Here is a 60948-nt window from a genome sequence, read left to right as displayed (position 1 = left end):
TGTAAAATGATTATAAATCAATAAAAAAATGTTAAAAAAAAACCATAAGGGAGGAAGGGAAAGTTTAAATATCTAGGAGCCTGTGGGTCTAGGCATTTGGCCTTCCCTTCTCTTGCTCCTACCTTGTTTTGAGACTGGGAATTCCTTCTAGGGAGGCCTCTTTTGCCCTGGGGAACTCAAAGAGTGGAGCCCAGAGGAGAGGAAGCAGAAAGTGTTGGTTTAGACTTTCTTTGCTCAAGCAAGATCTTCTTTTTAGATGATCCAATCTAGTTCTCCAAAGAGAATTAGGCAGGCACTTTGGGCAGAAGAACTGCCTTGGAGGGAAGATCGTACCTTCGGCCAGCATGTGCTCTATCTCACGAGAATCAGAGAGTTGCAGGCTAGGCACAGAAGGGTGAGGGCCAACAGAGCCAAGCATTCCCTCTGGGGCCTGGTTGGGCAGGAGTTCTGATTTTTCTCAGTTACCCCCAGAAAATCCTGTTACAAAGAACAAGGTCAGGCCCAAGGGGAGTTTTCTGTCATTTTGGGTTTTTTTTTAATTGCTCTACTCCTGTGTCTTCTCTTCTTCGGTGGTAAAACAGAACCTGTATAAAGTCATCGATGGCACAAGACCAAAATTCGTGCAGTAAAGGGGATGAGATGCTGCCAAAGCCCTCGGGCTGGAGTCAGTTTGGTCAATATGGCTCATTGTCCCAGTCAGTTTTACCAATTTTCCTGTCAAAGGGTTCATGCTGTGGGCCTTAGCTTTAGCCTAGTGTTGAGAAACCATTTAATTGAAATAAAAACATGTACTTTGCTTTCATGAACATTTTATCATGCCAGAGAAAACACAGTAGGTAGCACGCTCTGCTTTAAGCAAACCCAATATATGGATGGATTGACAAATAAACTAGGAGCAGATTATTAGCAAAAAGCTTCCACATAATTAGTAGTAACAAGCTTTTCTGGTGCATTTTTAAACAATTAATTTAATCAGGTCACACCTGCCTCACTGTCACATACATAAGAGCTTGCTTTCTGAGCGCAGGTCTATTTTCTTGCAAGATCTTCCAGTCAAATGCATTACAATCAATAGGAACAAGAACAAAATATATGTTCTGATCACTTTCCCTTCTATTCAGCTTCAACAAAAAGATACTGAAGTAACTCGAGCAATTCTTGCCCTAAAGTACAGGTACAGTTGTGTTAGATACAAAGTGAGACAATAGGAAACACTTTTTAATGAACAACAAGCTTTCACAGAGACTGTCTATATCACATTGTTATTACAACATAGATGAGCTGAAACTTCTTTTGCACAGATTTGGAGGAAAGAAGACCCTAAAGAGACATCAAGCATATAGAGGTAGTTGAATAGCAATATGGGAAGGAAAACAAAAGCATTAATTCCCCTTTCAGTTCATTACAGTGCAAGAGTAAAGTGGCTGCATAAGAAACAACTGGAATTACAAACACAAAGACACATTTGCCACTGTTTAAATGGCTTGCTTGATATTTTAATCCTGGCATTACTGAGAACTGCAGAAAATGATGGAACTAGTTTATCTAAGGTAAGCCTATGATGCCACATTGACCTATTTGCTTTCCTTTGATTTTGTTGTTGTTTATCATTGTTGCTTTGACGATAGATAAATGTCAAGCAACTTTAAAAATGATGCATAAGCTACAGTGTTGCTTTGTAAACTTCTGTTAATCACATTTGCTGCGACAAAGTTTTAAATGGCTACAGAGTCATGAAGCAAAAGCTTTAAAATGACACCAGGAACAGAAATTACAGGCACTTCTCTCTCAAGGTTAATTTAGCGCATTTGAAAATACCCATTTGTAAGGGAAAATGTCTTCATTTCACCTCTGGATGTGCATAATCCAGATTATTAAATAGTCGAACAGTGGGAGTGATCATTATAAGAGGAACCAAATACATACTTTACTTGGCTCCTTTCCTTCTTCCTCACTGCACTCAGGAAGGGCCACAAATTGCAGCCCATGCTGCCAGCTGCTTCTTAGAACTATCTTTGATCAAATCAAAGTCTCACTCCTCAAGCCCAAGAATGGGCTGAAAAATCTGTCCTTTTCCCTTATTTGGGCTGCCTTCCATTTGCATCTCGATCACACACCTCTGCTATGATTCTGCCTTGGGAAACAAAAATGGATGCAAAGTCAACAAGTTGGGAACTCAAGAATTAATTCCCCGAATAACATTCCCATCTTGGAAATGGAGTTGGTGGTGGGGAACACAGTCCCCATTGGGTTCCTGTTCATCAACAGTATGCGATCTATTGACAATAAGAGACCTCTGGGTGCTGTGAACCAGCCTTAGAGCTCCATTGCTCCAATGGCCAGTCACAGGGGATGATCTGAGCCCAGTCTGGCTCCACAGGCAGAACTGGAAGTGCCACACAGGCAATGAGTGACTCGACTAGCCCCAGCATGCTGAGGCAGCATAGGACTAGAAGCAGTCGGCCTTCAGAAAAGGCAAATTGTCAACAGAGTCAGTTCTCCGCCACCCCCCTCAAGTAAGGGGCAAGCACTCTTTTCTCCAAGTTGTCTACAGAAAATTAGTTTTATCATTATTCATTTTCTACATTTTGCTGGTTATTAGCTAGCAGCAATAGTACAGTACAAAGCAGAAAGGCATAATGTCTGCTTGGTACCTAATATATATACACACATGTACATATACACACACACATATATATACACATCTATATACATCTATATACACATACACACACACACACACACACACACACACACACACACATACACAAAATAATCTACTAGGAAAAGACTAGGCCAGTCACAATAGGCAGGAATAAACTAACGAAATAAATGGCACTAATTACCAAGGGGGAAGTCGTGCCCTTCTGGTCTAGATTTAACCTTATGTTTTTTTCTCTGTATACGCTTCATTCCCTAGCTTTGCAGTAAAATCAATTTACAAGCGGTGAAATGGTCATGCCCAACTGATTACCCCATTCAAATACATACCAAAGAAAGCCAAGGCTTAGCCTTGCAACTTGCCTCCCACCACTACTGAAACCAAAGCTGGCTGCAAAATAACCCCAATGCGTCTCCAGGCTAACTGAGAGGAAAGTGCAATTCTGCCCTGCTGAGCTCTACATTTGCTGGAGTTGGGTCCTCACCTAGCAACATGCAATATTCTGTAATGTGGAATTTTATACATTTTAGAGAGCAGGGAGTGATGAGTTGGTCATGGTAACAGAGCTAGAACTTAAGGCTTCTATGTTATCAGAAATTCTACACCTCCAAACAACGCTACTTTTTAGCCCTCTTGAAAGATGAAACATTTCCTGGCACAGAATTCTCCCTCATCTCTGACTCTCATTTGTTTTCCAGTCTTTTCACTTTCCCAGACAGACTTGACCCCCAAAGGAACTACATGTAAATCATCAAGTTATGGTCTGAAAATCAAAGGTGTGGATCCCCCCGGTCAAGTTAAAAGAGGCTGGAAATGGGTATTGTGTGTAAAGGCAGGGTTTTATGCAAATATAGTCCCAATGATACTCTGCAGCTATGACTGATCTAATCATGGCTAGCATTTGTTAAATGACTCCTATGTGCTAGGCACTATGTTAAGTGATTTACATATATTATCTCATTTAATGTTATAACCCTATATGCAGTATTTATCACCACCATTTCCTAGATGAGAAACTCGGGCTGGGAGAAAGTGATATCACAAAAGTAACATATCTAGCAATTGGAGACACTTATGACCCTTTTCTTTGCTGCATTTACATTCGATAGCAGGCAACTAGTTGTACTAGGACTGTGCTGTGACCACGTGGTTGGGCACCAGGTGGCAGTAACCACGCCTATACTTCCATTCTTTACCAGTCCAGTGGGGCTCCAAGCATCAAATCTGGTAACAGAGTGTTCTGAAAACACAGTGTTCATTAAGAAAGGGCAGAAAAGATCATTTGGTTTCTGCTTACAGGAATCTCTTTTTTGTCACCTGGATCATCTCATTCTCCCTTCTCTGTTTCTGGCCACAGGTGGTAATGGAAGAAGTCAGACTGATTGCTTGAGGCATTAACCTCTGGCCGGAACAGAGTGGATGGGCCGCATGTGAGTCACACACTGCAGCTGTCCAGAATCACATGGTGGGGGGGGTATAATTTGCTTGAAGGGAGGAACAACACGATTCACTTCTTCCCTGCCCTAATCTTTTCAGTCTGTCATTATAACACTCTTGGACTCATGGTATTTTTCAGGTTCTCCTGGCACTAATGACATCAAACTAGCACTAAACCAGCTAGACAAGGGCTCACTCTTACCTCCTGACCACTATTCTTCCCCTGTACTGAACTCTCTGGCCCATTGCAGCTAGGAGGAAAGATAGTCTTTAGATAAAATCATGGATTGTCTGCTTCCTTTAAAAAGATTCAAAAACCAAAAAGATAGTTTGAGGATTTTTTTAAGGGTTCTACTTTTGTTCCTGGCTTCTTCACACTTTTCATAATGGACAGTCCTTCATCAAGTGTTTCCACACATGGTAGCCAGGTCCAGATCCTCAGAACCCTGGGAAAAGGTGGGGTGTGGAGGCTAGCTGGGCATGACTGTGATGCGCCAGACCAAAAACCATTCCCTCTGAAGGGTTAAATATTCTCCTGCCTAAAAATTCCATTCCTAACTGCACTGGGCAGAAATTAAGATATACTTATAATTAGATTGCAGAAATAAATGCCTATAATAGGTTGTAATAAAAGACACTCCTCTAATTCATCTCTTGATTCCAGAAAAATAATTCCTTCAGCCTGGCTCTGTATAACATGCAGAAAGTGGATTAGTTTACTTTACCCTGGCTTATTCCATAAGCAAAAACAAATCCCTTAAGTATTTTATATTGTTCGATTCAAGCTGAAAGCAAAAGGGAATCTGTGAAGATAAATGATCTTAGCATGATCCTGATAGATACAAAAATGGTTCAAGAACTGGGATCAAATATAGCAAAAAATGGTTAAAGCAATATTGCACATTTCTAGTATTGTTACTTCCCCCTAGGTACATGGAAAACCACATCAATAAATAATTTTCAGTAATGCACACTTAATAGTTACATACATACATGAAGAGAAAAAGGATACAGTAGTGCAAAAAATAAATTATTTAAACAGAAAGAAGTATGAACATTATTTTACACAATGCCATGTAAAACCTGAACTGTTTGGAATGAGACCACAAGTCAGGGAAAAAATGCACAACATGATTAGTGACTTGGCTTCACATTTCAACCACACAGTCATTCATCTATGAAAGACAGAAAATTAAAGCAAAACCACTTTAAACTTTGAGAAAATTTTTATGTCAAAATCAAAAAATTTTTTTTTCTTCTGGGCTCTTAAACAACCTCTGCTGTGCATGTAGTTGTGCAGCATGTCAAGAAGCATCTTAAGAAAGAAAGTTTCAAACAGGTCACATCCGTTCGGTCTTTCTACTTAATTTCTCTCTGTGATTCATAGCAGGATAATGCCTCTGTTTGATACTTCCTTCTCAGATGTTATTGCAATTAGATATATTTACAAGACGACTCCCCCAGGGTGGTGGGGGAGCGTGGGAGCTCCTTTGCAGCAATCCACTCACTAGTTTTGGTTTCGGGATATAAAGGCCAGGACCCGCCGAATACCGTTCAGTCGATCCTTTAAGGACCTCATTGCTAGGAACGGGAGCTGAGCTCGGCTTTCCAATGGAAGAACTGCTAACGTCCACCAGCACCAGGCTGGACCATTCGGGTTGATCTGCAATAGAGAAACGCAGTGGGCTCATCCTATCCCTGTGGAAGTAATACAAGTCTGCAGGTTTCCAAAGCCGCAAGGTAAACATCCCAAGTGGAACTGCTTCTATGTGTGGCAGAGACTGCTGATTACCTACCTATGTCCCTTTATCTTAGCTCGGCATACACCCACCCAGGGGGAAGGAAAAGACTACATTTCTCAGACTCCCTTGCAGCTAGGTGAGGCCATAAGACAAAGTCCTGGCTAATGAGGCATAAAAGAAAGTGATATGTGACTTCTGTGTCATGCTCTAGGAAAGAAGCATGAGCCCTCGCCTCCTCTTTCCTTCCTTTTCCCATTTGCTGGAACGTGGACGTGGTGATGATCAGCCTTCTTCAACCAGGAGGATGAGAGCAACATTCAGTGGACAGCAGAGCTCCGTCATGAAGAAGCCTGGGTCTCTCAATGATCTGGGACAGGGCTGCCCTAGCCCTCCACGACTTAGGTTCTCTGTCTTGTTTAAACTACAGTTGTTTTTGGTAGTGAGTAAAGCAAACAAATTGATATCCTAACAAATACACCATACCTTCTAGCCTGTGTGATTTTACGAGCTAAACTATCTACTAGAGTTGGCCCTCTGAATCCATGGATTCAACCATACCTGTGGATTGAAATTGATTGGTTGAATCTGCAGATGTAAAACTTGTAGCTGCAGAGGGCTGGCTGTATTCGTTGCATTACATCATTTCAGATAAGGGATTTTGGTATCCACAGGGCTTCCTGGAATCAGTTCCCCGCAGATACCGAGGGACAACTACTCAGTCTCTTCCACCTCTTGGATCCCGTGTGGACCCTTTGGCCTGATGCATACAGCATGGGGGCCTTCAGCTCCCATGACCCCTTACGCTTTGGGTGTCTCTTACCTCCCTTCATTTCCCTGCTTCCAGCTGAACGCAACAGAGTCCACATAGGCCGGGTCACTATAGGACCACAGCTAGCTCCTCCCCCAAAACCAAAGCCTATGATTCACAGCCCCAAAGCACAGCAATCCCACTTTGCAAAAATTCCAATTGGAAAACACAGTCACACAGAAATGTATACTGTCCCAGGTTTCCTCTTAATAAAGAGCTTTCCCATCCCACAGAAATCCTGCACCAACATCCTGCTTGTCAGCAGCATCCCAGGCACACATTGTAGACATCAGTGACTTACTTCCTGCTAAGCCTGGCTCTAGGACTGCAGAGAACCACATTCTGGTCAAATCACCCACACGTGGATTAGTTGCCTCCAAACTGGCCACCTGATCTCCCTCAACCCTCGCTGCCTCTGCTTCTCTGTGCCTCGAGCTTCATTTGAAGTGTTTTTTTGTCCCTCGCTGCAGTATGTGACATGCTCCCCCTCCTAAAATCAGTTCTGAATATTAGATTGACAGATCCTGAACTCTATTTCCCAGGATCATTAACAAAGATGTTTAAGCTGATGCTAATACATGTGGTGGTTTCTAAGAAATCTCCTCCAGAAGCTTAGAACATTCTTGTTAATGAGACCTGGGACCGCTGGGACTGCAGCACTAACTGGATCAAACCGGATGGGATTTTTTTTGTTGTTATTGCTGCTGCTGCCACTACTGCCAGAGCAACATGGTAACAGTCCTAATAAGAAACAAAATGAAACCTAAGATTTCCGCTTTCTGTGTCACTGAGCCCTCACGGATCACTGTGTAACATCTGTGTTTTCTCTTGTGGAAGATGCTGTTATCACTGCTGATTGCTACCTTCTGCCTGACTGGGGGAGAACGCTTTCCAGAAGGTGAAGGGGAACATTCTGTTTGTTTGTGAGCTTGCACAGAGCTCCGCTGGAGTCCTGAGTCACAGGGGCCCAGAGCCAGGAGCTGAATCATCGGGAGGCACTAACTGGCCTTTCTCCCTCCAACATTAATGATGTCTTTGAATGGAGGGTAAAGGAGCCACCTTTGTGGTCTGGAGAAAACAAGACACTTCAGCCCATTAGGGAACAGACTGGTGCTTTACAGCCTCAGAATGCAAGAGGAAGAAGAGACTTTAGAGACTTCCTCATCCACATCCCTCATTTCAGAGATGGGGAAAAACGCTGAGAAAGGGGAAGGGACTTACCAGGGTCATGCAGCTAGAGAGGTAAGTAGGGCCAGTCTTTGGGCAAGAAAGTCAGAATATACATATTCTATTCTACTACTGTGACAGAGTCAGGAATGTGTGTAAGTAAAGAATCAGGGAAGTTATGATGGTGATTATGTAGGAGAGCCAGCTCAGAACGTGGAAAAGGTGATGGTGGGAAAAGTTCTGACTGGCGTATTTCTAGCCTTGTCCTAGAAAGAGAGTATGCCCTGACTTACAGCAGGCAAGCAAAGCTTGGTGAAACTTAACCATCTCCATCTCCATCTCTGGAGAGCTTGTGATCTGCAGCTTGATCTCTCAAATGGATCTGTGCCCCCAGGAAATAGACTGATCCAGTAGCATTAATGAACTGTCTTCTAGTATAACTCAGCCAAGGGCAAATTTAAGGATTGGGTCAGTTTTCTCAAGAAAACTTGCTCACCCCTGATGAGGACAATGACAAAGGTCTAGGCCTGCAGGACCAAGCATGGAGGGACCTGGTGTGAAAAGTTGCTCTGGTCTTGCAGTTGGAATCATGTAAGGTGGCTGGCCCAAGCTCCTGGCTCCTGCAGCGATGGAGGGAGAGAGTTATGAAGCCCTCTGGAAGCAGCAGCCTTTGGTCTCAGTGCCCTGGGTACCCTTCCTTTTCTTAAGCCTGGCATGGCATGAATCTTGTCACCCTAACATCACCATGGTGGGAATCTGGACTCCCATTAAAGGTTCTTCTGTTGATGGTGCCTGTGTTCCCATCCTTTCACCTGACTTACCTCTCAAAACCTGTCTTGGATCCAAGTTCCTGCTGCTTCCCTTTAGTTACTCCAATTCTGACTTGGGATCCTTTTGGTCTTACCCATGATGTCCACTGCCCAGCCAAACAAGACCGATTTGGGTCCATCTTCCTCTCTACATTTGATTTGCTGGATGGAAACCACAGACCCAGCTAATCACAAACCCTAGGCTCTCTCATCTGGTGGGGATGACCAATTACAAAGAGACATTTTTATATACCTGGGGATCAGCATCCTTTTCTGGCATTGGGCCAAAATGATTGAGTATCCGATTCTTCAGAGATGATTTGAGTGAATGAAACCATGATGACGCTTGCTCATAGACACAGTTATGTAATCCCATGAGCTCAGCACAATCCTCTCCTTGAACCTGAAAGTATCAGAGTGGAAGTGAAGCATTCCACACCTTCTCTGACACACCTACAGCCCCTTTTGACACCTGACTCTTTGAGCATCCATCCTTTCACGCTATGGGAAGGTTCGCCTTTCTGGCTTTCTCCTGTGTGGTATGTGAAAGGCTCCTCAGCCAGGTGATGGACTGTGTGTAAATACTGTTGAGGGTGGAGGATGAAGAGAGGTTCAGCTGGTAAATGAGCTGAAACAGCAGGACATACAGAGAACCAGCGATGCAGATGCAAACTGGCCTGAGTGGAGGCATGATACCAAACTAGGCTGTGCAAGTTCATGCCTCTGTCCTCTTCATTTTCGACATCTGCTTTCCCACTGCTCACCGGGAAGAGGAACACCAATGTGTCCACGTCTCAGTGTGTACTGTGGAATGCAGTAATTCCACAACTATATCGAGCTTGGTAATTTAACATTGAACTTTTTGGTAAATACATATATTGACATATGTGAACTTCTCCAGAGACCAAGTTAATTATTAAATAAACCAAGAGGTTAAAAAGTGCTGGTAGCTAAAACTATGTTAATTCCAAGGTCTCCAACGGAAGATACAGGAAGAAAGTGGCAAGGGTAGCTGTTTCCCAATCTAGGTTATGACCAAAATCTTCAGATGTTGAGTTTAAAAATTCTATCCAAGCTCTCAATCTAAACCAATCTAGAAGCTATAACCCGATAATTCTTAAACAACCCAAGTGATTCTGATGATCAGCCAAGGTTGGAACTTCTGAAGCGGGGTGGGCAGGGGCAGGGGGCACAAGTCAAATACGTGTATTCATTGATCAAATATTTATTAATCTTGTACGACGTAGTGAATGTAAATATGAACAGATATGGGATGATTTATCTCTTCTTCTACCCATTAGTCCAGGAAACCAAGGATTAACTGGACATGTCATCTTTCCACTTTATGGGATGATGAATTATTGGGAGGGGCTCTTGGCCAGGTTGCACGTTCACAAATATAAATGTGCATGTGAACCTACAATTATCTCAAAAGAAAAAGGTTTAAAATATAAATAAATCAAAAAATAAAATACACATGTACGGATCCAGCTCCAGATCTTGGTCTCCCTGGCAGAGACCTAACTCCTAGGCTGAATGGGCCCTGGAGTTGGTCTGGCTTGGCATCTCTCATGCATGAATATCACTCAGCAACTAGGCAGGGAAAGCCCGGGCACTGGGCACACTTACTGCCGTTCCACAATCGAACAGCAATCAGGCAGCATTCAACTTCGCTACAGCCACTTGGTGAGAAATCCCAAGACCCGCATCAGTGCTGAGAGACCCTTTTGCAATCATCTTGGTCTGTCAAGCTACAGGGCTAGCCAGGCTTTGGGATTCTGGGACCTCACCTTTTGGTCTTCAATGTATTCGATGTCAGCTGTGTTGTAACCATCCCGCTGGCCCTGATGGAGGACCTTGAAGCGCCTCTTGCCTATGCTGTCAACCACTGAGCGGCCATCGGCAAAGAACTGAACATTTCTGATCTCTAGGATGCAGCCATATTCTGCAAACCTGTTATTGGGAATGGAGTCAAGAAAGTAAATTCTTGATGAGTTGTTTCTCTGGCCTCCCCTGCGCCTCCCACCAACATTGTAATGACCTCATGTTGTGCCTTGAGGGACTTCTGCCTTCTTGCCTGTCCCAGGGTCTACAGCTGGAATTACACCACAGGCAGTGCCTCTGTGAAAAAAAATCTTAATGTATAGCTGCTACCATTTATTGTACGGTGCTCAGTACTTTACATGCATTATTAACTCACCAGTCTTCCCAACAAACCCAAAGAGGTAGGCACTATTATCATACCCATTTTACAGATAAGGAAACTGAGTCACAGAAAGGTTAAGTAACTGGCCCAAAGTCAAACTTGCTCCAAGGTTGGAGCCAGAATATGAACCCAGACAGTTTGACTCCAGGGCCCATGCTCTTATAAAACAAGTTTTATAGTATATACCACCAATTTAACAAAAGATTGATACTGAGGTTCCTTTAAATAGGCAGCTTCTCACATGGTAAACTAGGGGCTAGAGGGACCCTGATCCGTACAAACGTTCCTGGGAGGGCCCCAAAGGAAAACAAAAGCCCCTGTCCACCCAGCATCCCTTTACTCGCATAGCTCCTCACTTACCCTTTGACAGGATCTCCAAGGCACATGCCAAACTGCCTTGTGCCTGTCTCAATGCACCTACGAATCATCAGCCGGTAACAAGGTTCAAAGATGTGCAGGGGACAGGGAACCGTGGGATAGGCCATGGTACACACGAAAATAGGCACGTTCTTATTTAAGCTGTCAGGAAGAGCAAATGACATGGATCTCATAGCATTGGAGCAGAACACAGAAAGGTTGGTCAAATGTCACCATGTGGTTCCCCCATAGGAAGGTGAGGAGACATCAAGTGTTGATGGCTGATAAAAAATACTAAAATGCAACCGATGCTGTGGGCTGAGTCCCACTATCTGGTGCCCAGGTTAGCCTAAGGGCTAAGATGAAAAATGACATTCTATACATTCTAATTTGGCTAAAGAAGTTCTCTAGTACCTTTACGTTGTTGGTGATAGTTAGACCTCCTATTTTCCTTTCTTTCATGCTCTCCACTCAAAACAATGTCTCCAGGTGTCTTGCTGGCAGTATGGGGAGGGGTACTGGTGGTAAAAGTGGACTCAGCTCTCCAGAGGGATGGTAGGAAAATCTCTGCAAGGTCCCCGTGAGCACCTCACATTTACAAAGCCCCTCGAGGATCTGCATGGCAGGCCCAGCTGGGAGGAGGGGGGAGCAGTGGAGAGGCAAGAGTCTATCCAGCCCAGTGAAGGACAAACATTCCTGTGCATCCGAATCACTGGAGGTCCGTCAACCCAGATGACCAGGCCACTGAACCCCCAGAGACACGGCTGCATTAGCTCTGGGATGAAGACCTATGAGTCTGCCTCTCAACATGTGCCCATGAAGATTCAGACCTACAGCCTGATGGGAAGCCACACACCAGGTCGGCTGCCCCTGGATCACTCTTCTCTTATCTGTCTAGTAAATCCAATACAGGGACATCTACACCTAGACCTACCAATAGATAGAAGATCATTTGCCCAAATCTCCAAAGGATTACGTTTAGGATTCCCTTAAAGAGAAATCCCCCTAGTATATTCCAGTGTTTGTTAATAAGACATTAAAATGATATCTGAGAAGAGAAGAGGGCTCAGAGAGACTCAAGGTGAACTTAACAATCAGAAATAAAGATAAAATTGCCCTGTGTAGATCTAACATGTCAATAAGAAAAGAAGGATTTCATTTCTAGTTCCCCAGGAAAACATGTGATTCAAAAGGCCCAAAGTGTTGGCAGTTTAGAAACATTTTCTACAGGGTGGGGATAAAACCAGAACAGCTTTTGCCACTGAGAACTTCACACTGAGAATTCCACTGGGGGTGGGAAGGGGGGAGGGCAGCAGTATAAGAGGCAAAAATGAGTGATTTCCTCCTGCTTTTTCTGCTAAGCGAGCTGTTCTTCCGGCCAGGCAGAGAGCCTGGAGCCTTATTTCCATCTCCACCCCTCCTCTCTGCATCTCACAGTACCTGTGACGGCGGAGGAAACATCATAACAAGCAGCATTCTTACTACTACTTTTATTAACTTCTTACTACGCACTAGGTCACTTCATGTTCATAACAAATCCACAAGGTAAGAACTGTTATTATCCCCAAGTTACAGATGAGGAAACTGAGGCCCAGAGGGGTTAAGTGACTTGCCGAGGGTCATGAAGCATACTCACTTTGTGGCAAAACTGGGTCAGAAGCCCAGGCCTGGGTGACATCAAAGTTCTTAACCTCATGGAACCTCCTTATGTATCTGAAAACAGTCTTCTGGATACAGTTCACCCTTGGACAACACGGGGGTCAGGGCGCTGACCTTCTGCACAGTTGAAAATCTGTGGATAACTTATAGTCAGCCCCCTCCACATACATGGTTCCCCCGTAACAGTGGTTCCACATCCGTGGATTCAACCAACCACTGATTAGATCGTGTGATACTATAGTGTTTACTATAGAAAAAAATCCACATAGAAGTGGAAGTGTGCAGTTCAAAACCATGTTGTTTAAGAATCAACTGTACTTGGTAAGTTCCCCTAAGTTATTCCAGTTTACTCCTGCCCAAGGCACCCAGTTACTAGTGCCAAGATGTGACCTGGTCAGTGGTTCAGCTTAGGTTTCTTCAGTGTTTTGCTGGTGAATGTGGAACAACTGGCTTTCTGGGAGGAGAGGGCAGAAAGCCCTGGTTTACAGCATTTGCCAATTTCCATGGTGTAAATACTTTCACTATGGCCAGTTTCAAACTACCAACCTGGTATCACTACATGAGGAGTTAGGAAGAAATGTGCACTTTCAGTTCTAGGAGCTGGTATGAGTGAAACTGAAAATAGAAATGTGCATATGCATACTTAGAAAGTTCTTCCATTTCCTCTTCATAAAGCCTCCTTCGTTCCTTGAGTTCTTCTGGAAGGAATTTAGCTATTAGCTCTTCCATTATGACATTTTTGCTGTACTTTCTTGATGCCAAGCACTATATGGGGAACAAGGCAATTAGATATTATACAGTCATCACAAAAACACAAAGCACTTCTGATGTAATCAGTAGAATAGTTAAATGTCCCATACACTGGAGTAATTTGGACCCACACATTGGCAACTGATACTATCATGATGTATGTATTCTCTGGAAGTTAGAGTTTAGTTTAAAAAAATATGCAATTATTTTTACAATTAGAAAAAAATATTTTAACCTGAAAAGACCTGCACTGAAGTTTTAAATGTCTCAAGGTTTTCCTAAAACATTGAAATTGAGATCATGTTCTTGTCACAAAAAAAGGGGGAAAATTCTTCCTTTCCTTTTTCTGATTATTGTGTTTACAAGCTCCTGGAAATGGTCTCCATCTGGGATATGCTGAAAGTCTGTGGTCAAAAGGTCCAGGGAAATAAAAGCAATTTTCAATCATTGATCCTTTCCTGCCCTCCCCTACTCCCACCCTGCCCTGGTGCTTGGCTTCTGGATATTTCAAGCCTACGTATTTTTTTCTCCTCTAACTTCAGTTTTAAAAAAAAAGCTAAATACTGGTGATTTTGTTTGCCTATTTGTTTTTTTATTATACCATCTAGGTACCACTGAAATTATGTTATAAATCCTGATTTCAGACTCTAACTCGGGCCCAATTATCAATTGTCACTATTACGCTCCTCCCAAACACCCCTACCCCATGCATATCCAGGGATCTGTAAGGAGTGGGTGTTTGACACTGTGAACCTGACAATAGGAGTGAAAACATCTGCAGAGAACTGCGGGCTATGGAAACTACCCACATAGGCCCAGCAGGGGGAGCTCCTGAGTATAAAACTGCAGGCTTCAGACATTTTTTTCCTTTCCCAGCATGGGCTATGTCTGTTTATTCCGCAGTGAACACGATCGGAATAAGATATTTATCTCTCTGGAAAACGGTGCAAGTGTGACCCTATGTGGATATACAGAGATAGGTGGGAATATCTTCTAGCCCCTAAGTCCAGGACCCTACAGCATCTGCCCCCAGGATGCCTTCTCAGCCACTGACATTGCCTGGCTGCAGGAAAATTGGCTGTTTTGCCCAGTCCTAGCCTTTGGGGAAAAAAATGCCTCAGGAAGTAGCCTATCCAAGAAGGAGGTGACTTCTCCACTAATGCCAAAACAAAAACCCAGGAAAATCACATACTAAAATTTTAATGGTAGATTTTCTTTCTTTCTGCTTATCTGAATGTTGCAGTGTTAACCACAACACAAACGTATTATTTAAGTATAAGGACCATGAGCTTCTTACCTACAATCAAGACAGCAAATCTCACCTCTTTACCTAGGCCAGATATGACACTGGCCACCACCCACACCAGCCTAACACACACCCTCAGGGCTATTCTGGGTGTTTATTTCACTCCCTTCCCATAGTTTAAATGTTGCAGTGCTGGGAAAATTGCAACACATGACTTCTCTGGATCTACATTCACCTAGAGATAGTCTTGTGTCTCCAACCTCTCCTCAGGGGTGACAGGGGTCAAGGAACACTAATACTGATTGTAAAGTGTGGCCCACAAGTCTCTGAGAGGGGGAAACAAGATGGATTCCTGGATCTTCTTGTGCTATAGAAAATTACATCAGGCCCACTTGAAAAACAAAGGTGGCAGTTTGCGTGATTCATTTTAGAGGACCTGGACGCCCCAGAGATTTTCAAGTAGCCAAATATCTGCTAATAAGTACAGCAGCAGCTGAGGAGTGGGACAAAGACCACAATGAAGGTCTGTGAGGTTTTTTTAGGGACCTGGAAGTGATCTCTTCAAACCATGGAATAAAACATGGATGATAAGGGGACATCAGAGCTCATCTAGTCCAAGCCCAGAGAAGACAAAAGATTCACCCAAGATGACAGTGAATCAGGTGGCATGATGGGCTTTGAACCAGGATCCATGTTTATTACCATTTTGATGCCTTTGTTTCCAACATAAGTTAATTTCACCACTGACTAATTTCACTATAAAAAGCTAGATGTTGCCTCATTTCCCTGAAGGGCTTTGTGGAGGGGGAGGGGTGGCTCTAAGACAGGAGAAATAGATGGTCTGAGGGGGTGTTTTGCCCTAGCACAGTGCAGTGGCTTGGGATCCAATAGGATGCTGTCTTCGTACCCAATGCCAATGAGCTAACCCAATCAAGAAAAAAAACGTTTTACCTGTGAAAGGCCATCTTTGCACAGTGGACACTTCGCATTGTGATCTAGGCATCTTTCAAGGCATTTTAAGCAAAAGGTGTGTCCACAAGGTGTTGTGACTGGCTCATAGAATAATCTGAAATTTAGGAATAAAAATGGAAAAAAACTACAATAAGACGAAACATAAAAGACAGAGCTATTCAATGTTAAGGTTTCATAGTATTATTTGGGAAATTCTATGCGTGGGGGTGGGAGGGGATTCTTTTTCCTTTTTGTTAAAATCCCTGCTGTTGTTGCACTTCAGAAAAGCACTTGCTTTTTATTGTTGAGCTGGATTTAAAATAATGCATTTATTAAAATTTAGGACATAGCTAGATCATTTTGTAACATTAGTTCTAGTCAGTCTCTTCCAGGGGATCCAGATTTTTTCCCTGTCAGGTCTCAGAAAAATGGAGATGAATGCCCAGAGTGTCTGAATAGATTCCATTCTAAAATACTTAGCCAACCTGTTCACCTGAATATGTGTAAACACATAGATAAACAAACACAGAGATAGATAAATACACATGCACACTCCCACATTTAAGCACTTTATATCACATTACAATGGGAAAAGACTAGGATTGTTGCTAACCTTGATTTCATTTTTCAACTAAGCAATGTTTACAGCCTGAAGGATCTCGAAATTGCACCTGTAACAAACATATAACTGCCTTTTATATGGATGAAGAATTTTCCTAGGGGCAGTAGAGTAATATTATTAATGTGCCTATTGATTGATAGACACACACACACACACACACACACACACACATACATATTATCCATACATATACTTTAATTAGATCCTATTTTAATTGCTTTGCAGGAGCTGGCTATTTTTTTAAAGCAATCTGGGGATCCTTTAAAAAGCTGTTCTGTACATTCAGAGATTCACGGATTTTTTTTCTTTTTTCTTTTTCTTTTTTCTTTTTTTTTTCTTTTGCTTAAAGAAAGGCTCACCTGCCGCAGGACCACTGGAAGGGGGCAGCTGAAGATGATGCTTCAGAAGTGGAGCTCGCATTCACCAAGAGGACAGAAAGAAGGGAAAGACGCCTGACTAGCCTATTTTGACCTCACAAGAGTGTTCAGTTGAGAGGAAGAGGCTGCAGGCTGCACAGCGCCCTCGTGTGGCCAGGAGGTGCACCAGCCGCCTAGCCCACCCAGCCAGGCTGAGCAAAAGAATCAAAAACGTCAGAGTTGAACGACTTGAAAAAAATTGAACCCACCAATCAGAATGAAACTGAGGTCCAGAGGAGATGAAGTCACTGGTCTAAGAGTACACACCGACTGTTGGCAGATGAAAGTCTTTCCAACTTCCCCTTCCAGTCGTGTGCCCTTTCTACTAGAACAATGATTCTTAACCATTGCTGTGCGTGAGAATTATGTGGGTTGCTTTTCCTTTAAAGAGCTTTACTGATGTATGACTGACACACAATAAACTGCACATACTTAAAGTGTACAATTTGATAAGTTTTGACACAGGTACACACCTATGAAATCATGTGCACAATCAAGATAGTGAACATACTTGTCACCCCCAAATGTCTCCCCATACCCCTTGGCAAACCCTCCTTCCTGCTCCTCCCCACACAAGCACCCTCATCACCTGGGGAGCTTTAAAAACTACAGAGGCGCAGGAACTCCCCTACAGAGATTCAGATAAGTTGGTCCAGGGTAGGGGCCAGGCAACAGGATTTTTTAAAGCTCCTGGGATGGTTTTAATGTGCAGCCAGGGTGAGGATCATTGTATTACACAATCCTACTAATCTCTGCGAAGGTGAATTTTCTGTATTGGTCTCCAAACCTAATTATCAGAGTCCCCAGTGGAGCTTTAAAAACACAGACATGGTAAAGTCTCACTGGATAAATTTTAGGATTCAGGAGGTCAAGGGGAGTGGCAGAGGTTTGATATTTCTAACAAGCTAATGAAGGTTTGGACTAGGAGAGAGATTTTCATATATTTACTATTTTCTACTTTTTTAGTATGGCCAACCTATTTAAAAAATAGTTAATTTGTTTAACAGAATTAATAAATTTTAGTTACTAAATTGCCCAAAAAGTAAAATTAATTTTCAAAAACACTCTGATGGAGATCCTAACCAGTGCACCAAGGCAAGAAAAAAATAAATAAAAGTATGAGGACTGAAAAGGAAAAAACCAAGTCTATCTTTATTCACAAATGGGATGATGATGAACTTAGAAAACCTAAAAGAATCTACAGAATGATTATTAGAATTAATAAGAATTGATAGAATTAGCAAGGATGCTAGATAAACACAAGTTCTATATACCAGCAACAAGCATAAGAGAATACATTTTTAAAAATATGATATTTACGATTGTTTTTAAAAATCAAGTGCCCAGGAATAAGTCTAACAAAAGTTGATGAGATCTCTACCAGAAAAAACTGTAAACACTTCACTGAAAGAAAGTAAAGATCTAACTAAGTCCCAATAAAAACCCCAACGAGTTATTTCATTTGTTTGTTTGTTTTTGTGGAACTTGGCAAGTTGATTTCTAAACCGTATAAGGCAAGGCAAAGGGCCAAGAAGAGCTGAGACACTTTTGAAGAGCAGCAGTGTGGGATGACTTGCTCTACCAGACGTCAGAACTTGTTATAAAGCAGTAGTGAATAATACAATGTAGGGCTAGCACAAAGACAAAGAGACCCGTGGAATAGAATAGAAAACCCAGAAATAGACCCAGACCCAGATTATTGACTTATGACAAATGGGGCACTTCAGAGCAAAGGGGGGATTTTCAATACGTAAGTAGCATTCTCAGTAAATGCTATTTGGAATAGTTGGCTAGCCATAGGGGGAAAAGAAGTTGGACCATAGCTCACACTATACATGAAAACCAATTCCATGTGGGCTGTGAAAATAAATGTGAAAGGCAAACAGTAAAGCTTTTAGAAGACAAAATATAATGTCTTTATGATCTCAAGATTAAAAAAAAAGATTTCTTAAACAAGACACACACAAAAACCTACTAACTGTAGAAAAAAAAGATTGATCATTTTTACTGCATTAAACTTAAGAACTTGTTAGTGCATCAAAAGATGCCATTAAGAGAGCAAAAAGGTAGGCCACGGAGTGGGAGAAGATACTTGCAACACACACGACTAACAAAGGACTTGTATCTAACACGTACGCAGAGTGCCTACAACATTGGTAAGAAAATGAGAGAGAACCCAGTTGAAACTGGGCAAAGAGTTATATGCACCAGCAGACATAAACACTGTCCACAGTAACACTATCCATAATAGCCCTAAACTAGGAACAACCCAAATATCCATCCATAATACAACTGATTGTGGTAGATTCATACAATGGACATGCTAATGAAAATGAACAAACTTCACCTACATGCAGTAATATGGATAAATTTTTATCCTGAGGGAAAGAAGCCAGAACAAAAGAATACATTCTAGATAATTCAATATATACAAAGTTTTTTTTAAAATAGGCAAAACTAAATTGCACTGTTTAGAGATGCGTACATGGGTGGTAAAACTTCTTTTTTTAAAGAAGAGATCAAAGTCAAGATAATGGTTTCAGGGGCAGTGGGGGAAGGAGACGTTTGGAAGTGGCATATGGGTGGCTTCTGGAGTCTTGGCAATGTTTTCTTTCTTGGGCTGAGAGGGATTGCATGAGTATCCTCTTTACAATATTTTGTTAAGAGAATACATTCATGATTTTATGTACTTTTCCACTGTATGTATTTTACAATATAAGACGTTTGTCAAAACTGTGATTTGCAGGCTGATTTGGGGAACCACTGCTGTGATCTAACTTTAGAAGCAGCCAAACCAGACGGTCTCATTCCCTCAGTGATTTGAGACCTGAGAATCTGAATGATTTTATACACTATTCGATGATGTTAATGATGAAGACCGAGCGATGAATCTATCTGCAAAACGACTTTTCCAGAGAATTTAAAAATTGGGCCTTTTGTTCACTTAAGATGTAATCCACATACAAATAATAGTGATATAGCTGGCCAATGCATTGCAATAAATACTGACGTTTAGTGAGCAGATGAAATGGACACAAAAGGATACAGCAACTCTTAGCAAGAGCTGTGATTAAAATGCTCCTGATCTGAGTGATCACAAACAAGAATGCTACCACAGATGCTGCATAATTATTGCTTTGAAATAATTCAAGGTTCAGATGCTTAGAATATATCATCTTTCAATACTCAGCCCACTTATACACTCAGGCTGACCAAGTAAAGTGAGTGGGAACAGAGGGAATATATTTCTCTTGCTATCCTGGATGTGTGCAATACTGTTTTTGATATAAATTAACTTTACGGAATAGTAGGCAGTAATTATGATTAGCTCTCTTTGACTCTTGAGGAAATTCAGACTCAGACAGGTTAAATAACTTGCCCAAAGTCACACAGCTAGCTAGCAAGTAGCAGGGCTTGAGATGTGAAGTTACATGTGATTCCCAAGCCTGTCTTTGTTGTCCACTATATGACACAGCCACGACGGTGTGCACATCTCCACCTACATCTCCACCTAGAACAAACACCACCATCTACTTGTAGATGCAAATACTCACACTCACACATGCACACCCTCTTCTTCCTCCCTGTCTCTCTCTTGCTTCTCTCTCCCCACCGCCAGAGACAGACAGAGAGACACAGAGGCTCTCTCTCTATATATATATACAGAGCTAGAAATAGATATATCCTCAAATTCCTCTTTAGGCAATGATTTTGGAAAACACTTCAGGGAGGCATTTATAAATCAGAGTTGGCCCAGATTTTCTCACAAGAAAGCATTTTACATTGTCACAGTGATGGAGTAAACAAAAGTAATAATGAATGCTTTCAGTTAGATGTCCGCCCGGATAAAATGTTTGGCTTGTCGGGAAATAGCTATCTTTTCCCACCAGTTACATCCTTGTATTGTGCTCTTTTGCTGCTATCAAATGAAAGCAAAGAGAGAATGAGGAGAAGGAAGGAGGCGGGGTGGGGGGTTGAAGAGAGAGAGAAAGAGTGAAAGAGTGAGAGAGGGAGGGGGGGAGGTACTGACTCCTTAATACCCAGGTACTGGGGCAGCTAAAACTAGGTTAAATATAAAGCTTTTTGTTTCAATTGGCAAAGAGGTCAGTGGGCCATTAGGCCACTAGTTCAAATATCAAACATTCCTGTTCTACATCTCAAAATATCCTTGTCACCCCAAAGGTGCTGCCACACAGCAGCCCCCGAGGTGGCCCCCAGGGCTCAGGGACTGGCTCGGGTAAATCTCAAGGGAGGATGTGCAGTCACTAAAGACTGAGGAGCAGAGTTCTGAGGTGCTGAAATCAGAGTACCTTCCCTCAGCAGAGCTCTCCTGACCCAGCAAGGGAGATCCGGAGACGGCAAAGTGCCTCAGCGCACCCTCCAAATACTGTTCCATTCACTCGCTCCACCCTTTTCCCTGGGGAATTTAGAGGCTGCTCCTGACTTTCTCTCTAGAATCAGAATAAATTCACGCTCTAACTTGTCTTCTAGCAATGCGGCACTGACTGTATTCCATCCTAGAAACGTGCACAGGAGGTACAAACGTCTAGTTTCATGACCTGGCAGATTGTTTGAAAATATCTCTGCTCTTAAATCCTCTCCCCACAAAACACATGAGGGTCATAATAGAACCTAATAATCACCCTAACAACAACAACAAAACAACAACAACAACAACAAGAAAAACACTGAAGAGAGGCGAAAACAGGAAGTTTTTCAAGACTGCAATAATTCAAGCTAAAGCATGTGTTTGAAATGGCCTCTGTCAACATCTGATTTCTGACTTGGAGACAAACCCTGTTGGGAGGGGGACTGACTATACCTTCTTCTGAACTAGGGCTATGATTTTAAGAGCCTTGAAATCAAAAATGCTCTCTAGACTTGGCAGGTTCCTTCTACCATAAAGCAGCTAGAGTTGCCCTGGAATTACCAGCCCCTACAACAGCCGCTCAGGCAAAGATGGGTTTTTGCTTTGAAGTGTCATTTAGAAAAGAGGACAGGATAAGGGTAATAATGGCTTTTAAACTCAGAGTGAGCAAACTAGAAGGGGGTCTTATCCTCTTGGTGTTTATTTCTTGGACCAAACTTATAGCCCTTCTCTGAAGCTCCCTGTTGAGATCAGGGACAAACAAGATGGAAGGGAGAAAGCAGAGGAAAGGGAACAAAAGAACTTCAGCCTCGGGATTCTTAGTCCTCAGGGAATGCACAAGCAGGATGAGCCTGTGTGCTTGATTTCGCAGGGAGGAGGGCTGAGGAGGGCAAGCACACCAAAGACCTGGGCTTTCTGAGTGAGCCGAATCAAGTCTCTCAAAGTCTGACATCCGAAAGGCCAGGGCCCATGTCACGGGCCATAGCCACAGAGGCGTTACCTATGGGGGCCCACTACTCTGCTCGGAAGCAGTTTCTCTCTCTCACACCTTGGCTCTGACATGACCCACCTGCTACTTTGCTGTGAGCAGGAGTGTGAGGTGGCAAAAGGGAGCTGGTTATACAACCCACCCCACCCTCGCCCTCTCCACCTGAAACTCCGACAGCGTGTGCTACGCTCTCTTCCAGGGCTGCTGCATTCATTTACTAGGTCTGTCTAAGCTTATGAGCAAATCTGACAACACTAATTTTTTTTAAGAGAAAGAAAAAGTACATGTTCGGGTACCCGCTACCTTACTCATTTTAATTCAAAGGACAGGAAAAGTCATTCCAAGTACAAACGCAAGGGAATGCTGTGGAAGGCGTCTGGGCCTGTAAAGGGCAAGAAAACACCCAAGGCGCCTCCGTTGGCTGGATCCCTCTCCGCGTTGAACTGAAAGATTTTTCTTGACATCTCTTCTCTGGGTTCAACCATCTTAACAACTTTTGCGCAAATATGTCAGCCTCCTTTTGATGCTCTTTTGGAGAAAATAAAAGGCACATTTGAGAATCTACCGAAAGCTGTAGACCTTGTCCTGGAAAACACACACACGCACACGCACACGCACACGCACACACAAGCACACAAACACACTTTTACATACAATTTCAGGGAATTCATAGATCTTTTAGAATTCATGCATAGAACCTCTTCAGGGGTCCAATGGGCCTAAAGTTAAAGAAAGTCTGGTCTAGGAAAAAAGTTAATGGGCACTATTCTAAGTGTCTTAAATGGATTTTCTCAATTAATCATAACAACCCCATAGAGCAGATACTACTGTTGTACTGATGAGAAAACAGTGGCAGAGAAAGGCACCTGCTCCAGCTCAAACAGCCAGTCAGCGGCCGAGCCTGGGTTGAAACCCAGGCCATCTGGCTTTGGAGTGCCTCCTCTTAGCCACAAAGTCACAGCTGTGAAATGAAACAAATGACAGTAATTTTTTTGGACACAGACCACAATGTAGCAGCTTCCCTTGTGTGTGTGTTGGGGGTTGGGGCATGTGGGTAATTTGCTCCTCTGGAGATCTGAGAAAGCAGAGATGATCTGGCACCGGGTGGAGGAGAGACGCTTGGCTAAGTAGTTCATGGCCACTACTAGCTACTATTCACAGCACAGAACAAAAACTAGTCAGGCCCTCTCCTTGGCCTCTGAAGAATGCGCCTGTGGTAGTGACATTAGCCCCTGGGCTTTGAGATGCTGAGCTGGTAGTCAGTTGAGATTAGTTCCAGAGTCACAAACTAAAATATTTACAAGGGGCCAGGAAATCAAGGCGAATGTGAGAAAAAGGCTGGTTTAAGGCAGTGGGCATGGGTGGGGGCTGTGACCAACTGGGAAGTGTGTATCTGGTCTCAAAACATTCACATTTAATAGCAACCCACCAAATCCCATGAAGGCCAAACAAAAGACATCCAGCCTGTGGGCCATCAATCTATGATCTCTGAGTAGACCATTTCCTTCCCGCTCTCTAGGTATTTCCAAGTCAGGAGTGCAGGGAATGCAATCTGTAAGCAGGGGACACAAGCTAGCCTGTGGGACAGTCAATGTTGCGATTTCCATTCTGTTAGAACCACCCCTTTATGTGTTAACCCACCAAGCAGGAGGTCACACGCAGAGAGGTCCAGACGCCAGAGAGGAAGAACCCTCGGGCAGTAAGTGACAGTACACATCACATACCTCATACAGAGGGAGCATTCAAGGTCGGAGGCGTCAAAAGATGCGAGCGGAACACTGAGAGCAGGTTTGGCCCCTGGATCAGTGGGAGGATCTGTGATTTAGAAAGTGGAAGTCAGAGGTGAACCAACTTTGGTTTCACAGACAGTAAGTACTTCTGAGGCAAAAGAACCCAATTATGTTTTCAGTCTGCCACTCTCACCACCTCCCAAAGAGTTGATCGAGTGGCCACCTGAGCCACTGAGGATGGGGTACCTGGAAACAGGTGCTGGTAAGTTTCTAGCAGCCCCATGGAAAGAGACACGCACGTCAGGGAATGTCCAGGAGCCCAGGGACTTCATTCAAATGCAACAGGCACCTCACTCAACACACAGCAGCAGCGGCAGCAACTCGGTGGCCTGAGCCAGGCTTTCAAAGCTGATACTGAATCTTGGTGCTGCCAGCCTCTCTTGGAAAGATATCAAGCTGCAGCTGCTGCTTCTCTGATGCCGACCTTGGGGAACGCAACTGGGAATGAGCAGAGTGAGGCCTGGTCACACTGCCCTGGTTCTACCTTCCTGGAATGGGGAGGGTGGTAGGGAGAAGTTGGCCTGAAGGAAGTGACACCATCAAGGGCATGAGGTGTCATTACTCGATGCTGTGCTTTGTAGGCCTTGGCTTTCCCTGACAGTGAGTATCGAGCACTGGCAGGATGCTCGGAACTATTCTCCCTGGCCCAGAGGTGGCTGGGCTGAGTGCGGGAGCTGGGACCACACCCCACTCTGTCGTGCAGAGCCCTGACATGGAGGGTGGTGACTCGCAGATCCTGGTGAGCCTAAGCTCCACCTCCAAGCGCCCTTCTCCCAGGCAGAGTCCGCACCTGGCTTGGAGGCTTTCTTAGGCACCTCTGGGTCTTGGGCTTCAGTCTGACAGTGCTTCCTTTTCTTCTCCTGGCATTTGCCAGTCTTGCTGGAGGCAGCGTTCCCCCTCCCCTCCTCTGCTCCTCCCTGGCCTCCCCTGGCTGCCGCTGCCTCCTGACTGGAACAGTGCGGGAGCTCCAGTGTTTCCTGGAGGAAGAGAGAGCCAAACATCAGGATCTACTTGGGACCAATGTTGTCCTCTGATATTTCTCCCCTTGGGGGACAAAGAGAAAACAGTCCTCATCACCTAGAGGACACATAGCCTAACCGGGGGCAGTCAGATGACAGGCTTCGCACTTCTGTCCACAGCATCTATGACACAGGCCGGTCCAGCTGGGGCGGAGCAGACGACCAGGACAAGGACAGAAAGGCGTGTCAGGGAGAGAGTACTGGGGCCGTGGTGAAGGGAAGAATGGAAGTGTAGCCCCAGTTGAAGGAAACCACCTGAAGGAAACCAAGGCATGCAGTTCAGCGAGCGGAGAGCCTGCCACTCAATACTCCTCTCACCCTCATTGCCATCGTGGGCCACCCGCAAGCCCCACACTCAGCTCCAAAAGAACTTTCAGGAAGGCTCTGGCACAGGTGTGTTCACAGGCCTGAGTTCCCTCACGCTGCAGAGCTGTATGTTACACTGGTCAAATGAACTAGGGCTAAATTTGTCCTTTTACTAGATTTTGGGTGAAAAGTTTGAAAAAGAGACATGATCATTTGACTAAACCATCAACAATGTCTCTAGCCTTTTAAAGAATTTTGCCTGCGAGAAGGATCTAGAAAATAGCACTAGAAACGAATCCGATGACAAGGTGTTTATGCAGATGTACCTGGAGAACGCTCTCTACTCTACACCCTTAGCACATGGGGTCAAAATGCACATGCTGTTTTCACCCCTCCAACTCGACCCCCCACAAAAATTGGTAGGTAGATGAAAAGCAAGGAGCATACAGTTGGGAGAAAACAATGAAGTGAGGAGAAAAAGGATGCGGGTTTTCTGAATCTCTGACCTGCATCCTCAACTTTCCATGAGCCCCCGGCACTGTCTACACAGAGTACACTGCTTTGCAAGGCAAATTCGGGTGGAGACCCACCCCCTGTTCCCCAGCTGGCTCACACTGGAAAGCCAGGAGTGCTGTTTTTCTTCACTTAATATTGAGCTGCAATTAGAAGTCACCCCAGACCCTTCAGTTCAGTGTCAGTGTTCTCAGTTCTGTAATAATGATCTCAAACAAGTCCTGAACTGCACAAGGGCTATTTTGACTCTAGGAGATACTTTAAGTTCTGCCCCCACCCCCTTTTTTTTTGAGTCAAGCACACCTGCATTTTATTCATTCTCTAGAGCAGGGAAAGAAGCCGGAGAAATGTAAGGTTTCCACCTGTTGCAGAATCCAGGAAGCCACAGAGACCCCAGGGCTGACATACAGGGGAAGAACACAGGGCACAGCTGGAGGGGAGGCAGTTGCCCCAATGTGCCGAGATCTTCAGAGCTCAATTCTGTTCTCACTTCTGGGCTTCTGAGCCCCAGCTTCTACCCACCCACCCTCTGCTGGGAAAGCCAGGACCTGGAACCCATCATTTTCAAAGACACAAATACCTGTCTTCCTCCTAGGAATGTAATACTTCCTGAGTGGCTTCCCTCTTCCCGGCTGCAGGTATGTATCGGAAGCCTACCTCTGTGTAAGACTCGGAGCAGGAATACAAAATTACCTCCGCTTGGGGGTCACACGGAGTTGCCTTTGCCCAAGAAACTCAAAGCTTGAACAAACAAAAAAGCAGGAAAGGAGGGGCTGTGAGGCCCTCTTCCCGGGCTCCGCCCCTGAACTGATAAGGCCACCCCGATTGAATGGCTCCAGGGAAGTGGGCCAGTTCCTTTCTGGTTCTGTCAAGTCTCTCTCTCAGCTGAATGTGACCAAGAACTGAAAACTGAAGGTAGTAAATCACAAACCCTGGGACCCTGTCTGAAATCCAGTTTTATCTTCAAGAAATAACTTTCTAGCAAAGAACACAGCCACTAGTGACTCCATTTCTTCTTTCTCAGGAACCGAAGTAGAAGAGGTACGGCTCACTCCCCACGTTTGCCCACAAAACAGCCAAACGAAGCCTCACAAGCGAGCTGGGTGAGTGGAGTTTTACCTGTGACAACTTCGGTAGATTATGGCGGATGCCTTCAGTAGCCATTGACTCTACGTGTTCCTTTAATCTAGGGTGAGGTGCCAACAGCTTCAGGATATCAGGAGAATGTTCCTGAGAATCCCCCGGGACTGATGGTGAAAAGAAACTAAGGAGAAGCTGTGACATAAAACAGAAGACTTCACTACTTAAGTTTCTACAGGTGCTCAGGTGAGGTGGGGGATGAAGGCGTGAGGGGCACAGCTAGCAGGGCCGGACCCCAAGGAGGAAGCCTCGGACCAGAGACTCTGACACACCGGGCATCGGAATCACCTGGAGACCTTATGAAAACTCCAGGTTCCAGTTCCCCCGCCTGGCTCCCCCAAGGTCTGAAGTGTGGCCCTGCAGTCTGCATTTTGAAAAGGCACCACAGATGCCTCTGTCACCCTAGCCAGCTTTAAAAAACCACCACTCCGGGGCTACCCTTCCATAGAAATATCTGCAGTGGGATTTCAAAACCTATCCAGGAGGAAAGAGGCAGAGAGGTGAAGGCAGGAGAGACACATCCGCCGGGGACCTGAGTCCTGTCTGTAACACCCCTGTGGGTAGAAGTCTACAAATGTCCTCTGGGTTCCTTGCTACTTCTTTCCTCCGCCTGCCCATTTTGCACCCTCCTCCCTCAAACATCATCCCTGGATCTTGAATCGCATCAGCAGTGAAGTGTTAGGAAAAGCAGAACTCAACCTTCTTCCCTCTTCCCCCAGCCTCTCCTCCCCCTTTCTGGCCTTCACTTTCCAGAGACTCTCAGGTAACTTCCAGTACTGGGGACAGGCAGGTTCCAGTCTCTGGCTGCTTTCCTTTGCCACTGGATAAGCTGGGGGCCGTGGGGGAGGGCAGGTAGGAGACCCAGAAGGGACTGGGAGTCAAAGACGTGTGGCCCCGTGAAGGCTACACCATCAGCCACCCACATCCTTGCTTCAGTCCCCCCCTCAAGAGCGCCAGTTATCAATATACATATGCATATATTGTGTGTAACATGTAACGCAGAAAGGCACTTGCTTCTAAAACATATTCACATGTTTACTGCTGAGACCCACTAAAGGGCGCTTCACCCCTGCTCTGGGTAATAAGAGTTTTAGTTGCTCAGGAGAATCTGACCAAAGCTCTGACCAAAGCTCTGACCAAACTCTGGTTTGACTTGTTCCCCTGCTGGCCCCAAGCAGTTTCTTCATGTTGTACCTTCCGAGGCCAGCACTTTCCATGTAGCCAAATCCTGCTCATCCTTCAAAACTTAGCTCCAGCACTGCCTTCCCCTGCCACCCCAGCCTCCCTGATCTCCCCGTCCTTCTGTGTTCTCTACTGCACTGTAATACAGAGCCTGACACTACACAGTCTTGTGCTAGCCTCAGATTGTGTCGCAGATGTAAGTCTTTCTCTCTGACCAGATGGTCTGCTTCTGGAGGGCATAGGACAGATGTCCAATAAAGACTCATCACACTGGATGGAATTGAATTAAGACACTATCCATCCCAGGGCCCAAAGTCCTCAGACAGATGTCTGTGTTTCCTTCCAGCCCTAAGTGAGGTGGGGAGGTACTCCCAGTGCCCAGGGCCATAAATGCCAGCTTTCAGAGGCCCCTCCTCACAGGAGCCAAAGCTGAAACTCAGAAGCCCTCCTGAGTGGCCCACCAGGACCAACCTACTCTGAAGCGGTCTCCCTGGAATTCTCCCAAAAAGAGCAGACGTGGCCACACAGCATCCCAAGGTACATAGCTAAAAGGGCAGAGTGTGGTGGGAGGGATAGAGAGGGAAACTCGAAGGAAACAAAGCAGAAATGACAGCCACACTGAGCTGCTTCCTTTACTACTGAAGACTTCATTTGAGGCCTTCTCAGTGGCTTTAGAAAACAAAAGTTGAGGGTCAACTATCAGCGAGAATGATCATTCCACGTTTATGAAAGTCAATTCCACTTCAACGTCACCCTTAGCATGGCCCAAATGGGTCAAGAAGGCAAAAAAGAATCTGAGATAAAAACAAATGCTTTTAGTGAAATCTTGGCCTGTGAGTGGCTAAGGCAGCTAATTAATGCCAAGTGAACTTGAACCGTCTCTGTCATATCTGTAGCCCTGGAACTGGAAGAATCCAGTAATAAGCACAGCGGAGGGTCCACAGTGTACTTAAGTAACTGCCATGCCCCCGCCACGCTCAGTGGAAACTGGTTTCTAAATTCTCGCCCTAGCTTCAGAACTCCGGAACGCTCGTCACAGGCAAATGCTGGCTTGGTCTGTCGGGTATTTATATCACATTATGTAACAAATGCAAGATTGTAAGGTCCTTGAGGACTGAGACTTCTGCCTCTCTGGGTCTCCAGAGCTTAGCACAATGCTTTTGCCCCATCCCCTTAAGGCAGCTGTGGAAATGACACTAGCTGGTCTATACAAGCAGGCCGGAAAGAGGGGCCGACCCACTGTCCCCAAAAGTCAAGGTTCTTCTAACTGCCTTTGTCCATCCATCTCTGATCTGGATGACCCCAGTGTTACCATCCCCCCAGCCCCAGCAGTGAGTGCTGAGATCCCTGGCACAGCATCCTGGGAGAGTAGGATGGTGTGGCAGCCAACAAGGCAGATTCTGGAGGTAGGTGGAGTCGGGTTTGACTGCTCTTCCACCAATCACTAGCTGCGCAACCCCAGGAAAATCACCCAGCCTTGGCTTTCTCATCTGTCTCATCTGTGACATGGAGATAAATCTTAGTACCTACCCTCCTAGGGATGTTGTAGCGGTTAAATTATATCTTCCCTATAAAGTCCATAGCACAGTGCCTGCTGCATGAGAAATGCCTGATAAATGTTACCTGCCATTATTGTTGTTGTTGTTGTTATTATTATTATTCACACTATGGACTGCAGTTAAGATTTGGGAAAGAGTCCACAGCTTGGAGCGGTTCTCTGCCACCAGTGCTCCTAACCAGGCTAAAACAACTTCCTGGAAAAGAAACCTTCCGTGAGAGGCAGAACCTCCAGAGCTCGGCCTCCCCTAGTTCATTCATTTTGCTAAAGATGCCTTTCTGGAGCCTTCATAAACCAGTCCTGTCTCTTGCTGCCTTTCTTTATCCAATGCTCTGCCAAACCACACTGGGACAGAGGTACTCGGGGTGCGGTGGTGGGTAGAGGGCGGGGCACAGGGAGAGCAGAGGCCACCGCTGACTGTCAGCATCCAGCTCCCAGGCCAAGCAGCCAGACAGCATGAGAGCACATTGCAGAACAGTCAGCAGCACGGCCTGAGGGTGCCCGAGCCCGAGCTCTCACTAATGCTCTCAGCATTTCATGCAGTTTCAAAAAATAACAACCACATTCTCCTGGGACTCAAGAGTTGGAGTGACGGTTTGGGTTATATCATAGCGGTCCCTGACTTACATTGTGAGACAGCGGACGTGCCTTGCTTCTAGCAAAAGAGCTGAAGGTTGGAGTTCTGCATATGGCAGGGCAGATGGGGACCAACATCCCTTCTGAGGAGCCAGCTGCCCTTTGTGGCTGCTGAAGTTGTGACTTAGCCAAAGAAGAGTTCTACAACTGTAGGCAGCCTCACAACCCGGACCTCTTGACAACAGCCAGAATCTCCCCGGGAGCCTCCATTCCCATGTTAACTTATTTGGTTTTATTTTGGTTTGTTTGTTTTCTCAGTGACAACCCAGACCCTGAGTCAAAAAAGCAAAAACATTCCTCACAGGCTGCTATGAAAATGCAGGAACTGCTTAATCCGATTGTACCCACCAAAAGGATGGTGCTTCTGGGCCATCAACTAGTACTTGCATTCTCACTCCTGTCCCCTCAACCCAGGGTGCTACCTACTCAGGACCCCAAAGGCCAGGGAGGGCAGTTGCCTCCCTCCCCGCCCTGGAGAAGACAGAGAGGTGGGAGCCCACGGGGCAGCTGGACCTGACGTCATCTCAACTCACCTTTTGGGCTTCAGACCTTGCTCTTTTGTTCTTTCCATCGAGGGACACACAATAGAGAAACTCCCTTAGTGCTTCCTCCACCTTGCCCAGGGTGGCTAAGGCTTGGGCTTTTCTGAAGTGTGCCTGGAAGAAAACATAAGCATTCAGCCCCACTCTTCTCTGCCTCTTGACACTGCTGTTATTCATAACACCAGCTAAATGCTTCGTGGGCATTCACTGTCTCGTGAAGGGGTTTAAAAGGACTATCTTAGGTACAGCCATATTGTATAGGCAACTGTTCTGAAGCCCATTTTAAAGAAGATAAAACTGAGAGCCAGAGAAGTGACTTGCCCAAAGTAACCCAGCTGGTACATTGTGGAATCAGGGTTTGAGCCTGGGACTGGCTGATACCAAAGCCCAAATTCTCAACCACTGTGCCATGCTACCTCCCCTCACCCCCTGCCCCACCCCTGGGTGGAACACCAAAAGCCATAAGAACCCCCACATGAGCACATGCTAACCAGCTTTCAGGACCTGCCCAAATGTGCCTTCCTGTTAACTAGTCTGTCAAGTGGAGACCTGGTCCATGTTACTGGCTGAGTGACTGCCCACACTCGTCGACCGTTTGTCAGCAGAGGCCCAAGTGAGCCAAGGCACATGACCTCTCCTAGACCTCAAAGGTAGCTGGTGGCAAAGCTGGAACTAGAACTGTGCCCATCCCTGCAAAGCAGATCGCCCTTCGGGGGCTAACCAGGGGCTGTGCAAATGCTTTGGTTCCTGTGGGCTCAGCTTATTCTGCTCCCTCACCATACCTTGAGAAAGTATAAGTAAGTTTTAGGGCTTCTCAGAGTCCAGGCCCAACTGCCCTGGGAGAGAAACTCTACAGGGTAGCAGAGAAGCATCCTGGGGAAGAGGGAGAAAGAAGAAAAGATGTGGAAAGATGGCTGTCCTCTCTTTGTGCTTTGGGACAAGTGGTCTTGGCAACATGTCTTGGAGGCTGTCTCCCCATTCCCTTGCCTCCATGGCTGACCCTGTATCTAACTTAGTGAAGGAAATGATCCAGGTTGCGGCTGCTGGGCACTCTATGCTGGGCCTCCCCTTCCAACATGCCTCTATAGGCCCCAGGCTCGGGCCTGCCTACAGGGCCCAGCTGGGATCTGTCTTCTTGAGCAGAGGCCCCTGCTCCCAACCTCTTGGGGGCTTCTCCCTGAGCCCCCCACCCTCCTTCTGGAACCGGATGCTGATGGCTTGTTGCCCTTTCCAAGCAGTGCTTGCCAAGGGCCCTCTCGAGAAAGGCTTGCGTGACATTTCAGGGCATTTCAGGCTAGAGAGGATAAGTGCTGGGAGACTGGAGAGGCGTTTGGGATCTGACCAGTCATACCAAGTAGCAACCCATATACTCTACCTACTCAGGGCAGCCAGCTCACCCCACTGAGCGCTGTACTGCCTGCAGGAGATTTTGAGAACCACTGAGCCCTGTCTGAGGGGCTGAAACACAGCTACACGAGGTGAACTCCTCCCATAGGGGCATTTCACATAGTGAAATGGTGAGAAATATGCAAATCAGGGTGTGAGGCAGCTTTGAGTCAGAAGCATCAGTTCTAGTCTCCTCTCACCCCGCAAGTCAGGAGAGTTGTCTCCTCACTGCCTCTCTGCTCACCCCAGCACTTCGGGGAAATGAAATTCCTGTTTAATACCTCCATCAAGTCTTCCTTCATTGGGGAAATCACTTTTCCCATTTCATCCAAAGGGTCCACTGCTTAATTAGGCCCATTTCCCACTGCACCATTGAGGCCCTCACCCTTAGGCCCTAAGTTTATGGTGGGAGCAGAAAATGTTGCAAGAGAAGTCCTCTTACCCCCAGGCAGCTCCCTGGCCTGCACTGCTCACAAGGCCTGAAATGCTCCCACTGAAGCTCCTTTGGGTTAAGACACTGGTGAGTTTTAATAAACTGTAAATGTGTTCCTTGGGAAAGTGAATATACTAATTCATCATCACTCATGAAAACCCCCTCAAGAAAGAACATAAAGGATCCATTCTGACATGAATGGCCCAGTATGCAGAGCCACAGTGTTTTATCTGAAGTTCCCAGATCCCCCAAAAGGCTGATAATCCAATATTTTCAGAAGCTTGACATCAAAAGTCTTAAATGGCAAAACCTGACCTAAAATGATGTGTGTTATAGTCTTTATCCACTTGGTGTGCATTTGCATGTAATATGCTGCAGAAATATTAGTGTGTTCGACTATGGGACACTGTCCAGAGCTAATACATGGTCTTTGTGACACTGGAAACATTCCAGATTCTGAACATATCTGGCCCCATGGAATTCAGATAAGGAAGGGATCATGGACCTGGACTTGGATGAATTGGGTTTCAGAGGACAGCATCCTGGGGCTGTGCAGAAAAAGCACTACATGGAGACCCAGTGTTGTAGTGACAGAATGGCCTCTTGGTCATACTCACCTGTACCCTTCACTGCATCCCTGTAAGGCCATCAGGGCAGAAAGCAAGATCTTCGTTTTGCAAACAAGGACACCTGGGGTTCAGAGAGTGAAGCGACTTCCCCATGGTCACTTAGCTTGCAAGTAGTAGAGCCCAGGCTCAGATCTAATCTTCTAAACAAAATATTGACATGTGGCCTGACAGAGATGCAGGAAGTTACACTTTGCATACTGGCATCCGAGAGATGCTTGACCTGTCTTCCCCCCCACCACTCCATGTGACTTACATGTTTAGGGAAACTGGCAGTCTGACTGACTACATTAACAACTTGAGATGGCAGAACCAGCCAGCAATACTTCTCTCACCCTCCTCTTCCCACTGTCCCAGGAGAACAATGATGATGCTGAGAGCAAACACATGTAATGCTATGTGCCAAGCATTGTTCTAAGTATCTACATGCATTAGCTCATGGAATCCTCACAACAAACCCTGTTAAGTAGGTGCTTTGAATACCCTCATTTTATTGATGAGGAGATGAGGCACAGGGAGGTTAGTAATTTGCCCAAGGCCACACAGCTAGTGAAAGTAGCAGAGCTGGGACATAAATATACTCAGGCAGCTGGGCTCCCTAGTTCATGTTCTGAAGAGTCGCAAAGCCCAGGCTGCTCTCCAGGTCATCACTTAAAGATCAAATTGGGGAAGAATCCAGCTCTCTTGCAGACCCCTGGGTCACCCTTTGTCAAGGGAGCCTCAGCTCCATTGCAGAGCCTTCCCCCTCTTTGTGAGCTCTAGTGCCCCTACCCTCACAGGGAGGCAGCCCTTCCGGCCTCAGTACCATTCCTTCCCATCCCTCCCATCCCACACTCACCTTAAACCCCATAGGGCGGAGCTTACATGCTATTTCTGCATCATGCAGTGCATCCTCATGAGACTCCAAGGTGAAATAAATTTGAGACCGGTTGCTGTAAAGCAAGTGGTCATTTGGAGCTGCCAAAATGAGAAAAAACAACCTCATTAATGGCTCCCAGCACAAACACGTGCTAAGTCCTATATGAGGATGGCTCCTGAGCAAAATGGCAACTTATCTAGGACTCTTCTACTAGGAATCCAAAGGGGTAAGCTCAATCTCCAGCCCTAATGTTGCCTTGCCTACCACACCCCCAGCCACTCTGGGTCTGAGCTTCCCCAGCTGTAAAGAAGTCATTTTTGCTCTTCTCACAAGCAGTTCCTTAGAGGGCTTGTGATGTCAGCGGTGCATTAGCAACTCTGACATAGAGCAAACTCTGGCACTCTGCTTCATAGGCATGGCTAGCAACCGGCAGCCTGGCTTCTGAGTGAGGTATCACTCACAAGGAAACAGCCCAGGGAGGAGGGAGAAGGGAGTAGCCAGATGTGACCCCCATCCTGGCCACCAGGAAGACAAGTCCAAGTTAGTCTTCCAGCGACATTAGCAAAATCTCTGTCTACAAAACCCAGAACATATGAAGTTTCTCTGAAGAAAATGGAAAATACATTTGCAAGTCTCCATTCTCTCAAGAGAGATAGCCAAATGTGAATGAACCGGGACAAGGCTTCTGGGACTAAAGCAAGGTTGGCTTTCACCAACACTGAATCACTAGATGCCATGGCTGGACAGGTCTTAAGAGATCATGTGGCTCAATCAACCCATTCTTCACATGAGGAAAATCAAGGCCAGAGAGGGGAAGGCATCTGCTCAAAGTCTAGCTAGCTGGTCAGATTTGTTGCTAACTGGCCAGACTGAATCTGGGTGGGAGCCAGGTTCCTTTATTTCCAAAGGGGAGTATAGTACTGAGATTAATAAGGAAGAAAGACTGGCCATCTTCCAGCTTTTGGTTGGGGAGGCCTCTCCTCGTAGAAGGGTGAAGTGGTCTTGACATTTTCACCCTGACTTCTCTGGCAGTGCAAGAAAGAACCCCCAGGGGAAAGTGGCAGCAGCAACAAAGAGGGAGGAGGAGGAAGGAAGGAAGGGGCTTTCCTGGCCCTGGGGGATGGCTGAAGGGAATGGGACCTCCCTTGGAGACCTGGGCTTAAGCCTCTGCTTGTCTCCTTTGAAGTGCCCTGATCTTCCCAGGGACTGAGCTCCAGCTTCTGCGAAGGAACAGGCTTTGCTGGTTTTTCCCCCAGGACTGTGCAGAGGGTTCGCTTGGGTGCCCATAACTTGCCCTTAAGACATCAGTCAAGAGCTTACAGTCTCCTCTGTACCTTTTCTGCAGCACACACCCGCCTGGTGGCAGCTCATAGAATGCTTTGCTTGGACACAGCGGGTGAAGGTTGGAGGAGTCCCCCTCTCCCTTAGCTGCCAGTCTTCCCCAGTCAGCCCTCATCCCATCCCACCCCCATTACCTGTTGCAAGCTCGGGTGGAGATTCAATATGTAGAGATTCCAGCCCACCCTCTCCTCCACCCATCGTAGTCAGGCTCAGGACACCCTCGGATCCCAGCGCCCTGTCTGCCCAGCCCCGTCACCTCCTCCCCGGCACGCTTCGCCAGACACTGCGCCCGCCGCCGAGCTCCTGGCAGCCGGCCCGAGCTGGGCGATTCCAGAGGCTCGGTGGCCACTTCCTGGGTCCGAACGTGGGGGGTCGGGGGGAGGGAGTCGGTCGCTGAGGGAACTCAGGCGCCCTAGTGCGGCCAGAGGCCTGGGGCTACCCACATTGCCCTTGAAGCCGCAAAGCCCACCATTTCTCCCCAGGAGGCACAGGAAAGCGGGACAGAGGCGGGTCCCCTTCGCAGCCAGCCCACGGTTCCCGGGGATCCCTGAGCCTTCGCTCGGCCGGTCGCCCTCTGGGCTGGCGAGCTGGGGTTCGAGGCGAGGGCGCAGGCTGCGGGCGGGAGGAGGGCCATCTATTTCAGCCGAGGATCGTGTGATAGGAAGCGGTGACAATGAGTCACAGGGCAGCGGGGCGCGAGCGCTCCCCCCACCCCGCCCGCACACGCTCGCGGGATGGTTTCCGAGGCGAGCGTGGCCCACTTCGGTTACCTCAGCCGTTACACAATCCCGCCCGCCCGCGCGGAGGAGGGGCCGCCCGGCCCGGGCCGCTCGCGGCCCTTATGCAACCAGTGCTCTCCTGACCTAATTCCACGCCGGACCCACCCCACCGGGAGCCGTAGCCCCGGAAGGGACAACTCCTGGCCGCCCCGGCGACCCCGGGCCGGGTGGGAGCGGCAGACGCAGGCGCCGACCGAACATCTCTGGCTGGCGGGAGCCCAGCGGCCCCGGCGCGAAAGCGGGAAGGGTGCGAAGTTCCCCTTCTGGCCCGCAAGGTGCGAGCAGGTTGTAAGAGGGGCCCAGGAGTGCTGAGGCAGAAGGAGAAGGCGAGCCCGAGAAGCAGAGATGGTGACACCGAGCAAGAGACAGTGACAAAGATGCGGGGAGCGAGAAAAAGAGAAACAGTGACACAAACAGAATCAGGGACTGAGAAACGCAGAAACACACAAGCTAACAGAAGACAGAAAGACAAAGAGCAGGGAGATAGACAGATCCAGAGAAAGGGAGGTGAATTGGTAGAGACTGAGAAAAAGTCGGAGACGGAACTCCAGAACCCCCCTCCCCAACTCCGGTAGCTGTCCATCCCCCGGTCCGCGCGCCCTCCTCCGCCGGGGTCCACCCCCCCCAGCTCCCCGCGGGGCTCGTCCCCCGTCCCAGCCCTGGCGGCACGGTGGACTCACCCAGCCTAACTGCCTCGTTGTACTTCAGCAGCGCCGCCTCCACCTGGCGCTCGCGGTACAGCCGGTTGCCCTCGTGCCGGAGTTGCGACGCCCGTGCGGGGCCCGGGAACAACTTGCCGAGGAGGCCGCTGAGCACCACGTTGACCCGTAGCGGCGGCGGCGCCTGCTGCCCAGCCCGCCGTGCCCCTCGCGCCCGTCCGGTGGTCACCATCAACGCGGAGAGCTTGACTCCGCACAGCGCACAGCGCCGGTCGGCTGCTCGTCCGCGTTCCAGGCACAGTTTACAAAAGGTGTGGCCGCAGGACAAGGACACGGGGTCTGAGAGAAATCCATGGCACTTCCGGCACTTGAAGCCGTCCCACAGCTCGGTGGCCTCGGCGGCCGTCGCCGCCCCTGCCTCTTCCGCCGCAACCGCGCGGCTCCCGTCCGGGGGCGCCGGCGCCTCGCCTTGCGGGACGTTCTCGGCCAGGCAGCGCACCAGCTGCTCCAGCTGCTCGGCCACCAGCTGCTGCCGCTCCGAGAGCTGTCGGTACACCTCGAGGGCTTCCCGGAGGCGCCCCCCAGACGCCAGGGCGTCGGCCTGCGTGAGCAGGACTTTGCACTCCGGCGTCGAAGCCCTTGGAGGCTGCTCTTGCTCCAGCGGCCGCGTCAGTAGAGGTGCAGGGCCTTCTGTAGCCGCCTCCGGGTGGGGACCCTTGTCTCCGCGGGCCGCTGATGCATCCAGCTCTGCCAGATCTAAGTTATTGCTGCCGAGCTCAGCCGGCAAGCTCAGCATCTGTCCAGTCTGAAAGGAATCCATAGGGAGAGGGACACGCGCGAGGAAGAGGCGTCTAGGGTCCGGGAACGTGGAGCAGGGAACAGCGGCTGGAGGGAATCAGGGCTGTCACGGCCGCCGCTATGCCGTGCGCCGGTCCCAGTCGCGCCTCCGCGAGCTCCATGCCGGCCGCCCCGCGCCGCCTAATAACTGTCTTGTCTCAGCAAAGTGTTATATAAAACGGCACCACGTGACGCGCCGCCACGCCGCTCATTGGCCAGCGGCGGGGCGATTGTTACAAAACCAGACAGTTTTGTAACAGTGTTGCGCTTGCTTCTTTTGGCTTCGCTTTTCTTGGCTTCTTTTTGAGGTTGTTTGTGTTTACACTCTGCCTTATTTGCCCCTCGCAATGTGGTTCCTTTTTGGAAGAGGGAGAGAGAAGAAAAAAAACACCCAGTCTTCTCTTGGGCTTCTCCGTCTCCAAACCCTATTCCAGCCTACCTCCAAACCCGCCAGCAGTTTGCTAACAGGTCCCCTCTGCCAGCCGCTCGCTAGCTGCCCCCTTCCCTCTCCCCGCCCCAAGAGGCCGGCACCTCGAGGCGCGCAGTCCGCTAGGTCTTTGGGGACGTCAGAGGCTCGCCCTCCCGGGGCGACGGCGGCTGTCTTCGAAGGGAAGCGGGCTGGTAGGGTCCCAGGGAAGCCCCCAACCCCGGTCCCGGTCCCGGCTCCTCACACACGGAGTCCCTGACCACCTTCCCCAGGGAGTCCCCCAAAGGTAGTGAGCGCGGTCATCCAAGGGCTCTTGGTCTCCCGTGCCCTGAGCGACTCAGAGCAGCGGGCCCGCCGGGCTCAGCAGTTGGGCGGCGCTCGCTGAGCAGAGAGGGACGAGCGCAGAAGATGCGCTCGCCGGCTCGGGCCCGGAGGAGGCGCCCTGCGCGCCCGGCTTCCTCACCTCTTTCTCCTCCAATTCTGGAGCCTGCACTGGGGCGGCGGCCGGCGCCCCACCAGAGACGCACCCGGCCCTGGGGGCCACTGACCGATGGGCGCGGCCGTGAGAACAAGGCCTGCTGGGGTCAGTGGGCACTCCCGGGGCGTGAGAGAACGGCGGGCGGAAGACAGGAACCCAGCGCGCCGCCGGGGAGAACGTCCGCGGGCCCCGGAGCACTCGAGCCGCCGGCCCAGCTGTTTCCAGGTTCGCAGGTCCAGAGTGGAGTTCCGACCCTGGTGTGTCACAGTGGAGGGCTTCGCAAGAGCCGCGGTAATGGCTAGGGGCCTCGAGGGTGCCTCGCTTATTTCCAGTGGGAAGGCCAATGGGAGCCGCCCACACTATGTCTCCCTCCCACCCTGACACTTTGGAAGGGAACCACACGCACAAATAAGCAGACAAGCTTAGAGACCTAAAGGAATAACACATTTCCCCCAGGGTCGCGCTGCTCTGAGCAGGGAGGTGGGGTCTGGGCTTGCCTCTGGCTCAGTGGGCTTCCAGAGTTGGTGGGCTCTGCGTAGCACCTGGAGCTGTGCCCAGGGCAGGGGACCTACAATGGGCTCCTACTGTGGCCATTTCTTAGGTGAGTGACCTTTGACAAGTGATTAAACTCTGGGAGCCATCGTCTTGGCTTCTGAACCAGTGTCAAGAATGACAAATTATGTTTCAGAGCTGGGAACCACAGGCTCGCTCTCGGCTGTGTGTGTCCCTTTAGGTTGTTAATCCCCCTTGAGTCAGCGCCAAGGTCCCAGAGAACAAGTACTGTGCAGCCATCCCTAGAGCCTCCCTCTGAGGTACGATATGGGGAGAGGGTCAGAGGGGGGAAGGGACAAAGGCACGTAGGGGAAAGAGACAAAGAAAAGAAACAGAGGAACTGAGGACGTAGCCAGGAAGGCACAAATAGGAAGACTTGACTGGCAGCTCTGGCTTTGTCACAACTTACTGTGAGACTTTGGGCAAGCCCTCTCACAAGGTCTTTGTTTGACAAGGTCTTCGTCCTGATGCCCAAGGTTCTCTCCAGCTCAAACCTTGAGTGGCTTCTATCCTAAGACTAGACGTCATGATACCCAGCTCAGTTACTGAAGTATAAAAGACTAGCCCAGATGCTGTGGGAGGTGGTGGCTTGGACAAGGGGGTGAAGTCAGCAGTAGTTGTGGAAGGGCAAGGGTAGCTGGGTGGCAGTCCTCTTCATCAGGGGCAGGCCCTGAGCTAGATTTTGAAGCTAGGGAAGTCAGGAGACCAGCCAAGAGGTGGAGGAGAGGGCTATGCCAGGCATTTAGGGAGAAGCCGGGGCTCCTGCTGACTTGCTAAGAACAGATTAGATCTTTAGCTTTTTAAACTTATCAAAGGAATAAAGCCCACTACAAAATAAGAATTAACAGATTGCGGTAATCTAATCATAAAGGACAGGCAAGTGTGCTTACACATATTTGTGGTTAATTCTTAAATGTATTTTCTTTTTTAATTTTTAATTTTTTGGTGGGGGGAGGTAATTAGGTTTATTTGTTTATTTATTATTTAGAGGAGGTACTGGGGACTAAACCCAGGACCTCATGCATGCTAAGCATGCGCCCTACTGCTTGAGCTATACCCTCCCCTCTACATTGCATTTTCAAATCAGGAATGCCTGTAGGATAACACCAAATGGGTTTCTATTAAATACTGGAAAATACGACCACAGTACTTTTCTTTCCTTCTTTATTTAAACAAACATTACATTGATATTCATTTGTGGACCAACTCATAAATCTACTTAAAACTTCTTCCCCTCTGCCCTTCATAATTGAAGCTCCCTAGAAGGCGGGGAGAGGAGAAATTGATGGCACTTTTTCAGATGCACATATTCCCTTTCGAGGGCCAACCAGGCTTTTCAAACCTCCATTTATTTTGCTAGTATCTCCTCCTGGCTAAGATTAACCAGGAAAAAGAGCAAGAGTTGATCTGCCCCTCCTTTCCAAATGACTACAGCAAGTTTTCTAACTGGGCTCTGAGGAAGCTCTCTGGGGCCCAGAGGAGACAGCAGGCAGGGCTCAACTCCAACTCCTCTCAACCAGGGCAACCTTGCATCCACCTGTTTCATGTAGTGAGCTCTGGGGTATGATTTCATTGAAGAAAGTCTTTCTCGTCCTTAAAATAAAGTTTGAAAACTGTGGCGATTTTCATCTCTTTTAACATATTTGTTAAGCATCTTCTACGTACTGTTCCAGGTACTGGAGATAGCTCAAAGCAGCATTTGGCTCCCAGGTCCTCCCTTCCATATGGTAGCACCTTTTCCACACACATTCTTGTCCTGGCCTCCCAGGTCGACTAGAGGGCAAGGACTAGTGTTTTAAGTCTTTTGTCTCCTCAGGGACAGTATTTGAACAGATCGTACTGAACATTGCAGTGGACATTCTGGCCCTAGATGGGATTGTGCAGAGGGACAAGAGTAAATCCAGCTGGAATATGTCAAACCTTTGCCCTGGGTCATTCACAGAGAGAGTGGGCATGCAGATAATTAAGTGCTGACAATCCTTTACTTGGGAAGGGCTAGTAACAGCTCTGGCGTGGAAGAATCCAGTCAAAGCCAGGGAGCCAAGGTGAGGAATCAGCGACCTTCCCGGCCCCCAGCCACTCACAGGCTATTCATGGCTGCTTGGTCAAAGCATTTACTGGTTCTTTAATTGAGTTTTTCATTTTATAAACTGGGGGTGACCCATCAATTATGCAGTCCTTATAGGAAAAATGTAAGGCAGGGTGGGCATTAAAGACATTGACATGAAAGAAGCTGCTTTGGCTATCTAGAGTAGCCAAAATCCAGAGCTAAAAGAAACTTCACAGATCAGCCCTGGTTTCACAAATGAGGGAATTGAGGGCTAGAGAAGGCAAGCGACTTGCTGCAGGTCACAATGGGAGTTTGTGACACAGCCAAGATTGGAAGCTAGGGCTCTTGCCTCTTTGTTTAAAGTTCTTTCCATGTGGCCAGAAAGCTTCCAAAGGACACGGAATGTCTCCCCCCACAATAAGAAATTATTTCAGATTTCCAAATCAGAAGAGTTGCAATTCAACACGTATTTATTGAACAGGTACTAGGTGCTAATGGAGCTGGTGTTTGTGGGGCAATAAGAGAAGGATATGATACAGTTTTTAATCTTCCAGTAGCTAACTGAGAAGACAAGAGGCAAAGATTTGAAACAGTTAAGTAAAAATAACAAGCAGTATGTGAGAAGTGCCAAAATTGGGGGAACAGTGAGTCCAAGGGAGAGCTCAAAGGAGACAGACTGCAATGCTTCCCATCTCGTGGCAAAGGTACCTTTAAGTTGGGTTGGAGAGGATTTAAATAGAAAAATTAAAGACCACCCTGCTGCTCAACTCAAGGGGGTTCCCTTCAAACTGGGGGCCATGTGGCCAGGAGGCAGGAAGAGAAATCCAAGTAAGCCAGGTTGGTCAAGGCCCAGGAATTTGTATTTTTAAAGGCCACCCATGTGATTATTATGCTCAGCCAGGTTTGAAGTTCACCCGTGTAAAGGAGAATGCAAAACAGATTGGAGAAGGACACCCTGATCCTCTCCCTAGCTCATCCTCAGTTTCTCTGGGGGAGGAGGGTACCAATAATTCTTGTCCACATTTTACTGAAGGGAAAACTGAGGGTCCAGAGCCTTTCAATGGTGTGCTCAAGGTCATTCACTAAGTAGTGGGGGCTTGGTTTCCTGCCAGCCAGCAGAAACGGAAAGATCACAATATACCATCCCAAGGAAGATTTTGCTTCATTTCTCTGCAAGACAAGCCAGACCCGCTTGGCTAGCCAGAGTTTGTTGCCCAGAGTACAGAAAGGAGCATGTCTCTGGAGCTGCCAGGTGTATGGGACAGCGCCCAGGCGAGGTTAGTCGCTGGGAGCTCAGAGTTCTAACTTTGCTGTGTGACTCAGCCCAAGCCACTTCCCCTCTCTCTTTGTCTGTCCTTCACCTATTAATAACGATGCCCAACGTCACTGTTGGGAGAGCTACCAGTGATGGAAAGTGCACAGCGCAGTTAGTCCCGATGTGATTCCTGGGAACAGAAGGGATCTGCAGCCATCTGCCGACTGTTGGGAGTGAAATGTGTGCCGGCTGCCTGTGGAGCAGAGGCACTTTCTTCCCAGGAGGAGAGCGAGCAAACTGGGGGCAGTCTGGTCTTAGGAGGAAAAAGAAAAAAAAAAGCAGGTTATCTGGAGGGAAGGCAAAAAACATTCATCAGAAGGAAATGTTCTGAAGACTTCGGCAGGACTGAGAAATAGTTAAAATCAACCTTTTTTTATAAATTCTGGCAAAATATACATGATGTAGAATTTACCATTTTAGCCATTTTAGGTATACAGTTTAGAGGTATTAGGCACATTCACATTATTATGCAACCATTACCACATCCATCTCCAGATTTTTCGGTTTTTCATCTTGCAAAACCGAAACTCTGTCTCCATTAAACACCAGCTCTCCATTCTCTACTCCATCCAGCCCTGGCAATCATTGTTCTTTCTCTCTGAATTTGACAACCCCCAGTATCTCAAATAAGTGGAATCATACAGTATTTGTCCTTTCATGACTGGCTTATTTCACTTAGTATAATAACCTCAGTGTTCATTCATGTTGTAGTGTGTGTCAGAATTTTCTTCCTTTTAAAGGCCAAATAATATTCCATTATATGGACATATATTTTGCTTATCCATTCATCCATCAGTGGACACTTGGATTGCTTCCACATTTTGGCTATTGTAAATAACACTGCTATAAACATGAGTATACAAATATCTCTTCCAGACTCTGCTTTCATGTCTTTTGGATATATACCCAGAAGTAGAATTGCTGGATGCATGGTAATTCTATTTTTAATTTTTTTGAGGAACCACCATACTGTTTACCACAGCAGCTGCATGATTTTACATTCCTACCAGCAATGTATAAGGGTTCTAATTTCTCCATATCCTCACCAACACTTGTTATTTTCTGTTGTTTTCTTTTTATGATAGCCATGCTAATGGGTGAGAAGTGACATATCATTGTGGTTTTGATTTGCATTTCCCTAATGATTAGTGATTTGACCATCTTTCATGTGCTTACTGGTCATTTGTATATCTTCTTTGGAGAAATGTCTATTAAGTCCTTTGCCCATTTTTAAATCAGGTTTTTTGTTGTTTTCTTGTTGAGTTTTAAGAGTTCTCTATATATGCTTGTTATTAATCCCCTATCAGATATTTGATTTGCAAATATTTTCGCCCATTCTGTGGGTTGCTGTTCACTCTGCTGATCCTGAATCACTCTGTTGATCACTCTGTTGATCCTGATCTAAAGGCTTTGGCAGAACTGAGAGATGGTTATAATCAGGGTTTGGATCATTAACTTTAAAGTATGTGGATTCAAAAATCTAGATATTTGATATTGGGCATGCTACTTAACCTCTTTGAGCCTGCCTTACTTTTTTCATCTGAAAAATGGGGATAATGCTTATAATAGAATCTAGCTTGTAAGATCACTCTATTGAAGAGTAAATCAGATCACACATCTAAAATCCCAGCACAGAATCTAGCCCAGGTGAAACATTCAGTAAGTGGTAGCCCTTTTTAGTATTGGACATAAGAAGGAATCAGAATGATGTAATTGAAATGTGACATTCATTATTATCAAATGGGAGTGTAGGACAACAATGTTAAATAACCAACCTGAACACAGTAATATTACATAATACTCATGGACCTTGGCATAGCAAGTTGCAGTTTACAAAGCATTTGAACACATATCATTCATTCAACAGGCTCTGCTGGAAACAATGAGGACACAGTCCTGCAGAACTGAGTGGAAGAAACCATCAAGGGAAAAGGCAGCTTCAATCAGAGTGATAAGTGCTAAGAAGACAGAAGCATGGGGTGCTTGGGGCACACAGAGGAGGAGCAACTCGGACAAGGGGCAGGAGGATTTCCCAGGTGGGTGGTATGGACACGGAATTCTGCAAGACTACAGGGTTGGGGGAAGAAAGTGGTGCTGGAAGAGGCTGAATGTCTTAGCTAGAGGAAAAACCTACTGCAAAGGCTGGAACTCTCTCTCACCTCCAATGAGGCTGGCTCACTGGGGAATGGCTACCAGTTTATTATGTCTGGAGCCTGGAACTTAAGAGAGAGGAGAAGTGTGACTTAAGCCTGGAGAGGCAGGCAGGTGCCAGACCATGAAGGGCCTTGTAGACCAGAGCAAGGACTTTGGATCCTCTCCTGAGAGTAATAAGAAGCTATTGAAGGCTTGTAAGCAGATTCGTGATGTAACCAGCTTTGCCTTTTAGAAAGATCTCTGACTGCACTGCATAGAATGGAACGAAAAGGACACAGCCTGGGGAAGACCAGGTAGAAAGATGAACTAAAGAAGGAACAGTGAGGACAGAGAGAAGTGGAGGGTTCAAGAGACATTTAGGATAAAATGGATGACCTCAGTTGACTGGAAATAACTCAGGTATTAGCATCATTCCTTCATTTGAGATGGGCAACAGAGGCTGAGGAGGGTTCAATGATTTGTACAAGGTCCCAGAGTTGGAAAGAATCCAATCAGGACTCTCTTGTCTTTCCATCCTGACATCTCCTGTTCACTCCTCCAGAATATGCTGTCAGATGAGTTCCTAGATCTTTTTGTGTAAATCCCCTTTCAGGGACTCAAGTTTTGTTTCCCCACTGACTGTTTTGCAGCATATAATCACTTCAGAGGCACTTGATCTTGGTTTTTAATTGGTTGTCAATATCCTAAGGCTTTGCACCTTTGAGCTTCAAGACATTATTTTCCTTCCGTTCTACTTAGGGTTTAAACAGCAGCCTGGAAGCAAACCCTTCCATCCCAGGGAGGCTCAAATGAACAGTCCAGGGCTCAGAAAGAGTGAGCCCAAGTCATAGGCTTGACCACTAATTAGCTGTGGGATAGAATGAGTCTACAAACTCCTAGGTGAAAACGCAGAGGAAGAGAACAAATGAATGCATTTTTCACTTGGATTCAACAACTTTAGAATCTCTTAAAATAAGTATACCTTCAAGCTGTCAATAACGACTCTCCCATGATTCTGTTTGGCAAAGTGGGTTTCAGACCCCATAAGATGCTCATAGATGTTAGGGATTTCCCTGAAAGTCGACTGCTTGCTCACCAGGGAGTATGTCCCTGCTCTGTAGTTGCTGAGCACCGTTATCAGACTTAAACTGTCAACCAATATGCTTGGGTATATTTGGTTTTCTGTCACACTTGTACTCCTAAAACTCTCTCCCTCTTCCCCTTTCTTTTTTTGGTGGGGGTAGGGGAAGTGTAAGTCTCTGAGTTATATAAGCTGCAGGAAGAGATAAAATGAACAAAGAAGGTGAATGGACAGTTTACTGAAAAGCCCCACCACCTACTGTGAGTATCCTGAGGCGTGGAGGAGACGGTGAAGGAGCAGTATCTTTCCTGAACGGCAGGGCCCTGCACCTGGAGGGTGAGATAGCATTATTATTCTTGCTTCAAACCCCACAAGCTAGGCAGCCTGTGAATGACCAAGGACCTCTGGCGGTACCAACTTGTCCGGGACCAGGACCAGAGCCCAGCAGGGCTGCAGCTCCTGATCAACAGGAAGGATGGAGCCCTGACACTCCACCCTGCTCCCAGGGGCTGGGCTCCAGGTCACAGGCCTGTGCAGTGACCCCCTTGCGATGTGGAGGCAAGGTCAAGTCCAAAGACTCCGGCACTCCTGAGGGCCCTCTGCCCCTCCTGTGGCTCCACGAATAGCAGGAGGTGCTGGGCTTGAGGACCCTGTGCTCTTCACCCCAGGGCATTCGGTTCCTGGAGGGAGATGGCACCCCTGTGTGGGTGCTTCTCTCTAGTGAGCACCGACAGCCCAGTCTGGCTGTGACACGGTGGACCAGGAGGCCAGCAACAGGACAAATCAGTCCCTGTATGTGTGGGGGGTGTGTGTGTGGCAGGGTCACCTGGGAGCGAAGTCCCTCATTGTCCCCGATATCACAGCACATGATCCACAGGAGCAGAAACCTCATGGGAGGCCTGACAGAGGAGCTAAAGGGAGACAGGAAGAGGGATGGGAAGGCCCTTTGTGGACAGTGGGCTCTGGGCAGGTAGAAGAGAAACACCATTGACAGTGATTCCAGAGCCCTTGTGATTCTGTCAGCAAACACCCACCTGTGCAAAGACACCATGGGTGTCACAAACTTGAAGAAGGTCTGGACCGTCCCCCTAAAGGGCCTGTGCTTTTCTAGGAGAGTCAGACAAGGTCCACACACATCAGCACAATCAGGAGAGCCTGTGGGGGTGGGGGTTGGGGAGCAGATATGGAAGAGAAGTCTTGCCGGAGGCAGTGAGTTTGGGGCCAGGCTGTAAAGGAGAGCTCTGGGCTGGTCTTCAGGGAGTGGGCCTTGCCATGTCTGATGTGAAGCAGAAACCTCTTCCGGCTGTGGTGGCCTTGGGTCCTTCCCCCTGCCCCAGCCTGACCCTGATGAGCGATCTGCAAAGGGAAAGGATGTGGCCACTTCTGCTGACTGACGGAGGGAGTGGGGAGCGGAAAGAGAGAGCCTTTCCCTAAGGAAATCTGTCATCATCGTCAAGTGTCTTCCCCTCTAGACCATGAACTAGGACAAGCCACGAGTCTTAGGCACCTGTGAACCCCTAGCTCTTAGCACAACTCCCAGTATACAGTAGGTGCTCAATACATGCTCAGTGAATGACTGAATAGCTAGAGTCTGGAACATTTGTATTGTAATTTCATGTGGATAACCCAGCTTTTCAGGACCTGGGAAGATACTTGTTTTCCAATAAAAACTGTCTGCCTAGGAGCATTTGAATTTGCAGTAGGCAAAGGAACTGCCCTGTTAGTCATCCTCCTCACCACAGGACTTCCACCAAATCCACCAGGTCTGCCCTCTGGCCAGGACAGCATCCCCTTTCCTCCCCAGGCTTTTTCACAGCCAAGGACCCTCTGAGGCCTTGTGTACACTTTAACTATGCCCTGTGGTGACAATGTCCTGCCTTTACCGCCCCACCCAGTCAGGGGATGCTGTCATCTTTTGAAACTCAAGTTCTCCCTCCTCTCAGAAGCCCTTCCTAAGAAAAGCCTGTGTACTGTGACCCCTCCTGAATCTCTTACCTGCACAGTTGAGTGAGTCACTCATTATGTTACAGGTAAACACACCTGAGTCACAGAGATGCTTCATATGCAGCCTTCTCTCCTGAATAGCTGGTGAGCCCCTTGTTGCCAGAGATGGTAGCACTTGCTTCTCTGCCCCCAGGAATGTCTCCCAAAAGGCAATGCACAATGCCATGCCGGAAATACTTGCTGATTGTGGGGCAGACTCTGGGTTGAGGACACTGATCTGATAGTTCAGAGAACCAAGTCAGATAGAGTTTACATATTTTGTCCTGTTTTTATTTTTCCAGTTGTTTCAAGTGAGAGGGTAAATCCTGCCCCTGTTACTTGGTCAGAAGTAGAAATTGTGCAAAGTCTTATTAATTAAGTGGAAAGCTTTATCTAAACCCCAGAATGGCCTCTCCAAAAAGAAAGAAAAGAGAGAAGGCATGAAGGAGCAAAGGCGGGGTGGGCCTGGCATTTGTGGTGCCAAACAGCAGAGACAAGACTGGTGCGGTCAGCATGTGGTTGAAGCCATCAGATACACAATGCTCCAAGGTACGAGAAGAAAATGTACCATTCTCTCCGTATTAAGGTATGATATATACGTACAAAAGACTATTTTCTTAGATTCGGAAAGTCACTGGTACTGGCTAATGCTGTGGAATTGTTCATTTTCTCATATCTTATCCTGTAGTTGGGAGAAATACAAAAGGATGGAGAAAAAAGAAAGAATCTGTTCTTTAGTCTTTTAAGGTTTTTTGTTGCTGCTGTTGCTGCTGTTGTTCTTTAGAAGCCCAGGGGAATTTATCAACCCCGATATTGAAAGTTCATCCCTCAAAAGTGGTATCCACTGATGTAAGACTTTTATCCTACCTTCTACATATATATTTGCCAGTGTTTGTTCAAGTTAAAAATAAAAGGTTGTTTTAGATAAATAGCTAGAGTATAAACAGATTTCTTTTTAGGTAAATAACTCCAAGTGCAGTCTTTCCTTATGTTGTTTGATTTTATTTTGGCCCACCTTACCTTCTTTGAAAGCCTTCACTTTCTATTTTTGGGTAAGCTTATTTTGAATCCCTTTATTGGTATCTAATATAAATTAAAATGTCAAGTTAAAATGATTTTTGTAAAGAGAGAGATGGACATCAAGCCTCTGGAATCTTCTTACTAAATATGTGGTCCATATATCAACAACATCAATGACACCTGAAAGCTCTGTAGATCTGCAGAATCTCCAGCCGCCCTTGACTTGCACAATCACATTTTCACAAGGTTCCCAGGCAATTCCTATGTACATTAAATTTTTAGATGCATGCTGCTCTAGAAAGCGCCATTATCAAAGGAAACCCAAGGGATGATCTGGGTTTGCCTAGAGGCCCATATAATGTTGAAGAGCTTAGGCCTAGATTTTTGTTTAGAAGACAATATGGGAAGATGCTGGGCTTCACCTAAGGTAGGACCAGGCTTAACTCAGCGGTTTGGGACTACTGCAGGTAATCTGAAAAGGACAGAAAGGGTTGGGCTGGGGTGGAGACTAAAACTCACAGTGGCTGGGACACAAAGACCTAGAGAGACAAAGACTAAGTGGTGGCAGTAGAAAAATGAACAAGGGAAAAGCTAATTCCAGAGGATACAAATATTATAATATCATTTATATAGATCTTAAAACATGTAATGTCATACAGTTACTATATTTTATAGTGTGGAGCCATATATGGGGATAATACACATAAATGTAGTGTATGTATGTATGTATGTATGTATGTATCTCTATATATGTATCTCTCTCGCTCTCTCTCTCTCTATATATATATATATAGAGAGAGAGAGAGAGAGAGCGAGAGAGAGAGAGAGAGAGAGAGATGTATGGGAAAAATAGCACATTGAGGAAAGTGGTTACCTCTGGGAAGGTGTATTAGTTATCATGCGGTGTTACAAATTACCCCCAAACTTACATGCTGTAACATATATTTTCAGAAATCCAGGCATGGCTTAGCTGGGTCTTCTGCTTCAGGGCCCCTCATAAGACTGCAATCAAGGTGTTGGTCAGGGATGCAGCCTCATCTGAAAGCTCTACTACGAAGGATCTGCTTCCACATTCACTCACACGGTTCTTGACAGGATTCCGTTTTTATGCAGGCTGTTGGACAAAGGATTCAGTTCATCATAAGCTGTTGGCTGCAGGCCTCCTTGAGTCTCTGTCACATTGGTCTCCCCATAGAGCATCACACAACATGGCAGCAGGCTTCGTCAGAGCAAGTAAGAGGGCAAGAGAGAGTGGCAGCAGGATGGAAGTCACCATCTTTTGTAACCTAATCACAGAAGTGACATCCCATCACCTTTGTCGTAGTCTATACATTAGAATCCAGTCACTTAGTCCAGCCCACACTCAAGGGGAGGGCGTGAATTCGAGAAGATGGGGCTCATTGAGGGTCACCTTTGAAAGCTGCTAGTCACAAGCAGGAGGTGTTAGTAAAAGAGAACTCTAGGGTGTGGGTACACAGGGGCTTCAACTATATCTGCAATGCTTATTTTTTAAGCTGAGTGGTGAACACATGGGTATTTATTGTAAAGTTTTATATGCCTTTTTTTAAGGTCTGAAATATTTCCTAATAAAGAAAAAAGAGAAATTTTTAAAGTTAAGTGGGCCTAATCTCTAAATCTAAGGAAAAAAGGATAAGGGGGTGGTTGTTCAGAAAAGGAGAGAGATGGGGAAGGGCCCAGTGGTTTGATGGTTGATAGCCTTGTTTCTGCTTTTAGTTAAGGCTTCCTAGATGCTCTTTGGTTAGCACTAATGGCTTCTTCTCCTATATTATACAGTAGCAATCTCATAATTTGTCTTAAATTAATATCATGTACGTGTGTTTGTGTGTGTGTTTGTTTATTCCCCCTCCCACAGGAATTGTCAGGTTCTAGAAGGTTCATAATTTATAGGATTTTATTTATCTTTCTATCCTACATCACCTAGCTCTGTGCTTTACATATAATAGGTACTCAATAAATGTTTGCCAAACTGAGGTGGACTTAATGCTGCCTCACCTCATTTTGGCATTTGTGTTAACACTTTAAAGTGCATTATATCTTAGTATTCATTAAGGCCATAACCACAGAGTGAAACAGAAGGCATAACACCCTCTGTTACCATTATAAAACAAAGCAAGAAAAGTAAGTAGTTACCCATATAATGTGGTGAGGTATCACAAAAAATGTCTCCCAAATAATATATTTCTCATCATGGAGCCTGCTTTTCCTTTACTGCATAATCCTTTCTTTAGGTAAAGGGATTATTTCTAGGCGATCTCGGTTAAAATATAAATAATCTTCAAATGGAAGCTCTATCAACCATAGCACAATACTTCTTAATCTTTGTGGGGATACTGACCTCTTTAAGAATTTGAAGAAATCTGTGGACACTCCCCACTTCAAATGCATAACATTTTATAATTTTGAGTAGGATTCATGAACTCCCTAGAGAAGCTTCTGCTCTTGCTCTGCAAAAGATCAAATTAGGTCACTGAGGGAACAAATCACTACTCCTGGATGTTTTAAGGTTGAGGGACCATAAAGGAGGGAAAGTGATTGGGAAGTGGGAGCACAGCCTGCAGAGGGGGAATTTCAATGCAGAAAGGACTTGGGCAACAAACCTACAGCCAGCATAGTACTCAATGGTGAAAAACTCAAAAGCTTCCCACTAAAATCTGGGACAAGACAAGGATGCCCACAATCACCACTCCTATTCAACATAGTCTTGGAAGTCCTAGCCACAGCAATCAGGCAAGAGACAGAAATAAAAGGGATCCAAATTGGAAAAGAAGAGATAAAAGTGTCACTATATGCAGATGACGTGTTACTATATATAGAAAACCCTAAAAGGTCCACACAAAAGCTACTAGAGCTGATTGAAGAATTCAGCAAGGTAGCAGATTACAAGACTAACGTTCAAAAATCAGTTGCATTTCTTTGCACTAACTATGAATCAACAGAAAAAGAAAGAAAGAAACAATTCCCTTTAAAATAGCATCCAAAGTAATAAAATACCCAGGAATAAATCTAACCAAGAAGGTGAAAGACTTATACATGGAAAACTATAAACCATTGATGAAGGAAATTAAAGAAGACTTTAAAAAAAATGGAAAGATATTCCATGCTCCTGGATTGGAAGAATCAATATTGTTAAAATGGTCATACTGCCTAAGACAATCTACAGATTTAATGCAATCCCTATCAAATTACCCAGGACATATTTCACAAAATTTTAACAAATCATAATAAAATTTATATGGAACCACAAAAGACCTAGAGTTGCCAAAGCATTACCAAAGAAAAAGAAAGAGGCTGGAGGAATAACTCTCCCAGACTTTAGACAATACTATAGAGCTACAGTCATCAAGACAGCATGGTATTGGTACAAAAACAGACATATGGACCAATGGAACAGAATAGAGAGCCCAGAAATGAACCCACAAACTTTTGGTCAACTCATCTTTGACAAAGGAGGCAAGAATATACAATGGAATAAAGACAGTCTCTTCAGCAAATGGTGTTGGGAAAACTGGACAGCAGCATGTAAATCAATGAAGCTAGAACATTCCCTTACACCATACACAAAAGTAAACTCAAAATGGATCAAAGACTTAAACATAAGACAAAATATAATAAACCTCCTAGAAGAAAACAGGCAAACCATTATCTGACATACATCTCAAAAATGTTCTCCTAGGGCAGTCTACTCAAGCAATAGAAATAAAAGCAAGATAAACAAATGGGACCTAATTAAACTTACAAGCTTCTGCACAGCAAAGGAAACCATAAGTAAAACAAAACGACAACCTATGGAATGGGAGAACATTTTTGCAAAAGATGAAACCGACAAAGGCGTGATCTCCAGAATATGTAAGTGGCTCATACGACTTAATGAGAAAAAAAAAACCCAATCCAAAAATGGGCAGAAGACCTAAACAAGCAATTCTCCAAGGAAGAAATACAAATGATCAATAGGCACATGAAAAAATGCTCAGTATCACTAATTATCAGAGAAATGCAAATCAAAACTACAATGAGGTATCACCTCACACCAGTCAGAATGGCTATCATTCAAAAATCCACAAATGACAAATGCTGGAGAGGCTGTGGAGAAAGGGGAACCCTCCTACATTGCTGGTGGGAATGCAGTTTGGTGCAGCCACTGTGGAAAACAGTATGGAGATTCCTCAAAACACTAGGAATAGACTTAACATATGACCCAGGAATCCCGCTCCTAGGCATATATCCAGAAGGAACCCTACTTCAAAAAGACACCTGCACCCCAATGTTCATAGCAGCACTATTTACAATATCCAAGACATGGAAACAGCCTAAAAGTCCATCAACAGATGACTGGATAAAGAAGTGGTGGTATATTTATACAATGGAATACTATTCAGCCATAAAAACCGACAACATAACGCCATTTGCAGCAACATGGATGTCCCTGGAGAATGTCATTCTAAGTGAAGTAAGCCAGAAAGAGAAAGAAAAATACCATATGAAATCGCTCATATGTGGAATCTAAAAATAACAAAAAACAAACAAAGCATAAATACAAAACAGAAATAGACTCATAGACATAGAATACAAACTTGTGGTTGCCAGGGGGAGGGGGATGGGAAGGGACAGACTGGGAGTTCGAAATTTGTAGATACTGACAGGCATATGTAGAATAGATAAAGAAGATTATACTGTATAGCACAGGGAAATATATACAAGATCTTGTGGTAGCTCACAGCGAAAAAGAATGATAATGAATATATATATGTTCAAGTATAACTGAAAAATTGTGCTCTACACTGGAAATTGACACAACGTTGTAAACTGATTCTAACTCAATTTTAAAAAATGTAAAAAAAAAAAAAAGAAAGAAAGGACTTGGGCAGCCCCGAGGCAGCATCATGACCAACGGTGCCTGGGTCTAGGGACCCACGGGAAAGTAGGGAGGCAAGGGGCTCTCAAGGTAGGGGGTCAGGATGCCTTGAGAGCTTGTGAAAGAACAACGTAATTCAAATTGCCCTCAATGTTTACCTTGGAGTTTTTTTTCCGATGTTAAGAAGTGTGAAAGGGATGGTAGTAGCTGGAGATGGTGAACAATTCTCTTTCAGAGCTCTTAAGAAGTTCCAGGTGAGGTTGGAAACTCTAAGCATCATTATTAGTGTCCAGAAAGGGCATTAATCATACACATGCTCAGAATGCACATTTCCTTCCCAACACTGATGTACTTTATGGTTGCTCTATTCACGATTCATGTAGCAGAACAAAAATTTTCGTTTTAGGACAAACTGTTAATAGCCTTTAGGGGAAAATGAAGATGACAGCTGTGTGCTCGTTCTGTACAACTCAGAATGGGATCTTGCCCATTCCCCAAATAGAAATTACAAACTTTAAGCAGAGAATTCAGTTCAACTAAGCAAACCTGGAATGAATGCCAAGTACAGCACACGGCTCCAGTTAGCAGTGCCATATTCTCTCTCCCTTTCTTAAGAAAACATGTCTGTGGCTCCATCACAAGTCGCTTCTGAAGAACTGGCATGCTAACCTCACCTTTTTCTCTTGTGAAAGAGAAACCTTTCAATCCACACCTTACCCCTGCTTGCCTCTTCGGCCCAGAAGCACAGAACATGCCATGTTGGAAAGCTTGCAGGCCCATGCTGTTTCCTCTTTGTAATTACTTTAATTCCCCCAAATAATCCCTTGACTTCTTTGAACTTCTTGGAAGAGAAACTGAAAAGATGAGGAGAGGGTAGAAACACATATAACCACATTGTTTCATACTATGCTTATTACCTCAAGCCCATTTTTTTCACAAAGTGAAGCTTTTGCAGAATTCATAAAGGAAGGCCTTTAAGCCATCTCTGAAAAGGTTTTAAAGTACTTCTTCAAGGTTCCCAGAAACAGGATTTACCAAATGTTCAAAAATAATTACGATGAATCACACTCGTGAAGAAACAGTTTTCTGTCTTTATTACAAAGTTATTTTTAAAGTGTTTCTTCGTGAATCATGCAAAATAACTGATTGCAAAATAAACTGTCATCTTCATGACTATTTCTGAGGGAGGGAAACTCTGGGTTAAAAAATGCTACCAATATTTTAATTGAAAAAACTATCTTCTGCACAGTAAAAGAAATGATAGTCATGAAACAATGTGCTCCCCAAGTGGAAATTATATCATTATTTAATCTTACTTTTCTTCAATTCTGATGCAACTTTAATCCATAGTAAACCTCTAAATTATCTTGCTAAAATGGCAAGTCCTTCCAGATTATTCAGTTCTTTCAGGATCATAGCAACATTGTATCTGAGTTTTTGAAACTGGAACCATTTTTTTTTAAAGAGAGACATATTGATGATAGTCTGTGAATTCTCTGTCCAAACTGGTTTCTATTCACTGAATACTTTCACAGGCATTGACACTGCATACCAGGCCTACGTTTTAAAAAAAATGGAAGTATTTTAGTCAAAAAGTGTGATCTCTACTCTCAGGTCCTTCTGTTCTCATCACTACCATGAATAACAAGCATCTGGTCATCCTGACACTCTTAATTCTCAGGACACAATGTTCTGAATGGAGTGGAGGGCATTTGGTGCTTACAGAACTGTACTGAGATGCTCTCGCCACTAGACCCTCCCCACGTCAGGTTTCCTCCCATCATGACAGCTGGCACTTCCAAGAGCACACATCCAGTTGTATTATACATGTCTATGTTTCCCAATAGACTGTGAACTTTCTGAAAGTAGGGATATGCCTTTTTTTTTCAGTATTATCTTTAGAGTTTTCTAACACAGTGCCTCAAACACTGTTATGATGATGAAGATAATGATGATAATAACAACTTTTATTGAACACTTACTATGCACCAGGCCCTATATTCTAAGCACTTTATGTGATTAATTCAACTAATTTTCACAATGACCCTGTGTGGGAGGTATACCACGCCCATTTTACAAACAAGGAAACAAAAGATGGAGTAACTTATCCAACAAGACTCTACAGGTTACTTAGTTGCAAAGGCAGGATTTGAACTCAAACAGTTCAGCTCCAGAGTAATGCTCTTAACCTCTAAACATCATGCTCTGCTCCCTAGAGTAGGTGTTCAATCATTTTCAAGACAAATATTTGTTTGATTTTTCTCTAAACACGTATTGTACCTTAAACACATAAATGAACATAGTCTTTTAAAGGTACTGTCCTGGGAAGCTTCTATTGCTCAAAACCTTTTGCAAATCCTTCTTTGGAACTGTTTTCAGAGCCACTTTATGAATCGCGGAAGAAAAGTAGTCAATACATTGTGATCACAGCTCATTTTTAAATAAAGACAGTGGTATTCAGCTTGATGAATACTTTTATTTGCCCGACACGTTTCTGAATAACAGTTGTTTGCCAAAAATCACATTCTCCATTAAAAGAAGAAAGATTTGCTCTTGCTGACAATGGTCCAAAAATATGACGCATAGACATTTTTCTTTTTTTTTTAATTGAAGTATAGTTGATTTATAACGTTTGTGTTAGTTCAGGTATACAGCAAAGTGATTCAGTCATATATATATTCTTTTTCAGATTCTTTGCCATTATAGGTTATTAGAAGATTGACTATAGTTCCCTGTGCTATACAGCTATACAGTAGGTCCTTGTTGGTTATCTATTTTATATATAGTCGTATGCATATGCTAACCCCAAACTCCAAATTTATCCCTATCCCCTTTCCCCTTTGGTAACTGTAAGTTTGTTTTCTATGTCTGTGAGTCTATTTCTGTTTAATAAATAAGCTAATTTGTGTCATTTTTTTCAGATTCCACGTGTAAGTGATACCATGATATTTGTCTTTGTCTGATTTACTTCACTTAGTATGATAATCTCTAGTTCCATCCATGTCACTGCAAATGGCATTATTTCATTCGTTTTTATGGCTGAGTAGTATTCCATTGTGTGTGTGTGTGTGTGTGTGTGTGTGTGTGTGTGTGTATACACACACCACATCTTTATCCACTCATCTGTCAATGGACATTTAGGTTGCTTCTATGTCTTGGCTATTGTAAACAGTGCTGCTATGAACATTGAGGTGAGTGAGTTTTTTTTGAATTAGAGTTTTCTCTGGATATATGCCTAGGAGTGGGATTGCTGGATCACATGGTAACTTTATTTTTAGTTTTTTAAGGAATCTCCATAATGTCCTCCATAGTGGCTGCACCAACATTCCCACCAACAGTGTAGGAGGTTCCTTTTCCTCCATATCCTCTCCAGCGTTTATCATTTGTAGACTTTATAATGATAGCCATTCTGACCAGCATGAGGTGATACCTCATTGTAGTTTTGATTTGCTTTAGAGATATTTTTTAATTAACAAACATTTACTGAGCAACTGCTTGGCCCCACAGATACAAAGTCAAACAAGACATCTTCCCTAACTTCAGGGAGCACTCAGCCAGGTTAAGGGGGAAAGACAATCCAGTGTGACAAATGCTCTGACAGATATAAGAACAGGATCCTCAGGGAAAGGGCATCAAATCCAGATTTGAGAGAGAGGGCTAGCTTCCTGAAGGAGGAGGTGACATCTAATTTCAGTCCCAAAAGACAAATAGTTGTGGCCACATCAATAGAAAAGGGTCTCAGACTCTCAAGATGGCTACACTCACTGGGATGTCTTTGATTGGGTACGTCCTCTCAGGCTTATTTTTAGAAGATAATAATCCTATCACTTTATGTTCACACCTGGTACTCAAGTTGTTTTTACTTTTCAATGAAACCTGGAAACATTTGTCAATGGCATTTGAAAGCTGCCTAATTTTAAATATGTTTGAGTGTTGTTTTGCTTTTGGTGCTCAGCCATTTACAATTCTTCAAGTTTCCCTGAAGAATTCTGCTGATGGAATAAACAGAAAACAAATCAATATACTAAGGAAGTCACTGTTACCATAATCTGTTTGGGTATCGTGGGCACATGATGATGATTTGTTTAACAAATGAAGGAATGAGAAGATCCTTAATACTGAGTCTCCCTAACTGAAACAAAATACTTGTTTCCTTCATGCCCTGTGAACCAAGGTAGGACAGGAGAACCCACACAGGGAGGGAAATGGTTGTTCTGGCAGAAGCTTATACTTTTCTCAATATATCAACTTGGAGGACAGTAGCTTTCAACTATGAGCAGTGGGAGATTCAGCGATCCAAGAAGGGGTCTGCTTTTGTGGCTTACTTGCCCTTATAAACCAAACAACCCTGGGGTCACACAAAACTGTCCTTAAAGAAGGGAAAGGGGGCTTGGGAGGTGGGTAATTACTGTCCAACATGGGTGGGCTCAGTGCTTAGAGGGAATGAGAGATGGAGGAAAGTGCTGCCTCTGCCCCGGCTGCAGGCTGAGGCCAGAGTTTGAAGGCTCTCTTCTCTGGAGTCCTTATCCGCTAGGTGGCCTGCCCGTAACGCTGTGGAACTGTGAAGGAGAGCAAGATAAAGGACACAATGAGGGAGCTCACAGGGAGCATGGGATGCTACCTGGGAAGAACAGACATATTTGAGAGTGAAATGATCTTGGGTAGGGGACACACTGGGCGCTCAAGAGGAAGGAACACCTGGTAGGCACAAGGCACCAAAACAAACTTGATCTGTCTGGAGCTGGGCCCAGTGAGCTCAAAAAGTAAAGGGCAAGAGATGGTAGGAAGGAAAAGATATCTGCCCACCTACCATTTATTTCCTCATTTCGACATGAGTTGTTTAGAGAACTGTGAGAGAAAGCTGAAGGAGCTCCCGAATAGAAAGTAATACAGTTCCTGCCTTCAAGCAGTTCCAAGGGATTCTGAGGCCGTGCAGAACTTCCGTCTTGTTGCTAAGACAGGACAGTGAGAGAAATGGTACAACAACTGTCTCTAGACAAGCCACAACTCCGCCCCAGCACTACCATCCCTGGGGGCAGAAGGTGAGATCCATCTTCTCTGGAAAGTTCCCTTTCAGTCTTATAACTCTACTTCTTTAAGAAGCTGCAGAATCAGAGTTTTCAAGCATGGCCTGGAAATCCTCGAATTCTAGAATCAACTCCAAGGATGAGGGAACATTTGAAGAACATTTCCCCAAATCTTAACACACCTGTGGATCTCACAAATGCAGGAATATTCTTTCAAAAGATTTTCCTATATGTTCCAAGTACATTGGAAAATAAAAAGTTAAATTTATATTCAAATTTTCAATAACTTACTGTGATGGTTAATTTTATGTGTCAACTTGACTGGGCTAAGGGGTGCCCAGATTAAACATCATTTCTGGGCCCGTCTTGAGAGTGTTTCCAGATGAGATTGCCATTTGAATTGGTGGTCTCAGTGAAGCAGACTGCCCTCCCCAACGTAGTAAGCATCATTCAGTCCACTGAGGGCCTGAATAGAACACAAGGCAGAAGGAAGAATTCACCCCTTTGGTTTCTTGTCTGCCTGACTGAGCTGTAACACTGATCTCCTGCCCTTGGACTGAGATTTACACCACTGGCCTCCCTGGTTCTCAGGCCTTCGGACTTGGGTTGGAATCATACCACTGGCTTTCCTGGGTCTCCAGTTTGCTGATGACAGATCTTGGGACTTTTCACTTCCATAATCATGTGAACCAATTCCTCATTAGATTATATTACATACACACACACACACACACACACACACCCCTATCTGTCTATCTCTCCTATTGGTTCTGTTTCTCTGGAGTACCCTGACTGATACATTTACCTATTGTATAAAGTGTTATTCAAACTTTTTTTCTTATAAGGAGTTGAATTCATTTTGCAAACAAATTTCACAGAGAATAGCCACACGTAAAACATAAAACAGCAACTCTGACTAGAGTGAGGCCCAAAGCTTCTACTTCTCAGTTCTTTCATCCATTTCTTTAAGGAGACCCACAAAACACCACATTCTGCAAAATGCAGTTTAAAAACTACCAATGTAAAAATATTTTCTATAAAATCATTGATTTATCAAATTATCAGAAAACAAAATAGGAACCTTTAAAAACTTTACTGCTTTGAGTAACATGTAAGAATATTTACATGACATAGTCAACTTTCAATTTTCCACCCAAAAAAGGGAACAATAGTACGTGAAACCCCAAAATCAACAGTATCGAGCCCTGGAAAGCATGGTATTCTATCCTGGGGCAGCATGGTGGATTTATACTTCTCTTTGAACTCAGGTTCGGCTAGAGCTTCTCAGTCTCAGCACTACTGACATTTTAGGCCAGGTGATTCTTTGTTGTGGAGGGCTGTACTATGCATTGTAGAGATATTTAGTAGCATCCCTGGCCTCTACCCACTAGATGCCAGCAGCACCCTCCCCCAAGTTGAAACAACCAAAAATATCTCCAGATGTTGTCAGATGCCCTTTGGGAGACAACACTGCCCCTAGTTGAGAACTATTGATAAAAAAAAAAAACTTTGTGCCTGACTGAGGACACAAAAGTTTCTAGTATCACAGGTGGCATAAGTAATGTAGGTGGTATTTAACTGATAAGGAGGATAATTTAGACCCAGATAAAAAAGAAGTTGACCATATTTAAGTATTAGATCTGATAATGGTTTTCATGGCACCAAGGGAGTCAATATAGACATCCTTTAGCTTGGTTCCATGCAGAGGTCACTCTGTGGGCTAGGCTGGGGCAACCAAAAGTTGTCCTCCCCCACTAATATCTCCTTTATTGTCCTTGCCATGGTACCCAAAATATATCAGTTACCTTTTCTGTTCGGCAACACACTAAGCCGATATAATTCATTAACAATGAGCTTTGATTATTTTTTAAGATAAGCATTTGCTGAAAAAGAATCCCAAGAAAAAGGGCCACAGCAATTGATAGGGAGACAGGGGAAGTAATAGTTTGGGAGGCTATTGCTGAGATGGATAGATCTAAGTGCTTAGAGGATGATGATTAAAAAATGAATAAAAGGAAGTAATATCTATTGAACACCTGTAAAGTGTCAGGTGTTCTAATATATCCTCACAAAAACTCGGGGAAGTAGGTATTACTCTCTCCATTTTTACCTGGAAACATTCTGAGGATTAGAGAGATTAAGTAATTTGTATGCTAGTAAGTGACAGCTGAACCTGTGTCATTAGGATTCTAAGTACTATCACCATGATGCCTT

At 45.4% G+C, this 60948-nt stretch overlaps 1 protein-coding gene across 1 annotated transcript; it reads right to left on the bottom strand.

Moving 5' to 3' along the window:
• Positions 1-792: 792 nt before the first annotated feature.
• Positions 793-38082, bottom strand: LONRF3 (LON peptidase N-terminal domain and ring finger 3). Its single transcript, XM_015243197.3, has 11 exons — positions 36980-38082; positions 34159-34277; positions 30867-30989; positions 24770-24956; positions 23914-24004; positions 15795-15909; positions 13491-13612; positions 11192-11350; positions 10416-10578; positions 8879-9028; positions 793-5762 (listed from the first exon to the last, which is right to left on the bottom strand). The coding sequence occupies exons 1-11, from the start codon at positions 37776-37778 to the stop codon at positions 5607-5609; spliced, it is 2184 nt and encodes a 727-aa protein (XP_015098683.2). The 5' UTR covers positions 37779-38082; the 3' UTR covers positions 793-5606.
• Positions 38083-60948: the final 22866 nt, after the last annotated feature.

Source organism: Vicugna pacos, chromosome X, assembly GCF_048564905.1.
Source record: "Vicugna pacos chromosome X, VicPac4, whole genome shotgun sequence".
In the NCBI taxonomy this organism is placed as follows: Eukaryota; Metazoa; Chordata; class Mammalia; order Artiodactyla; family Camelidae; genus Vicugna; species Vicugna pacos.
Note: the sequence above shows the minus strand (reverse complement) of the source record. Positions and strands in the feature narration are given on the sequence as shown.

Bases quoted from the DNA above. Each gene is read 5' to 3' on its own strand.
- LONRF3 (XM_015243197.3), bottom strand. From the start codon at position 37,778: ATGGATTCCTTTCAGACTGGACAGATGCTGAGCTTGCCGGCTGAGCTC. The intron at 30,990-34,158 runs GTGAGTGTGGGA...GTTTTCTTCCAG, and splicing joins TCCGCCCTATGGGGTTTAAG to GCACACTTCAGAAAAGCCCA. The intron at 24,005-24,769 runs GTGCGGACTCTG...TCTAAATCACAG, and splicing joins TAAGAAAGCCTCCAAGCCAG to ATCCTCCCACTGATCCAGGG.